The sequence below is a fragment of the Centropristis striata genome, chromosome 13 (assembly GCF_030273125.1).
Source record: "Centropristis striata isolate RG_2023a ecotype Rhode Island chromosome 13, C.striata_1.0, whole genome shotgun sequence".
NCBI classification, from domain to species: Eukaryota; Metazoa; Chordata; class Actinopteri; order Perciformes; family Serranidae; genus Centropristis; species Centropristis striata.
The window spans coordinates 11,734,553-11,798,669 of record NC_081529.1 but is presented as its reverse complement, the minus strand read 5'-3'; the positions used below and the strand labels follow the sequence as shown (position 1 = coordinate 11,798,669).

At 38.8% G+C, this 64,117-nt stretch overlaps 1 protein-coding gene and 4 gene segments (V, D, J or C); 1 reads left to right on the top strand and 4 right to left on the bottom strand.

Moving 5' to 3' along the window:
• Positions 1 to 7,778: 7,778 nt before the first annotated feature.
• Positions 7,779 to 23,473, top strand: LOC131982827 (uncharacterized). Its single transcript, XM_059347457.1, has 23 exons — positions 7,779 to 8,161; positions 9,102 to 9,213; positions 9,304 to 9,466; positions 9,673 to 9,865; positions 10,131 to 10,280; positions 10,684 to 10,758; positions 10,904 to 10,990; positions 11,686 to 11,760; positions 11,906 to 11,992; positions 12,688 to 12,762; positions 12,948 to 13,034; positions 13,730 to 13,804; positions 13,950 to 14,036; positions 14,732 to 14,806; positions 14,992 to 15,078; positions 15,774 to 15,848; positions 15,994 to 16,080; positions 16,585 to 16,690; positions 17,288 to 17,358; positions 17,442 to 19,506; positions 19,783 to 19,935; positions 20,028 to 20,081; positions 22,858 to 23,473. Exons 2-23 carry the CDS (start codon positions 9,108 to 9,110, stop codon positions 23,109 to 23,111), a joined length of 4,287 nt encoding a protein of 1,428 aa, XP_059203440.1. The 5' UTR covers positions 7,779 to 8,161; positions 9,102 to 9,107; the 3' UTR covers positions 23,112 to 23,473.
• Positions 23,474 to 25,819: 2,346 nt separating this feature from the next.
• Positions 25,820 to 26,254, bottom strand: LOC131982869 (Ig heavy chain V region XIG14-like). The segment is given in 2 exon segments: positions 25,820 to 26,124; positions 26,215 to 26,254. Coding segments are annotated over 2 exon segments (345 nt in total).
• Positions 26,255 to 29,380: 3,126 nt separating this feature from the next.
• On the bottom strand, positions 29,381 to 31,424 carry LOC131983010 (immunoglobulin heavy variable 1-24-like). The segment is given in 3 exon segments: positions 29,381 to 29,428; positions 31,050 to 31,294; positions 31,382 to 31,424. Coding segments are annotated over 3 exon segments (336 nt in total).
• A 30,136-nt stretch (positions 31,425 to 61,560) lies between these two features.
• LOC131983009 (immunoglobulin heavy variable 3-74-like) lies at positions 61,561 to 61,995 on the bottom strand. The segment is given in 2 exon segments: positions 61,561 to 61,865; positions 61,953 to 61,995. Coding segments are annotated over 2 exon segments (348 nt in total).
• Positions 61,996 to 62,176: 181 nt separating this feature from the next.
• Positions 62,177 to 64,117, bottom strand: part of LOC131983008 (immunoglobulin heavy variable 3-66-like) — a 3,698-nt gene continuing 1,757 nt past the window's right edge. Inside the window, 2 exon segments of the V gene segment in view lie at positions 62,177 to 62,221; positions 62,636 to 62,928. Coding sequence covers positions 62,177 to 62,221; positions 62,636 to 62,928 — 338 coding nt within the window.

The following is a 64,117-nucleotide window of genomic DNA, read 5'->3' as shown; positions in this document are numbered from 1 at the left end:
CACTGGACTTCTAAAGGCTTGACAAACTGGACATATAAGAAATTGCCCAGCAGTTTGTTCAGGGTAATGAAAGGAGGAGAGATGTTTTTAGGTCCTTCATTGAGTCAGCTTCAAGTCAGTAAATTTCTTTGGCTGCACTGGGAATTTCATGTACAAACATCTTTTAATTTATGTTAGTATGTTGGTTGTTGTTTACACTACAGTTTACCCCAGTTCAAAAATCCTATCTGCGCCCCTGGTGCTGAGGGCACCTCAGATGGTCCTTGCGGGCTACCAGGTGCCCGCGGGAACCTTGTTGGTGACAACTCAGGGTTAATGCGTAATTAGTAAGTTAAATATCTGATGCCTAATGGTTTAGTTGTATATGATGATCTGTTGTAATCGTCTCTGAATTGTATTTAAGCTGAGTCAGCTTGACTTGCACTGTCTGTTCATGTCCTTATTATTTCAGAGCTCCTGCACAGCAGCAGCATGACAATTTCAACAACGATGTGATACTTCTTCCCAATCCATCATGGGGAATTGTCTGCAGTGTTTCCCACAGACCAGGTAGCAATGTGTGGTGCTCCACTGAATCGAGTGTCACAGTGTCATGGAGTCATCGGGTGGATGCAGCGGGCGGTGTTCAACACTTTCTGAAGCTGCAACATGAAAAAACCTGTTTCTATTGTTCTTCAGAGTCACCTGCTGAGACACTATAAAGCTACAGCATTTGGAATTATTCAGCTCAATCTTACTCCTTTAAAAGTAAGTTATTTAAGAGAAGACAACTAAAAACATTTTTACCAGAACCCTGCCTGGTTTCATTCCTCACCCCAACTAGTTCAATCTTTAGATTCTGTAACAGGAATGATTTGCACAAAACAACTTCAATTGGAGGTTTTTATTTCAAATAATTAACTTAAGACCTAACTCAACCAATAACCTGTTCTAACTTTTTGGGTAAAATAATGTAATAAATAAAATGTATTAACACAAATAAAATAAAGAAACTACCTAAGGAACAAAGCCTGATTCAGATTCTTTTCAGGTTCTTCTACTGTAGCCTATTTGGTGCACAGCTTCATGTCCTATCAGAACACCCAACCCGTTCTCATTCCCAAAGCGTAATATACCGACGATTTGTCACACCCCTAGACGTATCATACTGGCGCAAAGGGTACCCTTCCACGTCTGTGTGAAACGCTCTGGGTTCTCAATTGACTCCAATATAAACCCGCTCGCGGCGCTGAGAAACGCTTAGAGCAGAGGCTTACAGCCGTCTATTCACTCCAATAATATCCCGACCACGGCCCTCCATGACGCTGCCAGCGACAATCTGAATGGAGAACGGAGGACCCTGTGCACGGAAGTATTTTTCTCCCTATTTTAAGGATTTCTTTTAATGACATCGTCAACATTTCTCAACACAAACACATCAAAGTCTCACTGATAATTCAACAATAAAATAGCTTCATGTTGTGGCTCTCAGTATCATTTTTTTCTCCTTCGATTCTGAGAAATAAACTTTTATTCGTTTGTTTTACGGCACTCCACTGGTGGACATTTCTCTCATTTTTAGTGAAAAAAAAAAAATATTTTGACTTTGTTTCTGCATAAAAATGGATTTTGATTACATTTCTAGCGAGAAATATATGTTTTATGTTCTTAATATTCACTCAGTGAATGTACATAACCACTTTGTGGCGAAGATCTCGCCAGAAAAAGACGATCCGCTGTGGGCATAGTAGTCTATCTCAAATATTAGGGCTGTAAAGTCCTAAATTCTTTAAATATATCACATTATTAACATTTTAAACCTTTTTAGGCGAGAAAGTAGCCGTTTAGATCCCCAGTGCGTCGTTCATTTGTCTAAATACAGCTGTTTACTATTTTGTTGTGCTACTCAAGCTAGCCGCCATGAGCAACGCACTTCCGGTTACATTCACAAAAATAAAACGCCCATTGCCCTTTATAACGTTAGAATTTGTGCTTTTACTTTGAAAACAGGAAGCGGACCTACCCTCGATGTAGCTAGCTTGAAGCAGCCGCTTTGACTGCTCTCGTCCCGTTAACGGCATTTAAGGAAACCATTCAATATGCCTTAACGTTACCGGAGAGTGTTGGCAGCTCAGAGATCGGCCCGGTTCATTGTGAAACATTTATTTATTGATGTGAATGTGTTTTCTGTGTGTTGGCTAACGTTACATACGTTACAGTTTTTTTAATCCCTTAGAGAGGAAAAAAAAAACAACAGAATCATTTTGTGGCGGTCGGTCTCTATTCTGTGGCGGTGCGCCACAGAATGGTCTATGTGTGGGAAACACTGGTCTGCAAACAAGGCACAAAAGTATGGCTACACAAACATGGACACATCCTCAGTTCCTTTGAGTTCCAGAAGTTCTGGAACCACCAGACTGTAATACAACGCTTCAGGGATAGATTTGGTGAGCATATTCTGGAAGTCAGGTAAAGGCTTTTCTTCTTTCTTTGTACCAAAGACACACACACACACACACACACACACACACACACACACACACATTTACAGAACAGTGCAAGAACAGTCATGGTAATTCTGTCCATTTAATACTAACATAAAAAAGCAGAGTTAGTGAATTGGTCACGTCTCTTAGAAGTAATGAATCATGGGATATGTGTTATACTGACACACACTCACAATATATCTATCTAGATTATTGTAAAACATTTGTCTGGATTAAAACATCTTCTTTGTTCCACATCTTTGTTGTATCCTCCAGTTGCTAATGGCTTGTGGCAATAAGCTGGTGTGGCCCAAACTCCAAAACGGTCAGAAGCTGAATGGAAACCAACTTGCTGACAGTCAAGACAATAACCAACTTTCATCTAATACCACCCATTCAACGTCAAAAATGAATACAAGGGCTAGTATTTGCATTAGCAGTGATGATGAAGATTGCTCTGGCACCAGCCCCAGTGGGGAAAGACGTAACTGGAAACCTGGCACAAGTGGTCCTGATGGAGGGTGTCCTGCAGGAAGTGATGGTCCTCCTGGCACAAGCAGTACAAGAGGCACAAGTGGTCCTGAGGGAGGGTGTCCTGAAGGAAGTGATGGTACTCCTGGCGCCAGATGTACTTAGAGTGGTCCTCCTGGCACAAGCAGTACAAGAGGCACAAGTGTTCCTGGTGGAGGGTGTCCTGCAGGAAGTGATAGTACTCTTGGCCCCAGATGTCCTGAGTGATCCTCCTGGCTCAAGCAGTACAAGAGGCATAAGTGGTCCAGAGGAGGTCTTCCTTGCAAGACAGCCTTGATGAGGACAACTACTCTACTTATTTAACACTTGTTGGTACTATTCCTGATGATAGTTCTGACGATGAAGGATTACAGCAGGCAATAGTTGCCAGTATGAAGAGTCGCATGTGAGTAGTGCACACAGATTATGAGTTTGAGAAATAAGGATAATTTGATCATTTACACAGACTGTTTAGTCATTAGTCCTTACATGATGTTATGATATGGGGAATTGAACGATTATTGGCTTAAAGGGACATTGTGTAGCTTCTCTTGTCATCTGCTTGCAAAAATCGATTATTTCGTTCAAAAGTATGTGTTTTATTAATCAGTCATTACCCCCATCAACAAACTGAAGTGTTCCTGTAAGCTTTGTATGATGTCACATAACCATCATCATTTTTTTGTGTTTTTTCATAGTGTTGAAAATGTTCTGGTTCAGACGATACTGCTGCATCTGGCCAGCAAAATTAACGTAAATAGGTTGTGCAGATTTAACATAAATAGATCTGCTGTTTGGGAGGGAGCCATTTGGGGATTCAAGAGGTCATCCTATGAGCCCAACCTGATGATATCTGTAAAGTTCTCCTATGACATGGGAAAAAACGAGGAAGGAGTTGATTTAGGAGGTCCAAGGAGGGAATTCTTGAGGCTTCTAATGGAGAGCATTGCAAAGTCCACCATGTTTGAGGGAAAAGAAACCAGCAAAAACATTGCTCTCAACAGTACTGGTATACACACACTCTCTATCTCTCTCATTTTTTTCTAGCATTACTACATCTTCTTATTCTGTTGTTTTGCAGCTCTAAGATAAGACTGGTACAACATAGCAGGCAGAGCCATCGCAATAAGTTTGGTACATGGTGGTCCCCCACCAAACTTCCTCTCACCAGTAGTATTTTCTTTACTGGTTGATGTTTCACCAAATCCAGTCCTAGAAGACATGGCTGATTTGGACCTTTTGGAGAAAGTCATAAAGGTCAGTTTCAACACTTTCCACGATGACAGGAATAACAGACACATTGCTGAACTCCTCTATTCCATGTTGTAGTTTGAATTCTGTCACAATTTAATCAACAAATTGGTGCATGTTTTTTCCCCTTTTTAAACCACTGGCATTACAGTGTCACAGTGAAAGCCTGCACTGTGATGAACTGGTGGGGAACACTAGAGAATCAGCAATACAGACCTCTATTTTCTCTCACTAATGTCAGTTTATGAGGACTGCCTGATCCAGGCAGATCTTTTAAATGTTTGTGCCATATTCTCTTCATTTATTATTACTGATGTTTCCACAGAAGTGTTAGGCTTTGCCAATAAACTAATTACAACTAATTACTAGCTTCTGCTGTATAACAAGCCAATATGCTGCTCATTGTGATGCCAGGTATCTGAAAGCACAACCACTGAGGACCTTGAGAAGGCAAAGGCACCTCTGCTTGACTATTTGGCCAATGCAGGATGTCTGAGGCCTCTTCGGTCAATCAGAGCACGGATCTGCTGGTACAAGACATTGTTATGTTTCAGGTCATCCTCAGGGTTTAAGGTCCATTTCAAAGGTATTCAGTGTTGGTTTATTTCAGAATATGAAATATAGAATTTTACCCATCAACCGACATATATTAACTTTCTGGATTCGATAATGTCGAAGTTAAGCTGGAACAAGTTATTGTGAATGAATTCAACAAACACAATTGTTTTTCCACAATTGTTAGATTCCGTGAAGGACTGAAAACTCTAGGGGTTCTGGAGAAAATCCAGAAACATCGACAGAACCAAGCACCCTGACTGCTGACCAGGTAGATGATCTTTTCAACATTTGTCTGTCACTAGAAGGGAGCAACACGAGAGTTGCAGAGGAAGTGATGATTACCTACTGGAGAGACTATCTTCAAGATGCAGAAGGTACAATACTTGGACTTAAATCCTTGCCTTTTGGTTGAGTAATTATACATATTTTATTTATAATAAACTACTATTGAGTGTCAGGACTAATGAATATATGTTTGTATATGCATGTATGTGTGTATATTGAATATAATGCATTAATGGAAGTATCATCCAATTTTACAGTAACAATTGATTTCAAGTTAGAACAGTTTATACATTTAAAGCAACACTAACCTTTCAAGAGTTAAGCACTATGATGTTATGATTGGTTGATTCTGTTCTGTTTTATAGAATAAGGACCATCTAAACTGCAAAAGGTATTGGCCTTTGCAACTGGCGCGTCTGTTGTCCCTCCCACTGGCTTTTCACAAAGTCCACCCTTGGAATTCATTCATCAAGGAGATGATGACTTCTCTTCCACACCAATGTTTCCAAAGGCCAACACATGCATTAACTGCATCAGGTTGCCTCTCCATGTTTCATTCCAGGCCTTTAAGGAGAAGTTTGACTTTGCCTCAGGGAACACCTATGGATTTGGCAGACCCTGAATACCATATGCATATACATTTGTAAGTGTCACACTTTTTTTGTTAACTCCAACTGTCATTTAGACATTTTTCATTAGTTTCACCAATTGTTCACAAAACATATTTGAAAAAAACAACAACACATAGATGCATGGCCTCCTTACCGAAATACGTTCAGGAGTGAGGAAAACACATCAATGCCATAGTTCCCATCCTTTCCACAGGATTCACTTGTCGAATCATGTAAATCGTCGTCTCATTGATTGGTATGTTAATGTCTGGAATTGTAATGTTGTTATTAGTCTAAAGTCCTGGCAAAGGTTCATGTTCATTGATGTCATAGTGGGTATCCATATGAATAATGTCATCTATAACCGGTAGAATTCCAATGCTGTTAATAACACCTGAATGCCACAACTGAAGAGGTGTCTGGCCCCCTTGTGTGGAGAGGCCATGGTTGTTCCATCGGTTAATAAATTCTGTCACTGCCTGCTGAATTCTTGGCAAATAAACACAATGCAGACAAAAAAGATGTATTTCATTCAATGAATCGAGGATACCTTGTTCTTCCATGAAGTTAAATATGTTTATGAAGTATACTAACAACTATATTGAGTTCTGCCTATAGTCTTTAAATTCTCTGGTTATGGACTGAAACACCTGTAATGACACTGTCCAGGCCCCTTTTTTGAAACGTGCAACGAGTGCATTTTCCATGCCATGATCGCACCTGACTCTTGCAGGCAAACCAAAGTTCTCAACCCCCTCCAAAAATAATGATGGCACACTTGAGGCTCTGTTATTGGATAAGCACCGCAGGTATACAATAGTTCGGCTGAAGCCATCAACACAGCCATGCATGACCAGACGCCACCTAACCAGCTTGTGGTTTTCATCGAAATGCCTGTTGGGAGACCAGAATCAGTATTATTACACTTCTGCACTAATGGTATAGACATAACGGCTTACAACAAGAATAATCTTAAATGTCTACAAGAGTAGAATGTAACCGAAACCTTTATATTTCTATTAAACAAAACTACAACAAAAACAATATTTAAAAACACTGACATGGTGTATTTCCAGCACAGTGAGTGCTTTAAAGGGGACATATTATGAAAATATAATTTTTTGAAGGCTCTTTGACATATTTTTGGGTGTTTGTCTTGCCTTTCAGACCCCAAAATCTGAGAATTGACAAATAAATCTAAGTGGTTTTACAAGCTGTTTCACAAGCTGTTTGTGGAAAAGGGGCATAATATGTCTCCTTTAAAGTAACTTTTGATTATGTCTGACTTAATTGTACATTATTTTTAATGGTTTGGCATGGCACCTTTATTTAAAAAATGATCTTGGCAAGTATTTCACCATGAGTTTATCATAATTGGTTGGGGGATTGAACATTGTAGATCCTCCTTATAACATGACGGCGTCATAATGATCATCCAATGGGATCCACCCGATTCAAGCTGTCTCTGAGCCGTCAACGATGGATCCTTAAGTCACGTGATCTCAGGCTACCAAGGACATAGGTCTCCCCTGCATTTTGAGTATTCTGTAGTATAATAGTCACAAGACTATCCAGTTCTTGATTTGACATAACTGCATATCTTAATGGTTCAGTTCTCAGAAGTAGTCTGTGCCTGTGCAGTTCTTCTACTTATCCAAAAGCAAGATGCAATTCTCTGCCATGTCATGCCAATGGACACACAGTGAGAAATTTGTTCACTGGTTATGGTGTAACTATGATGGCCGGGGTGACCAGTGAAGGTGGTTGGAGGTAAAAATATATTTGCATCAGCAGACCTCTGTCTGGCCTCGTGTCCATGAAGCATATTGTGGAATTTTGTGGTTGTTGAAATGATTAAAGAGAATAGTAGTTATAGTAGTAATGATAATAACAACTAGAAAATTTCCTCTGGGGAAATTCTGAAAGGGCCACAGGGGCTACTGCCGGTGTGTGTACACTATGATGAGATTCTTCAGAGTTTTCAAACTATGCCCTTTAACCTCAAAATGTGTGTGTGTGTGTGTGTGTAATTAAAATCACATAAAGTTACTGTGTGCGTGTGTGTGTGTGTGTGTGTGTGTGTGTTTATATGGTATAGACGGACAATACACCTGACTACGTGCCGACATTACGCGAACAGTAGGGTATTATACGGACCATGCCAAAGTCCGTATAAATCAAACAGTGTATTCTCACTCAGTAGCATCTAAATAACATATCCTCTCTTTTATTTTGATAGTCCGTCTTAACCGTTTGACCTGACTTTGAGTGTATCCCAGTGTATAGTCCAGCACGCCATGCGGACAGGGAGGTATTGCAGTTTTTTACACATTTCTGATACACACGGCGAATTTTGGCGGGCTGCGTTGTGATTGGCTGCTTTACGCACATGCTACGTGACGTCATTCCAAGCTCCGTCAACGCGACACGCCCCCTTTTAAAGAGCTGCAGGATGCCGTGATCGGAGGATTAAAAGCACAGGTAAGCAAAGATATTGATAAATACAGTCGCTTTTTTGCTTGAGTAAGTGTTTTGATGAGAGCAATAGCCTCTGTACACAGTAATATGTGTGTTTTTGGTGTGGATGATTTTGCATTTTGTGTTGTAAGAAGCTAATTCGGCTAACGTAGCTAGCACATGTGCACCTGTAGCATCTGTACACAGACATGTGCTCTTTTTATTTAACGTTAGCATTTAGCATTGTAATAGGGTAATTCAGCTAATATAGCTATCATGTGTGCACAGCAGCTGTTAGTTTTGTAGCCTAAGTGATGTTGTGTTATAGAGAAAACAGTGACACAAGCAGTTAAAGGGATTAAAAAGGAATGATAATGTCAATCTGTAAATTTAATTACCTGAGTACTGGGGCAGGTATGAGTTATGAACACAGTCTCATGCTTGTTATATTGGTTAGTTGATTATTTTTTAAGTCTTTTTTTTTTTTGGTTTAAAGAGGGATCTTTGCCTAGTTAGTTGCCTTTTGTTCATTAAATAATGATGGAACAGTTTAAAACCCTCTGATAACACACATTGTAATGATAAAATCTCAAGCCCTTATTCATGTTAATGTCATAATTTAAATGTGAAGTCATAGAGACCACAAAATGCAATTTCAAGGGGCCATCACACAATGCACAACCAAATAAAGACTGTAAGGCAGGTATGTCCAAAATATTCCACAAAGCGCCATGTGGCTGCAGGTTTTTGTTCCAACCGATCAAAAGCACACAGAGTGACCAATCAAAAAGTCAGGTGTGCTGCTGCTTGGTTGGAACAAAAACTGCAGCCACATGGCCCTTTGTGGAATAGTTTGGATATGTCAGCTGTAAGGGGATAACCGGAGTTGGTTTAGTCAGAGGTTCCCATATTGTAGAAAATGTTGTATACTGTCAGACAACATTATGCTTGCCCTCCATGCCAGGAAAACATGCAAAGGCGAAGACGCATTAATCCCACGGACGATGCAAAATTTTATGCGAGTGCTGGAAGGGACAAAGTGGGACTTGACATCAGATACATCAGTGCCTTTAAAGGTAGGTGGAATCCTCTAATTGGTTAATCATGGTTTAAGTTTAAATATTTCACCTTACTTTTTGTCTATTTGTTATGTGTGTTTTAACTAGGTCGTGGTATCTTCACCTCCACTCCATTTGAAAAAGGAGATTTTCTGTTGGAATATAGAGGGGAACTAATAAGTAGGCAAGAATGTGAGAGCAGACAGAGACTTTACCATGACAGCCTGAAGGTGTTCATGTTTGAGTTCCGTTTTAATGGAAAACTGTGGTGGTAAGTGTTATGTCATCGCTTTTTCTAATCAGAATTAAACTACACTTTTTTTTGGTTTCACTGAATGTATACAATGGTCATAAGCCAAAAACTAGTTTCCTGAATATATTCTTGATTGTTGATATATATTGTTGTTCTAAGTCAGGCAAATTTATATTGCCAAATTACAAACGATTTGGACTCATTTGTTTCCGTTGCTTTTGTAGTGTTGACGCAGCAAAAGAGGATGGGTCACTTGGAAGGCTTGTAAATGATGACCATTTAAATCCCAATGCCAAGATGAAGTACTTGACAGTGGAAGGGAAGCCCCATCTGTGTTTGTTTGCAACACATGACATAAGTCCAGGAGAGGAGATCACCTATAATTATGGTGAATCAGACTGGCCATGGAGATGCAAGGTGGTCAAAATTATACTTTGTGAAACTCATAGTTCTCATAAAGGACATCCTCTTACCATACAATAATTACCATACATAAACATATTCTATCTTGCTTTGTCCGTAACATAATTTATAGTGCATTAAATACAGTAATTCAAATTCATGGTTGATGTAGTGAAATACATCTACACTGCCACATACACACATGAAAGACAATGATTGTATTAGAACATTTATATTTCCTTGATTTCATCAGTCTGATATCTGTCATTAAAATCTCCAGACACTTAAAGAAACATCTATGGAGGGGCATCAGGATGAGGTGTCCATATCGGAGCCCACTACAGGTACTCAAAAGGCATCAACTAGTCGGAGGCGAAAAAAGGCATCTATGGCTGCATCAACTGGTCAACTGGTTAAAAGCTTTGATCAGGTAAGTTAGATTTTTATGCAGTACAAATACTGCAACACTACCAAATGCAGGTAGCAGAAATGAAATGTGCATGGTGGGTTCCATAATGGCTACTAGTGGATGGGGACTGTTGGTTCAGCTCTTTGATATCACGTTGCCACAATTTCATCATCCACAGCTGAAGATTTTTAAGAGGTGTGTCTTTGTTAACAATACTGTAGATTAACAATTGATTGAGACATCACATGGACTAATCTACAGACTGTAGTCATTTGGCCTTCCAAGTTACTAAAACAGTTCAAGTAGATGTTTCTTCCCACAAAACACTAATGAGACACAGTCTTGGTGCCTCTTTTACATGAATTTATACATCTAAAAACCTGTCTTAAAGGTATTTTAATGCCATATTTTCTTCTTTTTGTAGAATCCTGATGAGGAAATACCTCAGGAAAATTCTGAGACTACAATTTTGACACCCCTAACTGAAGATTTTGAAGAGGTATATCTTCATTAGCTTTCTTCACAATATTTTTATGAAATAAAAAAATGTCCCATTTATTCAGACCTAACATATCTTCTTGAGTGGTACATTCTCAGGGCCTGTGTTTTTAATGCCTCTTTTCCATATGCTTTATCTGCTATAGCCATTGGCTGAGAGCAGTCGGATCCAGATAGTTGAAGACCAGATTCAGACAAGTCCAGGTCCTGGTCCACTCAGCGGGCATGGAAAGGTAAATACAATTTAATGCATTTCTTATTGATGATACTTGTGGCAGACTTCAGCAACATGCTTGATCAGTCGGGTGTGTATGTGTGTGTGCAGTCACCTGACTTTGATATGATTTATATGGACAATGGTATGTAAGGGCCATGATATGAAAGTGTAGGTCAGTATAATGTCTGATTCTGTGTGTGTGTGTATAAAGCAGTGATCCGCTCTAATATGACTTAGGAGGTCCATACAGTTAACAAGGTCCTTCCTTCCGTGTCATCATTTTGTTTTTTAAAAATACTTGAACAACCTGCATCTGATCTGTTTGTTGCTTTAATGAGAATGTTAAGTTGGTTATGTCTGATCGAAGGGAACTGGGTTGTGAGTCATAAATGGGAAGTAGAACAAGATCTTACTCAAAACTCATTGATACAAATTTAGGAACTATAAAGGCACGGAGTCACTCGTAAAGCCGAAGTTCTAGCATGGAGGAAGGAATCATATACTAATTTGGAAGATTATTGTTTTTATAGTCATGGACTAGTCTACAGACTGTAGTCATTTGGCCTTCCAAGTTACTAAAACAGTTCAAGTAGGTGTTTCTTCCCACAAAACACTAATGAGACACAGTCTTGATGCCTCTTTTACATTATTTTATACATCTAAAAACCTGTCTTAAAGGTATTTTAATGCCATATTTTCTTCTTTTTGTAGAATCCTAATGAGGAAATACCTCAGGAAAATTCTGAGACTACAATTTTGGCATCCTCATCTGAAGATTTTGAAGAGGTATATCTTCATTAGCTTTCTTCACAATATTTTTATGAAATAAAAAAATGTCCCATTTATTCAGACCTAACATATCTTCTTGAGTGGTACATTCTCAGGGCCTGTGTTTTTAATGCCTCTTTTCCATATGCTTTATCTGCTATAGCTAATGGCTGAGAGCAGTCGGATCCAGATAGGTGAAGACCAGATTCAGACAAGTCCAGGTCCTGGTCCACTCAGCGGGCATGGAAAGGTAAATACAATTTAATGCATTTCTTATTGATGATACTTGTGGCAGACTTCAGCAACATGCTTGATCAGTCGGGTGTGTATGTGTGTGTGCAGTCACCTGACTGTGATATGATTTATATGGACAATGGTATGTAAGGGCCATGATATGAAAGTGTAGGTCAGTATAATGTCTGATTCTGTGTGTGTGTGTATAAAGCAGTGATCCGCTCTAATATGACTTAGGAGGTCCATACAGTTAACAAGGTCCTTCCTTCCGTGTCATCATTTTGTTTTTTAAAAATACTTGAACAACCTGCATCTGATCTGTTTGTTGCTTTAATGAGAATGTTAAGTTGGTTATGTCTGATCGAAGGGAACTGGGTTGTGAGTCATAAATGGGAAGTAGAACAAGATCTTACTCAAAACTCATTGATACAAATTTAGGAACTATAAAGGCACGGAGTCACTCGTAAAGCCAAAGTTCTAGCATGGAGGAAGGAATCATATACTAATTTGGAAGATTATTGTTTTTATAGTCATGGACTAGTCTACAGACTGTAGTCATTTGGCCTTCCAAGTTACTAAAACAGTTCAAGTAGATGTTTCTTCCCACAAAACACTAATGAGACACAGTCTTGATGCCTCTTTTACATTATTTTATACATCTAAAAACCTGTCTTAAAGGTATTTTAATGCCATATTTTCTTCTTTTTGTAGAATCCTAATGAGGAAATACCTCAGGAAAATTCTGAGACTACAATTTTGGCATCCTCATCTGAAGATTTTGAAGAGGTATATCTTCATTAAGAATAAATTGTCATTGATATCTTTCATTCTGTCTTAGAATATTATCCAGTGACGATCAAACCAAAGCTTCCCTCTCATTCTTTATTCAGACCTAACATATCTTCTTGAGTGGTACATTCTCAGGGCCTGTGTTTTTAATGCCTCTTTTCTATATGTTTTATCTGCTATAGCTAATGGCTGAGAGCAGTCGGATCCAGATAGTTGAAGACCAGATTCAGACAAGTCCAGGTCCTGGTCCACTCAGCGGGCATGGAAAGGTAAATACAATTTAATGCATTTCTTATTGATGATACTTGTGGCAGACTTCAGCAACATGCTTGATCAGTCGGGTGTGTATGTGTGTGTGCAGTCACCTGACTTTGATATGATTTATATGGACAATGGTATGTAAGGGCCATGATATGAAAGTGTAGGTCAGTATAATGTCTGATTCTGTGTGTGTGTGTATAAAGCAGTGATCCGCTCTAATATGACTTAGGAGGTCCATACAGTTAACAAGGTCCTTCCTTCCGTGTCATCATTTTGTTTTTTAAAAATACTTGAACAACCTGCACCTGATCTGTTTGTTGCTTTAATGAGAATGTTAAGTTGGTTATGTCTGATCGAAGGGAACTGGGTTGTGAGTCATAAATGGGAAGTAGAACAAGATCTTACTCAAAACTCATTGATACAAATTTAGGAACTATAAAGGCACGGAGTCACTCGTAAAGCCAAAGTTCTAGCATGGAGGAAGGAATCATATACTAATTTGGAAGATTATTGTTTTTATAGTCATGGACTAGTCTACAGACTGTAGTCATTTGGCCTTCCAAGTTACTAAAACAGTTCAAGTAGATGTTTCTTCCCACAAAACACTAATGAGACACAGTCTTGATGCCTCTTTTACGTGAATTTATACATCTAAAAACCTGTCTTAAAGGTATTTTAATGCCATATTTTCTTCTTTTTGTAGAATCCTGATGAGGAAATACCTCAGGAAAATTCTGAGACTACAATTTTGATACCCCTAACTGAAGATTTTGAAGAGGTATATCTTCATTAGCTTTCTTCACAATATTTTTATGAAATAAAAAAATGTCCCATTTATTCAGACCTAACATATCTTCTTGAGTGGTACATTCTCAGGGCCTGTGTTTTTAATGCCTCTTTTCCATATGCTTTATCTGCTATAGCTAATGGCTGAGAGCAGTCGGATCCAGATAGGTGAAGACCAGATTCAGACAAGTCCAGGTCCTGGTCCACTCAGCGGGCATGGAAAGGTAAATACAATTTAATGCATTTCTTATTGATGATACTTGTGGCAGACTTCAGCAACATGCTTGATCAGTCGGGTGTGTATGTGTGTGTGCAGTCACCTGACTGTGATATGATTTATATGGACAATGGTATGTAAGGGCCATGATATGAAAGTGTAGGTCAGTATAATGTCTGATTCTGTGTGTGTGTGTATAAAGCAGTGATCCGCTCTAATATGACTTAGGAGGTCCATACAGTTAACAAGGTCCTTCCTTCCGTGTCATCATTTTGTTTTTTAAAAATACTTGAACAACCTGCATCTGATCTGTTTGTTGCTTTAATGAGAATGTTAAGTTGGTTATGTCTGATCGAAGGGAACTGGGTTGTGAGTCATAAATGGGAAGTAGAACAAGATCTTACTCAAAACTCATTGATACAAATTTAGGAACTATAAAGGCACGGAGTCACTCGTAAAGCCAAAGTTCTAGCATGGAGGAAGGAATCATATACTAATTTGGAAGATTATTGTTTTTATAGTCATGGACTAGTCTACAGACTGTAGTCATTTGGCCTTCCAAGTTACTAAAACAGTTCAAGTAGATGTTTCTTCCCACAAAACACTAATGAGACACAGTCTTGATGCCTCTTTTACATTATTTTATACATCTAAAAACCTGTCTTAAAGGTATTTTAATGCCATATTTTCTTCTTTTTGTAGAATCCTAATGAGGAAATACCTCAGGAAAATTCTGAGACTACAATTTTGGCATCCTCATCTGAAGATTTTGAAGAGGTATATCTTCATTAAGAATAAATTGTCATTGATATCTTTCATTCTGTCTTAGAATATTATCCAGTGACGATCAAACCAAAGCTTCCCTCTCATTCTTTATTCAGACCTAACATATCTTCTTGAGTGGTACATTCTCAGGGCCTGTGTTTTTAATGCCTCTTTTCTATATGTTTTATCTGCTATAGCTAATGGCTGAGAGCAGTCGGATCCAGATAGGTGAAGACCAGATTCAGACAAGTCCAGGTCCTGGTCCACTCAGCGGGCATGGAAAGGTAAATACAATTTAATGCATTTCTTATTGATGATACTTGTGGCAGACTTCAGCAACATGCTTGATCAGTCGGGTGTGTATGTGTGTGTGCAGTCACCTGACTTTGATATGATTTATATGGACAATGGTATGTAAGGGCCATGATATGAAAGTGTAGGTCAGTATAATGTCTGATTCTGTGTGTGTGTGTATAAAGCAGTGATCCGCTCTAATATGACTTAGGAGGTCCATACAGTTAACAAGGTCCTTCCTTCCGTGTCATCATTTTGTTTTTTAAAAATACTTGAACAACCTGCATCTGATCTGTTTGTTGCTTTAATGAGAATGTTAAGTTGGTTATGTCTGATCGAAGGGAACTGGGTTGTGAGTCATAAATGGGAAGTAGAACAAGATCTTACTCAAAACTCATTGATACAAATTTAGGAACTATAAAGGCACGGAGTCACTCGTAAAGCCAAAGTTCTAGCATGGAGGAAGGAATCATATACTAATTTGGAAGATTATTGTTTTTATAGTCATGGACTAGTCTACAGACTGTAGTCATTTGGCCTTCCAAGTTACTAAAACAGTTCAAGTAGGTGTTTCTTCCCACAAAACACTAATAAGACACAGTCTTGATGCCTCTTTTACGTGAATTTATACATCTAAAAACCTGTCTTAAAGGTATTTTAATGCCATATTTTCTTCTTTTTGTAGAATCCTGATGAGGAAATACCTCAGGAAAATTCTGAGACTACAATTTTGACACCCCTAACTGAAGATTTTGAAGAGGTATATCTTCATTAGCTTTCTTCACAATATTTTTATGAAATATGGGATTGTCCTATTTATTCAGACCTAACATATCTTCTTGAGTGGTACATTCTCAGGGCCTGTGTTTTTAATGCCTCTTTTCTATATGTTTTATCTGCTATAGCTAATGGCTGAGAGCAGTCGGATCCAGATAGGTGAAGACCAGATTCAGACAAGTCCAGGTCCTGGTCCACTCAGCGGGCATGGAAAGGTAAATACAATTTAATGCATTTCTTATTGATGATACTTGTGGCAGACTTCAGCAACATGCTTGATCAGTCGGGTGTGTATGTGTGTGTGCAGTCACCTGACTTTGATATGATTTATATGGACAATGGTATGTAAGGGCCATGATATGGAAGTGTAGGTCAGTATAATGTCTGATTCTGTGTGTGTGTGTATAAAGCAGTGATCCGCTCTAATATGACTTAGGAGGTCCATACAGTTAACAAGGTCCTTCCTTCCGTGTCATCATTTTGTTTTTTAAAAATACTTGAACAACCTGCACCTGATCTGTTTTTTGCTTTCATGAGAATGTTAAGTTGGTTATGTCTGATCAAAGTATTACATTGGAAGTAGAACAAGATCTATTCCTATCGGAGCAATACTTCTTTTTTGTGATCTTAACAAATAAGTCAAATTTACATACAACACTGTTGTAATTTTGAGCATTTTCAGCATTGAAATGTGAATGTAAAATATTTTCTGCCAACAGTGTCAAAATCACCGCCTTGTGTGCGCAACAGTATCCTCCTTGGACAAATGCCTTCAGTGTGTGGGACCTGTAGCCTCCTTAAAGTGGCTTGGCTATAAGTGCAAAGGTGAGTCCTTTGTGTGGCTAATGACAGTAGGTGAATTCAGACTCAGTATGCAGTACATTAGGTATATCTGAAACTAATGCAGTGTAGTACAACAGTCCTGCAATTAATTATAGTAATAATATTTTTGCTGATACTCTTTTAGGATGTTTTGATTGAACTTTCTGAACATTTTGGAAGCTGATGTTTGTGGTGCTGCTTAGCTGTATTTTGTCATGTAAGAGATGTTTCTAATTTCTTTGTCTTCTCTCTTTCCATCATTAATGGTAGGCTAAATACTAGAAACACTTATCTGTATCACACAGACAACAACAACAGAGTTAAACTGAAGCTTCAAATGATCAGAAAGTTGAATTAACGCTTCTTCTTTTTGTTTTATTCAGATGTACCTAATCATGTACCTGATATATGTAGTGTATTCTAATGTATAATTAACCACTCATCCTTGGTACGCAGTTCATTTCGCTTCACTGGCACTGACAAAATCTGTGAGGGTGTCATGCTTGTCATGCAGTTTGTGTGTATTCCAAATCATTACTTTTAGAAAGGAAAAATGTAAACAGACAAAGTTTAAATTAATAATTTAAAAATGTGTTACAGTTTGTTCAGGTGTCTGGCATAAAACCTGTTTCAGACGAATTATAAATGAAAACCTCCCCCACCAATCACAGGTAAGTATCGACTGAGGTTGTCTTAAATTTTTTAAGTAAATGTAAAATGTCCATACCTAAAATGTGTTGTCTCACCATTTCAGGAGCAACAGCTTTCAAAATGTTCAGAGGATGAACTGCTGTCAGATGAGGATAGCATACCACATTCCAATGTGGATCCAATATCTGATGATGATCAGGATCATTCTGATGTGGATTACGTACCAGACTCAGAGTTTCAAGATGATGATGAAGATTCAGACACAAGTATACCTTTCATGCCTATTCGGTCTAACGGTGGACAGATTCAGGTAAAACCAGTAATACCTGATGCTGGGACATCTTATGGGTCAGACACAGGCATCCCAGTTGTGCCCAGTACATCAAAAGGTCAAATGCCCCTTAAAGAAACATCAGGCTCTGCAAATTCTATGAAAACCTTGCCGAAGAAGAAGAAAAAGCTAGATGATCAAGCAGAGCCTCACAACCAAGAATCAACACATTTGACTATGAGTACTAAAAATTACTGTTACATTTGTGGTCAACCACAAAGCAAAATTTCTCGCCACTTGAAGACACACACTACACATGCAGAAGTTGTACATGTTTTTTCCCTGCCTTACCACTCAAAGGAGCGTAAAATATTGTTAGAAAAAATGAGGAATAAGGGAAACTTTAGACATAATACTGCTGTTTTACAAGGTGGAACAGGCCCGCTGAAAGTAAAGAGAAAACCAAAGGCTAAAGCAGTGGCAGGAAAGTTTGTTCACTGTATGTACTGTCAAGGGATGTACCTCCGGAAAGAGCTTTGGAGACATGCCCGCAGATGCCCCTGCAAGCCAGAAGATGGAGATTTGGAAAAAGAACCTGGGAGGACCAAAGTACTGGGTTTGGCTGTCGCTCAAGAGTCTGCATCTTGTCACCAGATCTCAGCTGGAGTTTGGAAGCTCCTTAGTGCCATGAAACAGGATGAGGTTGCCTCAGCTGTGAGAAATGACCTCTCTATTATTCAGTTTGCCCAGTCACTCTACAACAGACATGGACAAGACCCTACAAAGTATGAATACATGCGACAGAAGCTTCGTGAAGTGGGGCGTTTGTTGTTATGTCTGCGCACAGACTTCTCAGTACATAACCTGGAGGAGGCTGTTAAACCTGCTAACTTCCAGAGGGTTGTGCAAGCTGTAAAGAAAGTTTCTGGTTTTGATGAAGAAAAACACTCATATGGAACACCAAGCCTTGCATTGAAATTGGGGCACACATTGCACAAAGTTTGTGACATTATCCACTGTAGGGCCCTCATGGCAGAACATGAAGAACTGATCAAGTCCACTGACACATTCAAGAAGTTGTACTCCTCCAAGTGGTCTGAGATGGTGTCTCACAGTGCCTTGAACACACTGAGTGATGCAAAGTACAACAAGCCATCAACTTTACCCTTCACTGAGGATGTTCGCATTCTTCACCAGTACCTTGAGAAATCTGCAGAAAGTGCCTTTTGCAACTTAAAGGAGAAGGCCACGACTCAGAACTATGCACAACTTGCAAAAGTTACACTTGCACAAATCATTGTGTTCAATCGAAGACGAGCTGGGGAGGTTTCAAAAATGCGCCTCAAAAGTTTCCATGAAAGAGACAACACAAAGCTCCATGAAGATGTTGCCATGGGTTTGTCAAAGACTGAACAGAAGCTTTACAACTATTTCAGCCGAATCGAAATCATGGGGAAAAGGGGCAGAAAGGTTGCAGTTCTGCTAACACCAAGGATGGTGGATGCTCTCTCACTACTGACCAGTCAAAGGACTGAGTGTGGTGTTTGTGCCACAAATATCTTCCTGTTTGCAAGACCTAAATCAATGACCCATTACAGAGGGCAGGACTGTTTGCGTGTTCATGCAAGCCAGTGTGGAGCAAAGCACCCTGAGCATCTCAGGTCGACACAACTAAGGAAACATGTTGCAACACTCTCTCAGGTCCTTAATTTGAAAAACAATGAACTTGATCAGGTCGCAGATTTCCTGGGACACGACATCCGTGTTCACCGCGACTTCTACAGATTACCAGTTCCCACAACACAGCTGGCCAAGATTTCTAAACTGCTTTTATCAATGGAGAAAGGACATCTTTCCAGCATGCAGGGAAAATCCCTGGATGAGATTGAAATAGAAGGTTTGTACAGAAATTAGCACTGATATTAGTGGGGGGGTTCTGAATGCTAAGTTAGTCTTGTCAACACATGATAATGACCAATCAATCAGGTTAGCAATGGCCATTAAGTTGGCATCTCATCATGTTACACCATGGTGCCATTTGTAGAATTGTGGCATTGAATGATACTACTATACATCTTTAAAATATTTCCATGTCCAAGTCCAGTTTTGCTTTGTTTGTTGTTTTAATTAGTTTTCTGCTATTCATAAGACTTTTACTAACACCGTCTCCTAGGTGAAATCGCATTAAGTGACACTGAGGCCAAAGACAGTGACAGTGAATCTGATGGCAGTGGCACAGAATTCACAGAGTGTGACACTAGTGAGGCTGTGGATGCTGCAACCGACTCTACAGCTACGGAGCAGGTCCATGATGCTGCAGATTTAGGTAAGTTACTTCTTCAGTTACTTTTACAGTTGTTTTTGATCAAATGTGTTTTTTTCCATAAGAAAACTTTTGACAAATAATGTGTATTGCAGAAGCAGTGTCATCAGTGACGTCCACAGTGAATGAGACTGCCCCTCTCTCTGAAAGTAAGTTTGATTGTAACACATCTTTACACAACATATAAAAAGACATTTAAGATATAAAATCCAAAAAAAGACAATACAAAAAGACACAAAGTATAAAAAGAATATCACAATGAAAAATAAAAACTATGGACAAAGGACTTAAAAACTATGTTGCATTTACGTATGATGTGTATATACAGTTAGTTTTTTTTTACAATTGCTAAGATTTCTTGAAACCTCCCACCCTTCTCTCAAAACTGTTAACACAAAACCCGATTTACATACTGCATTCACAAAACGTCTACCATAAGCCTTCTTGCGGAGTCAAACAATGTCACAAACATTACTGAGCATTCATTAAACTCGCATCAGAAAATGGAAAACAGTGTTCAAGACATGCAGCTCCAGAAAAAAATGTTATTGTATATAATAAAGTAGATGCATTTTGTGTTTTCAAAAAAAATATTCACAACTCAGTAACACAGTTTAGATATTGTATATGATTCAGTGCAAAAGGCAAAAGAACAAACACAAAATCTAACTGAAAAGCACATTACATTATGCTGAAAATGTAACTGCAAAATCATAGTCAACAAGTGATTCATTCAGCTTCACTATCATGTCTTTGTGCTGGGTCAGGCCAGAGGACTTCATCTACATTACAAAAACCCTCTGGTGTGCCAGATCCAGTCTTGGTGAGACTCTACACCTGTGTCACCACAGGACAATCCCATGACCTGTAGGAGATTCTCCCTTCTATAGGGTTTTAGTCATATACCTTCCACCACCATGCGGAGAAAAACTCTTCTATTAGGAAGAGTTCTGTCAGGAAAGGGGAGTGTGGTGGAAGGCAAACATTTATGATTTGCTGGTTGATGTTGAACCACTCTGGTGTTACCCTTCAACTCACCCATGCCACCTGTGCACTCGGAACTGGCTTATACTGTATTGGTTGCATCACAGCATTACGGTGTGAAGAGTCTTCAGCACAGATATTATAGCTTATACACAACCACTAAAAACTCGCACTTGTTGCTCATTGATGTGATGACCAATATAAGCCAGTTCAGAGTGCATAAGAGGCATGGTGTGTTGAAGGGTGATACCAGAGTGGTTCAACATCAACCAGCAATTCATAAATGTTGGCCTTCCACCATACTCCCTTTTCCTTAATCCAACAGATTGGAGTTTTTCTTTTGGTGGAAGGTATATGACCAAAAACCCTATAGATGGGAAAATCTTCTTATCAAGGCTAGATTAGGCCCACCAGGGTGATCTTCCCTGCTGTCTGTGATGCAGAGGAAGCCCTCTGGCCTGACCCAGCACTAAGACGTGATGCTGAGACTGAATGAATCACTTGTTGACTTTGATTTTGCAGTCACATATACAGTGTAATGTAATGTGCATGATTTTGTCTTTGTTCTTCGTCCTTTTGCAAGTGCTGAATCCACAGACAGTCAATACTGTAATTCTTGCAGTACTTGCAGTACGCAATATCTACAATTAAATATCTAAACCATGGTATGGAGTTATGAATACTGGAGTTATTGGAAAACACAAAATGCATTTACTGTATTATAACAGTAGCCTTTTTTTCTGGAGCTACATGTCCTGAACACTGTTTTCCATTTTCTGAAGTGTTGAATGCTCAGTAGTGTTGCAATTCTGACTGGTGTGTGTGTGTGTGTGTGTGTGTGTGTGTGTGTGTGTGATCTGAAAACATTGTTTGATTTTGAGCACAGATGAAACTGTTTTGAGGCGTTTGATTGATTTTCCAAAAGAAGGATCACAGGTTTTGTGAATGTAGTTTGAAAATTAGATTTTGTGTTTACTGTTTTGAGAAAAGGGTGGAAAGTTTCAAGAAATGTCATAGCATTTGTGAAAAACTGTTACTTCTGCCACCTGTGGCTAATCATCATGCATCACAAGTGCATCACAAAGCAATTTGTGTTTTAGTGAGTGAAAATGTGTCTTGAGTTTTGCAAAAAGGGTAAATGAGATCTGCAAATTGTAAGTTTAACAGGTGAAAATTGTTAATGGTTTAGCCAAAAGAGTGATCAATTCACTAAATGGGTTCAGACCACTGAGCATTTAGTTCGCAGAATAGCAATTCAGAAAATTGTAATACCACATAACCTGTATATCCTTTATTGCATGTCAAGACTGTTTCCTGTCTCTCTGCACCTTCGTTGAAAATTAATGTTAGATTTAATCTGATAATAGGCATCAGCAAACAGCACCACTTCTCTACAAAATGATCCTAAACATGAAATGTCAAATAATTGAAACTATGGTGCAAAACATTTTGGCACTTCAGACGTCTAGATTCTTATTCCTCACTCACTACCATCAGAGAGGTGTCTGATGATTCCCAAATTTACTCTGTTGCAAGACAGCAACCTCAAACAAACAGCCAGAGTTATAAAGCATCATTCAGTCAGTCTGGGATTATACAGACAGAAGAGACTGAGATGGCCTAAATCTACAGCCTAAATCTGGGGTAATTTCTCAAAGGTACAACCTACCTGTGTGCAGCCGTACCAATCTGTGTTTACTGTTCCTTGTATTTACTATTGATGCATTACTTTTAAAGCTATACTTACCTTTCTGACATGTGGCACAGCACTTTGTAAAAATGTGAACATGAACTGAAAATTAAGTATTCAAGAACGCTCATCACAGAAACAAGTAAACAGGAATCTGTTTATTAGTTGAACTTTGCTTTTGATTGATCCAACCAGCCAAGACATTGTTTTGTATGCGTAATATTTTTTCTTTTACTTTGTATATCTTCTAGGACAAGATGCTGGTCAAGACCATGAGTCCAGAAGAGTGCCAAAGAAAGTGTGGTCTAAGCCTGAGGTTGCTGCAGTTATGCGGCATTTCAGAGGTCACATTTGTAAAGGAAAACTGGCCACCAAAAATGAATGTAGTCATTGCAAGCTGGTAGAAGGCCCTGCATTAGCACAAAGAACAGTGCAAAATATAAGGGACTTTGTCAGAAACAGAGGAATAGCTGCAAAGAGACAGTCACAGAAAGAGAAGCTATAAATCCACAGGGTTCACAGTTGTTCAGTATGTTATGGTTATGTTGATACCCTGATATATTCAATAATGCCACCTGTTAAACATGGGTCGTTATAAATAAGAGAATATTTTAGCATAAAGCTTTTTTTTTTTTGGAGTTGTGGCTCTTGTGTGGCAGGCTGCTAGTTGCCTGTGGGTTTGGTTTTTGTTGACAAAGTGACTAACTATGTGTGAGGTATGTTTTTGTTAAGTGCTCTGACACTTTTTTATTTTCACACAGTGATGTTTATTTCACTATTTGATATGTTGATACGATATACATATATATATGGGCAGTATTCTTACTTAAGAGCAGTTTATTGATAATAAAATGACTGTCCTGTTAATGTTGTGTGCTGTCTGGTTTGTGTATTTATGTTAATGAGGGGTCATTTAAATTGTGACATCATTGCCCTTTAAAGACCTTATAATGTTTGTTATGACCTTGTAAGACACATATTCGTGTTGTCTGCATAAACCACAATACTATCAGGGTGGTGTGTATGGAGTTGTGTAGGGTGTATCTGAACTCTGAAGTGAGCTGAATTTTTTTCAGATTTTTTGAAGTGCTTTAGTTTAACTCCCAAACCTCTAGGACCTCGGGAAAGGGTAGTCCCGCTAAACCACCACCGGACAGGTTTTGAGAAAATGTTCTTCTAAACCATATAAACCAGTATGTGTGTGTGTGTTGGTGTGTGCGTGCGTATGAAGCATGTGTATGCATGTGTGAGGAGTGTGCGTGCTTACGGCCATGTGTGTGTGTGTGTGAATATGTATCTGTAACTGTAATCACATCAAAGATCAAAGGCAATCAGATCAAAGCAATCAACAGAATTAACTGGCACCTGTTCCGGCACACTGACAGCAGAGACTGACGGACTGGAATTTCTGGCCTCGAACAGAAAGCATTTTTGGCAAAACCATAGTACCTATCATTGATCCGACTTCACTTTGAGCGTCCCGAGTTCTTTCATCATCAAATCAATTAATTTTAAAGTCCCTACAAACACTCATACCAAATTTGAAGCACTTGCACCAATGCATTCTAGAAATACTGCACTCAAGATTATCATGGCTGTCAGAGAGCCAAATGGTTTTGAATTTGAAAAAGCTGTTTGACACATTTGTTCAACTTGGTCTGAAGAACATATCGCAAGTTTCGTGAAGATTGGACAGAATATGTGGCCCCCTAGAGGTGAAAGGTCACCAGATGTTTTGGGTGTCCCCAGGATGATGTCATGAGTCATGTGATGATGTCATATGTACCAAGTTTGGTTAAAATATGCTAAAGGGTTACTGAGAAATGGGCTTACTTCCTGTTTGGCAACCTCACCATCAAGTTTGATGGGCTGTCACAGCCAAGTGCCTTTGAATTTCAGGAAGATGTTGAATGCATTTGTGTGTCATTGTCTGAAGATCATCTGGGCCAAGTTAAGAGAAGATTAGACAAAATTTGTGATAAGAGAGGCCTTTTAAAGGTTTCTGATCAAATCAAAGATGGCGGAAAATCCAATATGGCCGAAAAAAACCCCATTGAAGATGCATTGAGCTCGGATTGGCCCAAGGGTTCCAGTGATACATCCTTTGTGAAAAACGGATGAACGGGTCAAAAGTTAATAAACATTCAACTTTCAACCAGTTGGTGGCGCAACAGCTCTTGAGCTAGAGTTGCCTACACAGTATCACCACTTGAACCCAAGTAATGGGTGGTCTGCTGTTAAATTATTACAATATTGGGGAATTATTACATTATCAGGACTTGCGAAATGAAGGCTTACCTGATAATGTAATAACCTCCCGTTAATGTAATACTTTATTACATTATTGGTAAAAAGTGTATTACATTATTGGGAAATGCAATTTATTACATTATCGGGAATTTATTACATTATCAAGTTCTACAGGGCTTTTTGAACCCTTAGGATAATTGGAGTAAACCTGGAGTCCAATCAATGAAACAAGATTTGAGTGAAGTGTGGAGCTAGTTTGACCTATAAAAACACTTTGTTATGGTTAATGACAGCAGAGGAGAAATAAGCACAGAAACTACAGAATCTCTTCGTAACAAAATATTGTCAATATCTAGTTACTTATGGAAGAATAATTAACATACACAACCAAACAACAAAATAGTTTAAAGTTCATCAAAATGTATTTTTCTAAAACAATATAAAACTGTATAAGGAATGTTAAACTAAAGCAAGTTTCTGTGCTGAATGTAAAAATGAATGAGATGATATCGGCTTGATTTTTCTCAACAAACACATATCAGCCAGCTGACATATATAGCCTAACCCTCTAGTTCTCAAATGGAGGCACACATGATGTGTATGTGTTCAGCCTTAATGAGACTGCAGCACATGCTTGTCCATGGAGCTCACCAGGGCTCAGGGTCGGTTCATCCACTCCCCGGCTCTGCACATGACAAGCATATATGCTGCCTTGAAAAGCAGCTTCCAGTGAAAGATGCAGTGCATCCAACCAAAGTTTTTTCTGCTTCTAAATGGGATATAAAACCAAATAATGCTGTAAAATTAGTTGAAGAAGCTTTGTTCTTAGGCTTTCTATTTACTGTCACAGTGAGCTGGCGTCGACGCCATTAGTGGTGTGAGGGCTCCTCCTCTGGTGGCTTCATGTAACAAGTGTTCAGGCACTGAGGGGTTTTTGTTCAGCTCTACTGATGCTTTGTGTCACTATGTCTCTCTGGCACAGTAATACACAGCAGTGTCTTCAGGCTGCACATTCTGTCCGTTTAGAGTCACAGTTTTGCTGGAAGAGTCGGAGCTGACACTGAACTTGTTCTTCAGTGAATCTTTGTAAGATGCTGTGTATCCAACACGGTGACCTCCAATCCACTCCAGTCCTTTCCCTGCAGGCTGTCTGATCCAAGCTGTGTAGTAGCTGCTAAGAGAATAAGAGACCTGACAGGTGATGGTCAGACGTTGACCTGGCTGCACAGTCACAGAGGCTGGCTGAGTCAGCGTTTGACACTTTATACCTGTTGGAAAAAGAAAATGTTTTGTCACAAATGATAAAGTTAAACTGCAAAAGAAGAAGTGATGACTTTACCAAATGCAGAGAGACTCACATCCAGCTGCCAACAGCAGCAGCAGAGCTACAGAGAACATGGTTTATGTAGAAAGTGACGTGCTGTGAACTCCACTGACAGCCTGATGGGATGTTTTTATAGCTGAGGAACAAGGAAGCTCACTGAGTTTGCGTACAATCAAACATATGAAGCATCAATGTTGGTCTGAATGGAGTCAATACAAGAGTCTGTTCACTGTTCACTGCAGTGTCAACAATTAGGATTGTTATCACTATAATTACTAATACGAATACATTATATCAATGTACATTAATATATTTGTGTGTGTGTGTGTGTGTGTGTGTGTGTGTGTGCGCGTGTGTGTATAAAATAATGATCATTTGATTGCTATGTTACTATTCCTAAAATATAAAAACTCTCTGTATCAAGTATTAAGCTGTAGTCCAGTCCAGTGTTTGAGTTTGTGTTGAGAACAATGAGAACAGCTAATTTGTGTCTCATTTTACTAACAGAGGAGAGAGAAACTTGACACTGACTGCCTCCTAGTGATTTTATATTAGAATCCACAACATTATAGATGTGTGTTATCATGATGTGTATAATGTAAATAAATTATTAATAGATTAATACAAATAATAAATAAACTAAAAATATAATATAATAATATAAATATAAATATAAATATAATATAAATCTCATGAGCACCTCTTCATACTTGTGCTCTGCCAACCCAGTAAGAATGAGGACTGTAGGTTTTTGTACAGCTGCTCTACCAACTCCAGTCACTGTGAGTTTCGAGCACAATAATAAACAGCAGAATCTTCAGTCTTCAGACTGTTCATCTGCAGATACAGCTGCTGTCTGCTGTTGTCTCTGGAGGTTGTAAAACGGCCTTGAACTGACTGAGAGTAGTATTTGCTGCCACTATTGGTCTCTGCAGCGATCCACTCCAGTCCTTTACCAGGAGCCTGTCTGACCCAATGCATCCAGTGGCTACTAAGTGAAAATCCAGAGACTGTACAGGTCAATCTGTGAGATCCTCCAGGACTTTTAACTGCTGTGTTAGAGTCTGACCATCAACACCTGTCAAGACAACAAGAAAACATGTAAAATCTGTCAGCTAGTCCCAAATGGAAATGTCAGATAAGCAAAAGTCTCCACCTGCCCAGCAGACAGTTAGAAGCAGCAGTCCTGTCCTATAGTCCATCATGTTAAACTGTGTGTCCACTGTCCTCTGTCCTCCTCTCTGCAGTCAGATAAGTAGAGGTGGAAGACATCTGAGTTTTGCATTGACTCCTCCTCACACGGAGGATGCAAGTATAGGTCAGCCTTAGCATTCAGTTTTTGTTCGGTGAAGTGAGGATTTGATTACGGGCAGTGGTAAATGTAACAAAGTACATCTACTTGAGTACTTCATACCCTTCTGTACCAGTGAAAACCTTGTTTCTCCAGATGTGGTGATGGTGAATTTGAATGTTTTTGAAGGATAAAGTGTATACTTTACTCAAGTTAATGGTCTGAATACTTGTTCCTCTGCTGGTGATGAGCCCTGTATTTGTAAAATGTTCAGGATGTAACCCACTTCTCACCCAGTGTCACCTGGACTTAACTGCAGCCTGTATAACATTCAAGAATAAACGAGTACTGCTACTGGAAAGTTTGATCGATTGAATGTTAACTTTACATTCTTTACAGTCTGCACATTCAAGTAAAGACTTTTCTGACATGGTCTGATCATATTTGTTTTAAAAGCCTGATATGAAGATGCCTCCCTTGTTTCTTTCAGAGAATCAGAATCATACTTGAGTTTTCCTCAATATCAACACCTTGAACCCCCCCCCCCCCCCCCCCAGCATGACCTGTACTGCCCTCTCCTCAGTTCAATTTTATCTTTATCATGGTAATGTAGTGGAAATTACTACCTCAAATTGAGTGAGAAAGCAAATCAAAGATCAAGCAGAAGTTCCTTTTATTTATTTATTTTTATTATCAGACATCAGAATATACTGCCACGTACAGCAGAGGAGAACTTTGTCAAACCTCAAAGGCTTCTGAAAAAAGTCCTTCTCTAATCAAGCCTGAAGTCTCTTTGCCTTTTTCTGTCTGTGTCAGATCATTTAATTCAATTCAAGGTAACATCCCACACCCCACGTAAAGGGCATGTTATACGGGAACGCACACGCTGCCAAGTCGATTTTTTAACCTTAAAAGGAATTCAACTTATACTGTTTATATTTCTGCCTCCACAGCCTCTAATGTCTGACAAATCCCAGATCCTGCAGTACATTATTCTGGTGAAAAAAAACGGCTGTTACAGTTCTGTTCGGAACAAAAGGTCAGACTGGGGCCCTTCAGTAAAGCAGAAGAATTACATAAAAAGTAACATAAAATATACCACTTGTAACATTAAATATACTACAGTAACTTTGTACCAAGGCGTCCCCCAGGGCTCCGTGCTAGGTCCTCTGCTGTTCATTTTCTTTATGGTCTTCCATCTGTTATACACCGTCACCCATGAAGTTGGAATGAAATAGTTTTTACCTCTTTCCATGAAATGATTGTGACAATGTGATTTATTATTGGTAGATTAAGTGTATATTTCCTCAAAATGTTTTTTAATCAATCTCTTCCAAACATATCAGAATGAAAATGAATCAACAAGTAACAGAAGATTGTATGTGGAAACAAAATTATTCCAACTTTATTTGGGACCGTGTATCATCTGTCATGATAATTCAGACACACAAATATGATCAGTCACACCTACTTCTTTAGGCCACAAACAGTAAGAAAGATAAAAGAACCAAATTGGATTACTTGTTGGACTGTGTTAGAAAACTAACTGAACATGACATATTTATTACCAAGACAAAAATGTATTAAACGGAGTGTCTTTGTGTTGATTGATACATTCATGGCCATGCCTGAGATGTTTTTGTATTTACGATCAGAGTGTTTCTGTGTCTCTCTCTCTAGTACTGTGTACATTTGAGTGTACCTTCATGCAGAGACGTAGTTGATAAAAAAAGCAATACATTTAAAATTAGTTTGTCTTTAGTGGATCCCATTAAGTGGAATTTTGGTCTTGAATAATACAAATGAAGGACAAGATATACTGTGAAAACTGAATGATCCTTGTGGCTGTGGTAAATAGAGGAAGTACTTTTTGTATGACGCTGCTATTACTGTTTCTCATTCTGTGTCTTCAGACACAGTAATACACTGCTGTGTCCTCGGTCTTCAGACTGTTCATCTCCATGAGTTTTGTAGATATTTTTCATCTGCCCAGCAGACAGTTAGAAGCAGCAGTCCTGTCCTATAGTCCATCATGTTAAACTGTGTGTCCACTGTCCTCTGTCCTCCTCTCTGCAGTCAGATAAGTAGAGTTAGAAAATATCTGAGTTTTACATTGACTCCTCCTCACAGGGAGGACATTTTGCTTTACATTGAGTTTTTGTAATTAATTGATTTGCAAGCTTTCCAGGTACCCTGCCTCTCACCCACTGTCAGCATTGGCTCCAACCATCAATGGATAAATGGAATTTTAATGATATATTCATTTAATATGGCACAACTTAGGTTTGTCTGATATGTTTCAATTAGAAGTGCTAAATGGCAGCCACTTCTCACTTGAAGCTTAAATCCTCTCTCAACATCACCTGTACTGATTTAACAAGTGCATCTTTACTGTGGTTAATCAGTCCCAAGGCATCCCCCAGGGACCCATGCTTGGTCCTCTCATGTTCATTGTCAATATGCTCTCCTTCTGTAACTTCATCCATCATCATGATCATCACCAACGTCTATGCTGATGATGTCCAACTCTAAATATCCATCCAATCCACCATCACTGCACTCTTTCCACCTTGATCAACTGCCTCGCCAAAATGAAATAATGAATTCAAGTCAACATTTTTTAAACTGCTCCACTCTCTCTTCCATACAATAACAAGCTTTGAACAATCAACTTCTCATTAAAACACCATGAATGTAACACTGCCTTTTCCCAATCGTAAAACATATCACTGATCTCTGCTCATCTCTCTCTTTCTCCTGCCTTCATCACATCTGTATCTGTCCTTCTACTCCACTCACAAAGTTTTCAATGACCAGGGGTGCTCTTACGTCATAACCCCCTGCACCTGCACTTTCATTCTGGAATTTGACTGATTTGGATGCTAATTGTTGAGGTTTTCAATTTGTTTTTTTACTCTGGCAGATAATACAATAATGAATCAGTGATGGTGACATCCAAGTATTTAAACTTATCCATTTATACAATATAAAGACTGTTTTGTTCTACTCTGTAACAATGAGTTGGTGTTGAAGTCATTAGTGGTCTCAGGGCTCCTCCTCTGGTGGCTTCATGTTACAAGTGTTCAGGCACTGAGGGGTTTTTATTCAGCTCTACTGATGCTTTGTGTCACTGTGTCTCTCCTGGCCATAGACTGTATATAAATAATGGACGTAGTCCCCGTGACGTCACCCATTGGTTTGTGGACTGCCCGTTGGAAGCCTCGAGTTCGGCGTTATACTCGTCGCCATCTTGCGTCGTCATCTTGTTTCCGATACGCGGAGCAGACCATATTTGGACTGTGGAGGAGCGCGAGGGATCTGATCACTGACTACACGCCTCTCTACACCGGCAACCCGACTGAGAGAAGCCGCTGCTAATTCATGTTAGTATTAATTGGAGCATTAGCAAAAAAACAAAACCAAAATGTATCTTTCTTTTTTTCTTTTTTTTTTAAATTTCCTTCTCACACAGAGATCAGTGTTGTTCAGTTTTTGTACAGCTCTGTAGTCTCGTGTGTCACTGTGCCTCTCGTGCACTATAATAAACAGCAACAGTCTTCTTGTTTCAGACTCTTCACCTCTAAGTACACAAGATTTGTGGACGTGTCTTTGGTGATAGAAAACTGGTTCTGGAGACTTTGGCCAAATATGGTGCCAGTTCCACCATCAATGCGTCCGATCCATTCCAGTGCTTTCCCTGGTTTCTGACGAATCCAGTGCAGCCAAGCCAGAGCAAGTCCTTCCACTTTACAGGACAAAGCGAGTGGTTCTCCAACTCTGCTGACCACTGGCTCTGAGGAGGTGAGGGACTGGCCCTGAGCAGCTGAAACAGACACAGAGTTGAGATGAGGAGGATCCAGCAGACATACAGAGCTCCTTTTCTCCTCCGCTGGACTCCCACTTCACTCACCTGAAATGAGAGCCAAGAGGACGACACTTTGTACAACTGTCATGGTGGGAACTTGACTGAGTGTCTGTGGCGGGGTTCTACTAGCAACCTCGTTAAAATACAAAAATCCAGGCTTAGTCGGGAAATGAATGTTCTTGATTTTTATTCTCCTCCTCCTCAGGTGCAAATAGTGCCAATATGTACAACCCCAAAAAAATAATAAACAAATAAACAAAGTAAATGAAGCAAAAAAAATGCTATATATATATACAAGTACCAAACAAAACAAAATAGAGCAAAATGAGTTCTTCAATAACTCTTTGCACAATAATCAATACTTTTCTCTCTTTCACCAATCAGTTACCTCCTCTGTAACAACAACCACTCTCCCAGATCAGGGTTCTGGCTGCCTCTTATATAGAGGTAGCTCCTCCCTCTAGGAATCATAAATTGGCGTCATTTTCCTATATAATGACGCTGGTCCTGACGCCCTGTTTCTCTGCCGGAAACGGGCAGGTAAGTAGGAGCGGGCGCATTTCTACACATCGGTAAGTTTAACATGTTTGTCCATAACTTCTTAGAACTGCCAAGTGTGCACCCTTGGCAGCGCTATTGTACAGTGAAGGGAAGGGGGATTTGTGCTTTGTAAAGTCCGTTTGTTGAAGAGCAGAGGGGGACGAGGAACGATGTGGAATATGTGTCTGTGTGCGCTGCATGTGTGTGTGTGTGGCGCTGCATGTGTGTGTGTGTGTGCCGCTGGCCGTGTCAGTGACGGGACTGCTCCGTCACAGTGTCAATCTGTAAAGGCTCTTATGAAGGATATATTTTGAAGAAGGGGCGGGGATTGTGCATCACTGTGTGGATTTGGATTTCTGCACTGGGACATATTGGATATACAGAGTGGAGACAGACACAGACACCAACATAAAAGATGTTCAGTGTTTTTCTGTTTTGCAGTGTGCTTTTATGATCAAAGTGAAAGTTAGTTTTATTTCAGCGTCACTGATTTTATTCCATCACAACGTCTCATAAATGAAAGAAACAACAGCATCTCACTCAGTCTTTCATCTGTTTGTCTTGAAATCTATTTCAGATGGTGAGATGGCTTTTAAAATGTTCTATATGTGTTGTGGTGAGGTGAGTTTACATATGGTGTGATATAAAGCTGTAGTTCAGTCCAGAGTTTTAGTGTCAATGAGTAAAGATCATTGAGATAAACAGAGAGTTTCTCCTTATAGTGACAGAGGAGAGAGAAACTTGACTCTGACTGCCATCTCCTGTTTTTATAGACACATACATACATACATGTTTTATAGACATATACAGCAGAGTTATTTGTACTCATATAACCACCTAATTTAGATACATATATGCATTGTTCAAATGTGTGGATGCAGTTTTTCTTTGATTCAGACTTGAATAAGAAAAACATCAATGATTTGAACAGGTTGTTTTTTCAGTTTTTTAAGGTCAGAAATGAGCGTCACAGAAATACTTTATTTAATTTGTGTGTTCAATGGTTATTGTTGTTGTTTATTAGTGATCTCATTCAAAAGTTTGTAAAAACAAAAATTAAAATAAATATATTTATATCAGCCCAGTAAGAATGAGGACTGTAGGTTTTTGTACAGCTGCTCAACCAACTCCAGTCTATGGAGGACTAAAAATGACTTAAGTATAAATAAATAAATCAATCAATCAATGCATAAATAAATGTATAAATAAATGCATAAATAAATAAATAAATACGTAAATAAATGCATAAATAAATAAATGCTGAAATAAATGAATAAATAAATAAATGCAAAAATAAATGTATAAATGCTTTATATTTATTTCTACATTTCTACATTTATTTATTTCTACATTTCTACATTTATTTATTTCTGTATTTCTGTGTCCATATGTAAATGAGGTAGGAGGTCCTAACCTCAGTCAACAGCATGATTGGTCAAATCGGAGAGCCAGACAAAAGCAAACGATTCCCGATCCCAAGGCTTCCTCCCTGTAATGTTGCAAACCAGCTCCAATTAGCGTAATGGCCTCGACCGGGAGGCCGCTGGCAGACCTGCTGCGGGATGTGGCTGACCAGCTTGAAAATTGTGAGTTTCTTATGTTTAAGCCTGTAACAAGTATAGCTAGAAACTGAAGTTGTTGAGCTTAATAATTATTGAACTTGGCACCTATATGATTTTCACTACTTCACTACTTTTCACTACTACTATGATTTTCTTTACAGCACCGAGTACTTTTAACAGTTCCTCGGGTTATTTAACTGAAAGTCTGTATTGGGTGCAAATAAATGCATGTTGGTCAAAAACATAAGGCTTTGATTCCTCTACTTTTTTATTACCTGTGGATTATCAGCTACATGAATAACCCAAAGCACAAATTAAGTAAAATTATGTTCTTTTTTCAACTTCATTTATGATTGATGATACAAAATCATTTCAGGCAATAAAATACATGTTGACTTTCTATTTTGGTAGCGTTTCCAAGCATCCTTGGGAAACTCCTGCAGTTCTGGATAGGGTGGAATGTGCTGCCCAGACACTTGGATGTTAACGTGGTGGAGAGCAACTTCCCCAGGTCTTCCACCTGCTTCCACCTGCTTAAACTTCCAGGACATTACAATGAGTACTCTAACTTTGAAAGAGACATTCTTGCTGCTATTTGCAGCACTGACACTGGGTTTGGAATGGTCTAAGGACACATCAATATATCACTGTACACCCTAGTGTACATTTGTTGTATTGCATCGCCAGCAACAAAATTTGGATTGCAGCATAAAAGTATTTGAAAGAGTGATATCAACTAGTGCCTAGTTCTGCCAGTGTGTGTAACACTGGTGCAGTAAAAAGGTCTGCATACGTGTGATGTGGTGAAGCATATTTGTTTTTTGCTTCATGTCTATACCATTGTCTTTTAGGTTTAATCTCACTGTTCACAATTGTTTTAAAGCTCAGGAGACTGTTACAGAGACAAATTGAGTTGTTGCTGTTCTTTATTTGTGGTATTGTTCTGGAACAGGATGTAGAGTTTTTAGTCTTTGGTCACTGACATTTTTTGTTCTTAGCACTGTACTCCAGCATATTAGATTTCAAAGAAGACAATGGCTGAGGTTAAAATGTTGAGTGCAACTTTAATTTGGGAATATTGACATCAATACTGGGTGCACAGTGTGAGAGCTGTAGCCATTTTAGCCCCTGTCAGACTGTATATACACAGATTACAATTTCTACATTGTACAGTCTACAATAAAGTACTGTGCCAAAAACAGAAGGTTTATCATAGTTTCTGACCTGTGTAGGGGTATCTGGTTCAGATACACATTGCCTCCAGCAGGGGTACCAAAATATTTAGAGGTAAAGCTAATTTAGATCAATTTTGCTATCAGAAATTGACTAAATTTATATTTAATACTTTAAATGAATTAAAGTTACTCAGGGGCACCACCTATTCACTTAGGAATAGGAAAAGATAGCAAATCATAGTTAATCAGTCTCATAAAGTTAACAAATTATCAATTTGGAACATGGATTATTAATTATGAATATAATTATAATCAAATTACCTTATTAATATTTAGTAACGGTTGAAGGAATTTTGAGTTCTTTCCATAGCAGAGGTTAGCAAATCACTCATTCATGTGCAACATTAAAGGGAGAAGCATATTAATCCAAAAACATATTTATTCTAAATAAAGCAAAGCAAACAGAACACACAATAACTAATCTAAAAGACTATTTACAGTGGAAATGTGGATGAGAAAGATTGTGTAACAAAATGGCTGCCGAAAGGCGGTCATTTAAATGAATCAAAATGGCGGAAGCCCTTTTGTTCTTGAAGAACAATAGACCATGCGGTCTTGAAGGTCTATGTGTTGTTGGAAGCCAGATTAAAAGTATATTTCATGTGGATTAGTGTGTGAGCAAATGAAATGAGTTATAGTTAGTTTACATGTACAACTTGAGATATGTAGAGCAACATTAATCATACAACTTCAAGTGATCTAACTACACAAAATATCCCAACAAATATACTTAAACACACAACGGATCAACACCATTGATTAAAGCTTAACAAACTTGTTCTTGCTTACTAACTGCCCAGTACTGTACCACAGAGTCCAGAGTTGAAAGGGAAAGCAGAAATCCTTTTGGAGAAGAATCTGGTTCCTGGTTGGGTTTTGGTGGTTGTAGTGCTGGTTGCTGTTGGCTCCAGAAGCTTGGTGAGGGTCTCTGTGATTATGTCCAGTATAGATCACAGGCAGGAAACTTAGAAGCGTTGTGGTGGGCCCACTTGGTTTGGGTTTTCACCGGCCTTCCCTTAGAGCTGGAGACAGAGGGAAGATGTCTGATCTTCCTCCTGGAAGATCAGACCAGGACAGCAGGCATGCTGTTCTTCAGGGAGTTGAGAAGAGAAGAGAGAGAGAAGTGGTGGCTGCAGGACACTTTTGTGTCTCAACCTGGAAGTTGTATTTCCTGTTGGTATCAGCCAATGAGACGCCTTTAGGTATCTCCAGATACCTGTGGGGGTGGGGTCGTTTGTCTTTGTTTGGAGGGGGACAAAGAACGACCTCCATCTTGAAGCATGGAGAGAATTTGTTGACAATTCTCACTGAATTCAGTCTTTAATCCAAATGAATCTTCTGGAGTAGCTGTGAGCCCTACACCTGTTTGGAACCACTTTAAAAAGCCCCACCCCACCTAAAAGTTCAAAGAATCAACCAGCATTACTCTTAATTTTGATGCTGGTAGAAGTCATTAAAACTGATTTGCATGCATAAGAATGTTGATGAATTAAATAATTTGATCCATCCACCATTGATAAATCCCAGTCTGGCTTGCAGTGACACTGGTAGGTTAATTAAAACTGTAGATGGGCTTTTGTAACTGCTCTGGATATACACTATACACACATAAACTGGGCAGTGTTGTAATGTAACGAAGTACAAATACTTCGTTACTGTACTTAAGTAGAATTTTCACATATCTGTACTTTACTTCGTTATTTATATTTCTGACAACTTTCACTTTTACTCCACTACATTTCCTAAATAAAATGTGTACTTTTACTCCGATACATTTCTCCTAACCATCTTCGTTACTCGTTACTACAAATTAAAATCAGAAGAAATTTGAGTTGGTGACGCAATGCCTGTTTGTCATGTCAACCGTCAAGCGCGAAGAAGAACAAGTCCGGGCACATAATGTTATTGATGCCATCATGGCAGCATCTGCTGCAGGCTCTGCTGCTAACGTTACTCCGGCAGAAGATGAGGAGCATCTCGACTTAGGCGAAGTTGGTGAACTCCGTGGTGGTGACGAAGAAGACACCATTATACATCCGTGGCCGTATTTGAAAGAAATGTTTTCCTACGTTGGAATGAAAGATTCATCCTACCGGATTAAGTGCCTGTTATGCCTACCGAGAGTGACTGAATTATTGGCATTCAAAAACTCCCCGTCCAACCTGAAGAAGCACATCGAGGTAGGTTAAATTCATTTTCATTCAATGAAGCCATAATGTCAACGTTATTTAACATTAATTAGTTATCATAACGCAACGCGCCGCGGACGGGCCCGGTGGATTTTCGGTGTAGCCTGTTCAGATATCTGGCCAAAGTGATGGCCAGGCTAACGTGTGCTAGTTGGTTAAGCTAGTTAACTGATTAGCCAATGTGCAGATATTTAACAACACCAATGATTTTCCCTCCGAATTAATTCAACACAAAACTCTTGAAGACATGTCCATAATACTGAAATGGTTATTAACGGTTTCTGGTATAGCCTAAGTGGCGGCCGAATATTTCCCTAGATAAATTGACGTTACACATGGAGGGATTTTATTCTTTTAGACTACATCAGGCTAATTAATGGAAGGTTACAGAGCAGCGTTCAGGATTACTCACATCTTCAAAAGCACCATGCATTTTGTTAAACTTGAGATTTGCTTTGAATTAATTACCTCAAAACTCAGTTGTTATCGGCTATTGTTAGGCTAATGTTATATATTGTGAATGTAGGCTTACATATTGATCAAAGTGGATCAATAGTTGGTGTTTTTTTTTGTAGGTCAGCTAGTAACAAACAGGAGACAAACGACCAGTTAACACAAATACAGTACAGGCTACACAACACCAACAACAGCAATGAATAGTCCAAGTTAATAGTGTGAGTGACAGGGTGGTAGGGGTGGGCTTCCGTGAGTGTTTATAGTTCTTGCAATTAGGTAAAGATAATATCAAATAATGGTAACTTGACTGTTATTTTTGCGTAACTTTTAAACCCTGTAGCATAAGTTGTTTTGCTTATAAAATGTCTTTCTCTCACTGTTTCAGAGAAAGCATGTAGGCCACCTCAAAAAATATGAAGAGCTGACATTAAGAAAAAGAAAAAGGGCTCCTGAAACTCTTCCCACCACCTCCACCCTTAAGCAGACCACACTGGTGAACACCAGGGCTGTGTCTCAGAGGTCCATTGACAAAGCGGTCATGAAGTTTGTGGTCCAAGGGCTCCAGCCATTTCATGTTGTTGAACAACAACCATTTAGAGATTTCGTGAAGGAACTGCAGCCCAATGCAAAAATGATATCACGTCTGACCCTGTGCTCCATGATTGACGATGCCTCCATGGGAATGAAGAAGGCAGTGACTGAGGCCATGAGGGGAGTCGACCATATCGCCACCACCACCGACTGCTGGTCTGCCAGAAGGCGGAGCTTCATTGGCGTAACTGGCCATTGGATTGACCCCAACAGTCTCAAAAGATGCTCAGCAGCCCTAGCCTGTAAACAACTGAGAGGTTCACAGACATTTGATGTGTTGGCAAGCGCCCTGAATGACATCCACTCCGAGTTTGAAATTCGGGGGAAGATTGTGCGAACAACAACCGACAACGGCTCCAACTTCATAAAAGCTTTCCAGGTTTTTGGTGTGAATGAGAACAACAATGCAGTCGGAAGTGATGGCGATCCTGGTAATGCATCCCAACCAGGAGAGGATGAAGAGGATCAAGAGGGGGATGAAGAAGTGGAGTTTGTTGATGTGTCAGCGCTCCTGAATGAAGATGATGGTTTAGAGTTCCAGCTCCCACAGCACCAGCGCTGTGCTTGTCACCTACTCAACCTAATAGCTACAGTTGATGCCATGAAAGCAACATCCAATGAGGCATACAAGAAAGTGTACCGTTCAACATTTGGAAAGTGTAATGCACTTTGGAACAAATGTGGAAGATCCACCCTTGCAGCAGAAACTGTTGAAGATGCTTGTTCCCTCCAGCTGCTGCGTCCAAATGCTACAAGGTGGAACTCCTTGTTCCTGGCAGTGGAAAGACTGCTGAGAATAATGAAAGAAAAGGGAGAGGGTGCCATCAGAGGCATCTGCACCAACTTAAAGGTTCCAATGTAAGTAAGAATTATGTATGTTTTATTTTGTTTTATTTCATCATAATTGACCATGAAGTCTTCCGATTTACTTTTCCAATCCTTTTTTGGGCAATAATAAGTTTCACATTGTATCACAACTTCCACTTATCATTGATCCATTTTACTTAATTTCTCATCCAGCAATTATTTTGTTGAATCCAATGAAATGGTTTTAGTGTTATTATAAACAATGGTGTTGTGTCTTTGTTTTCATCACAGGTTCAATCCAGCTGAAATTGCGTTCCTCACAGAGTATGCCACTGTCATGAGCCCAGTTGCGCAGGCAACCAACATCTTGCAAGCAGAAGCAAATGCCATGATGGGATGGCTGCTTCCAACAATCAACCTGCTGACCTTAAAACTTGACAGAGTCAAGTTGCCACTAAAGTACTGCAGGCCTCTCGTGGATGCTTTACAGGTAACTTTTATTCTTGTATTTATTTTATATCGTCTTAACTCTTAATTCTGATTCATTTCAATTATATTCAAATGTCCTTTTCAAAATGTGTTACTTTGGCACTTTTTATCAGTGCTTGTTGCTAAAATGTGCTATACAAATAAACTTGCCTTGCAGGTGGGAATCAAGAACCGTTTTGGCCACATGTCAGGAGACCCTGAGTTGATTGCAGCTGCAATTCTACTTCCAAAATTCCGTACAACGTGGACAAAGGATGAATCCACAATCAAAACAGGTAAGACATCATGGGGATAGTGAAAAAATAAGTGTATATTTTGAATCTTTGAATTATTGATGCATGGATAGTACATAAAATTAAATAACAAACCTTAAATTAAAACTTAAATTTGGGGTCATAGCATGTTATAGAGTTGCATTAGATCTATAATTTATATTTCCATTGTCACTATTTCAAGGAATTGACTACATCAGACAGCACATCGAAGAACCCTTCCTTCAGCTAGCAGATGCCAACCGGTCCAGTTCGTCTGATGACGATGACTTCTTCCCTGCCCTGCAGTCGTCTCAAGCACAAGATGGTGCCAAACAACTGGATGGATACTTGGCCTGTTCAGCAGATCACATGGACTTGCTGAAATCCTTCCCAGCCGTGTGCAAGCTTTCCGTGAAGCTGAACACTCCTCTACCTGCCTCAGCGGCCTGTGAAAGGCTCTTCAGCATTGCAGGACTTGTCTTTAGTCCAAGAAGAGCAAGACTGAATTCTCGCAACTTTGAAAACCAGCTTCTTCTGAAGATGAACAGACACCTTTTTAGTTTCAGTTAATAACTTCATGCCAGTTGAAAGACATGCAGTTTGTCCATAAAACACACAGGGAGGTTGAGAGAGAGAGCTAGTCACCATTGATGATGGCAGAAGTTAAATTTTTATGTTGAAAAAGTTCAAGCCTCTTTCTCCTGTGTCTGGATATTATGCTTTCACTGTAAGGAAGCCACAATAAATTTCATAATCAAAATTCTAACCGCTCACTTTTTTTAAAAATACCTTTACTTTTACTTTTACTTTTAATACTTAAGTACATTTTATATCAGACAATTACTTTTGATACTTAAGTACACTAAATGTCAGGTACTTTAAGACTTTTACTCAAGTAATATTTTAAAAGGTGACTTTAACTTCTACCAAAGTCATTTTCTGGTAAGATACTTGTACTTTTACTCAAGTATCGCTTTCAAGTACTTTATACAAGACTGAAACTGGGTAGTAAGTATCTTACAGTAGTAAAATCTACAATGAAGTGGATGCTTGAGATGGTTAATGTTTCTTCGATACCTTATCAGTTTATGATTTCCATCGATGTGCCATAAACTGTTCGGTGCTCTAACAGAGTACTTCCTACGCCTTCTTGGATTCAGCTGAAGGGTGCGCATCAAAACTCCACCAGGATCCACTCTCTGCATGGATTCCTGGACACGCTGTCCTGTAATAGGCAAAACAATGCACAGATATGGTGTACTGAAAAAAAGTAAAGCATTCCCCAATCTGGCAGTGAATTGGGTAATGAATACAATTCCTTACTTTGTATGCGTATGCCTTGTGCATTCAGGTGCCCAACCATCATTTTGTATCCAGACATGGGATGCTGCTGCAGAATTTGGGTCACAGTTTCATCCAGACTGTTGTCCTCTATTGGAGTTAATAGATTGTGGACTCTGATCATCAAAAATAACAAGAAAAAAGTCACAAGATTTAACAAAGAAATGTCACCTATCTCACAGTACAAACAAAACACATTGTATCACAAGTAGTCTGTGGATCTGTCGTTAGCTGCAGTGTAAGGTTTAGATTATTTCAAATCGGTGTCACCTAAAACAACCTCATTCCTGTTTAGTCTAAACTCAGCTGCTGTGTCCTGTAGAAATAACCTACATGCCTATCAGTTTATTAATTTTATTTACGATTTAAGTTGAAATCTTTCATACTATATGAGTTTATAAATGCAATACTATCATGTGTCAAACTAATGCAATTGTGCTGAAATGTCACATCTGACTCTGTTCACTTTTTACTCCAGAAATAGGGTTACAAATTATCTGACAAACTGAAGATGTTAATTAATGGCACCCATGTACAGTATCAACAAATGCAGCAGCACAAATCCACGACCTGTAAGGAGTACATAAACTAAGTGTAGCTACTAATTGTCCAATTTAAAAGGCCCCTAAGAGGCTAAGTGGGGTCCTGTCTGCGATGCGCTCTTATAAATCCATTCTTGACTCAAAGTAACATTTTTAAAGTGTTTATTGAAACAAAAAAATGATATAAGTATATGGAAACAAAACGATACATTATGGAAATAAAACGCAGCGGTCAACAGAAAATATCCAACCCCACTCACCCTCTTTGTCTCACCAGAACCGCAGTGCAACTGTTAATTTAATAAACTGTTAATTGCCGGAAATTATAGTAACCAAAGACCGTGTGCAGGATAAACAATTAATAATACAGGCCAAACCAATTTTGGCTCCGACACTAAGTTTGTCAGTAATATAAGCATGTTAGTCACCAGTCCATCTGTCATTGAAAACAAACGCATATAGGCCTATATCATCAAGTATTGTTAGACCTATTCCCAGTGCATATTTATGTAAGTTACTATCATTAACGTTAGTTAATTTTTAGTTAACTGAAACTCAGATTACAGAGCAGTGCAAGGAGACATTATTACATATTATTGAAGGGATAAATGTTCTATGATGTCATGAACAATTTATACTAAAAGCTTAGACTAACAAATATTTTATGCTCAAATGTGCACCTAACGTTAGACTATATAGGATAAACACAGTATATTTCCTAGTATTTGGAGATGGTGAGCAATGTTACCATCAATAAACACTAGCTAGTTAAATACACACATATATTGCCACCTTTAAAAGAAGATAAACGGGAAACCAGACAAACAGACAATGTAGCATTAGCGGAGTAAAATTACCTTATTCCGTACTGCGCCATCCTCCGACGAATTGTTCTCTCGCACACTCCGAACACCTGTGCTATTTCCTCAGCAGTGTGACCCCACAATAGGTGTGTTTCGATTAAAGTGGGGGGTATATTGTACGACGGACGTCTAAGGGTCCCTTCTTCTGTCTCTGACAGGATGTCAAGCTGGCGGGCGACTTCTTCAAGACCGTCTAGCACTGCTGGCTCAATTTCCACATCCATATCGGCGTTGAGCTGAGCCAAGTCATCCATCAATCTATCCAGACAAAACTGAACATAATCGGTTGCATGCTTCTCTAAATCGTTCGCTAATGATCGTAATTCATTTGCAATCGCTCGTACAAAAAATGCCATTACTAAACCAAAGCTGCATCACTAACAAATGTCAACAACTGCAGCTAACGGTTAGCTGAGCGGGCGAGCTGCTAGCCAACAACATTCCTGTACACGGATCAGCTCCGTCAGTAAGGCAGAACTAGTAGACCCGAATCGAGCACACTCCTGTAACCAATCATGCTGTTGACTGAGGTTAGGACCTCCTACCTCATTTACATATGGACACAGAAATACAGAAATAAATAAATGTAGAAATGTAGAAATAAATAAATGTAGAAATGTAGAAGTAAATATAAAGCATTTATACATTTATTTTTGCATTTATTTATTTATGCATTTATTTACGCATTTATTTATTTATTCCTGTATTTATTTATACATTTATTCATGCATTTATTTATTTATTCATTTATTTCAGCATTTATTTATTTATTTATGCATTTATTTACGTATTTATTTATGCATTTATTTATACATTTATTTATGCATTGATTTATTTATTTATTTATACTTACGTCATGTTTAGTCCTCCACACCAGTCACTGTGAGTATCGAGCACAATAATAAACAGCAGAATCTTCAGTCTTCAGACTGTTCATCTGCAGATACAGCTGCTGTCTGCTGTTGTCTCTGGAGATGGTAAACCGCCCTCTGACTGACTGAGAGTAGTACTGTGTGCTACCACCACCACTGCTGATATAAGCGATCCACTCCAGTCCTTTTCCAGGAGCCTGTCTGATCCAGCCCATGCTGTAGCTGCTGAATGTGAATCCAGAGGTTGTACAGGTCAATCTGTGAGATCCTCCAGGACTTTTAACTGCTGGTTCAGGTTTTGTCAGAGTCTGACCATCAACAACTGCCAGTCAAGAGGATAAAAGAAAACATTAATTAAATGAATTGGTGACACAAATATGGTCTGTGTAAAATGAAGAAAAGTCTCCACCTGCCCAGCAGACAGTTAGAAGCAGCAGTCCTGTCCTATAGTCCATCATGTTAAACTGTGTGTCCACTGTCCTCTGTCCTCCTCTCTGCAGTCAGATAAGTAGAGGTGGGAGACATCTGAGTTTTGCATTGACTCCTCCTTTCTGATTGAAGGAAACATATTTTATACCATGACTTTCACCTAACTGATTATATTTAGAGTTATTCTTTAAAATAATGTTCTTACCGTATCTGATCCTTGTTTCATTTTAATATTTTAGTTGATGTCATCACTATCTGCATTTTACTGTCAGTCATTTTGTAACATTTGAACATGTTTATGTATTCTACATGTTTTTGTCCAATGCAACATACATGTAATGTGATATTGCTACTGATTATGATTAAATTGATTAATAACATTGTTGAAATGTTCTTTCCCCTTGAGATAGTCAGGTTGAGGGAGGGAGAGAGGAACATGTAAATGTTTATGGTGGGGAGGGGAGAGCTGAATGGTTTCTATCTGATAATGTATTGGCACAATATGATGATTTAGCCCATGGCTTGTTATGAACAACAATAAAGATAATGTAAAAATAAACAAAAGGAAAATGTTAATAAGCTCTTGATAAATATATCACTAAGAAACATATAATATTTAACAATTAAAGTGTTATTCAGTTTCAATTGTTGGAAAATATACAGTGATGGTGTGTGAGTGAGCTGGTGTTGAAATCATTAGTGGTCTGAGGGCTCCTCTGGTGGCTTCATGAGACAAGGAAAGGTTTTTGACTTGTTCAGTTTTTGTACAGTGTTGCTCCTTCCTGTGTCACTGTGGCTCTCGAGCATAATAATAAATATCATTAGACATAGTTGGAGGAGTATTAAAATTATTGCTACTTACTTGTAAGAAGCAACAGATGAAAACACAAGGAGTGATCATGCTCCAAACACCAAATACATTTTTATAATTTGTTCTCTCTGATACAAATATTTTCAGCTGGTGAAAACCAAAGAAACAAGAATTAATTGGTTTGATTTAGTTAAAGGTAACAGTCCTTTAAGAAGCACAGGATTTATCAGTTTTGTTTGAAATAATCAACTTTCAAAAGTCTGAAGAGATGATGATGATGATGATGATGATGATGATGATGATGATGATGATGATGGTGATGATGAGGATGATGTTGATGATGATGATGAGGATGATGATGATGATGATGGTGAAACATATTTTATGCCATGACTTTCACCTGACTGATTATATTTATAATTATTATTAAGTATTCTTTAAAATAATCATCTGACTGTATCTGATAATTTCTTATTCATTAAAATGTTTTAGCTGATGTCATCACTATCTTCATTTTACTGTCAGTCATTTTGTAACATTTGAACATGTTTATGTATTCTACATGTTTTTGTCCAATGCAAACTAGATGTAATGTGATATTGCTACAGATTATGAATTAAATTGATTAATAACATTGTTTAATCTGAATGGTTTCTATCTGATAATGTATTGGCACAATATGATGATTCAGCGCTTGGCGTGTTATGAAAAACAATAAAGATAATGTTGGTAACACTTTATATTAGGGTACACGTATTCAACACTAATTAGCTGCTTATTAGCATGCAAATTAGTAACATATTGGCTCTTAATTAGTCATTGTTAATGTAACCTGACGGATTGATCTAACACACAGGGGCTTCAATTAAGGAGGCCACAACAGTCAGTGTGGGTCAAACACATGCCATTTATTTTACAATAACTAAAACTCTAAAAAACACAGTCAAGAAAAGACAAGAGGACAGACAGTCATATCACGGCTGAGAAACCAACCACCCACTGCCTAGGACACTGGGAGTATACTAGATATTCAAAAGAAATATAAACCCAACACACTTCAAATAAAAACACCACACTATTTCAATGTGCAACCACAAACCATATCAGCATCTAAAGTGAACTCCCAGCATTTCAGCCACACTGGAGAATGGAGGTCCCCACCAGCCACAATACTAGAAACAGAAGAAGACAGTATGTTAAAATCCTAAAACTAAGCAACTCAAATTTAAAATAATAAAAACAATAAAATCAATATGGCTAAAATATAAAATACTAAACTAAAGTAAACGGCAGTCAGTGCTATGCCTAAAAACAAACAAAGCACTGTTAGTTTGTAGGACATATAGTACGAGGTTTAAATGTTGATATTTTGCATACCTCTGTACTTTTTGTCCTACAAACAAATGACAGACCCACAATTAAAATCATTAAAATACAAATACCTCAGGGTGCATGCACCCCTACATTACCCTAACAATTAAAATGCTCTCCTGATTTTAAAACAATGCTAAAAACCCCAAAAGTCCACCTTACCACAGAACAGAGAGTCAGCCATGTGTGCAAACAAAGGATTTCAAGAAAATTACTCTGATAGTCACACCTGCTGTTTATCAGCCTCTCCTCCAGCTCCTGTCTCCTCTGACTGGTCTCTACTGCTTCCTGGTGATCTACTGCTACAATCTGCCCCCATGAACTGAAACGACGTCCCATCAATGGGCATCAAAGCCAAGGGCTGTGAAATCCTTGCCAAGGGGCAATAATTTGATTCACTAGGGTGGTGGTTGATCTTGGGAGATGATGGGGGTTTCGGTGCTGTCCGGCTGTGGTCCTACGAGGACGCCGTGATCCCTCTTGTTCTGCACCAGGCTTCTCCACAACATCTGGCTGTGGTGGGGGTGTGTCATCCTGCTCTACCACATCAGTTACAGATCTCCAGGAAAACTCAACCACAAATGGTGGTTGAGAGGTGTCATCATAATCATTACCCATGAGTAGATCTTCAGGGAGACCTGGGTCTTTTATTGATAAATCAAACTGTTTACCTGCAGCTGGACGTAGCTCCAACCGATGTATTTGTTTCAGGGGTCCCTCTGCCTCCGCTGGGCTGATGGTATACACTGGCCCTCCATTTTGTGGACACCACACAATCTTGTACAGCACAGAGCTCCAGTGGTCCTGTATCTTATGCCGTCCTCTGTGGCTGTGGTCCCGGCAGTAGACTAGCTGTCCAGGCTGCAAAGTATCTGCTTTGACCTTGTGGTTGTGTTGTTTTGCTCGTCGGTCAGCAGCTGCTCGGAGCCGCTGCCTCGCTCCCAGGTAAATGCAGGCCAAGTTGTTGTGATGGTCGGCGGTCCACTCATCTGTTGTCAGTCCTAGTTTTCGTGATATTGTAAATACGACACAACTCTTGTACTACTTTACCCTCAAAACAATGTCCATGGTCAGAGTGTATTTAGCGAGGGACTCCAAAAACATAGAACCAGTGTTTAACCAAAGCCTCAGCTACTGCTACCGCTGTTTGGTTTCTAGTTGGAATGGCCTGCACATATTTTGAAAACACATCTGTCATGTTTAAGATGTTTTCTCGCCCATCAGATGCGGGCTCTAGAACAGTAAAATCTATAGCCAGAATGTCATTAGGCTTAGAGGCTGTCAGGTGGCCCATAAAGCTCCGTGGTTGAGTATGAACATATTTGGCCAATGTACAGCGTTCACAAGCTCTGCAGTACTCCTCTATGGTTTTATTCATACCTGGCCAGTAGCATCTCCTCCTAATGAGATCTGTTGTCCGTTCCACACCTTGGTGGCCATTGTCGTCATGAAGGCTAAGGAGGACATCCCCCTGCAGTCTTTGTGGCAATAGTAGCAGATTCCAAGCTGGTCCCCCTTCTGGTGACTCCACCTGTCGAAAAAAAATACCATCTTTTTCAATTACCCGACCCCATTGCTTCAAGAGCTTCAGGAGCATGGGTGATGCCTTCTTCCTCTCATCCTTATTTGGTTGTTGTGATCTGTCCCAGAAGAAGCGAAAGTCCCGGATCAGTGGGTCTTCTGCCTGCAACACAGCCAGGTTAGCTGCATTCTCCCCAGAAGACACTATTGCCTGTGATACACAATTTGGAGAAGTCAGTAAACCATGCTGCTTTTGTGCTGCAAATCTCAGTTCCTCTGAAAGGGCAGATGTAGGAGCAAGGGTTAGCATATGCTCCAGATTCACATTTTGCCTGGACAAAGCATCTGCATTTGTGTTCGTTCTTCCTGGTTTGTATTTGATGTCTAAGTCGAAGCTTGCCAATTCTGAGGCCCACCTTTATTCAACTGCTCCCAATTTGGCTGTCTGGAGATGGCTTACAGGATTGTTGTCAGTGTAAACTGTACATTTTTGGCCCACCAAGTATTCTCAGATTTTTTCTGCAACAGCCCATTTCAGGACTAAAAATTCCAATTTCATGGATTTTGCATATTTTCTTTCAGTTCTTCTCAGACTGCGGCTAGCGAAAGCAATGGGTCGAACTCTGCCCTCCCACTCTTGCGACAGGACTGCCCCCAACCCATCATGGCTAGCATCTACGTCCAGGATAAATGGTTTATTAAAATCTGCATAAGCTAGCACTGGGGCTGTGATGAGTTTTTGTTTGAGTGTCTGGAAGGCTGCGTGACTCGGTCTCGGTCTCGGTCCAGTGAGGTTTGATTGAATTTTTGACTCTCTTGTCTTTACTAGTCAGTTTTGCAGCCAAAGTGTTTAATGGGGAGGCAATTCGAGAAAAACCAGGAACAAATCGCCGATAATAGCTGGCAATGGATAGGCATCCCTTCATGTCTTTGCATTGAGTTGCCTGTAATCTACACACATCCTCAGGGAGCCGTCCTTTTTCTGAACTAAAACCAAGGGTGCAGCGTAGGGACTGCAACTCTCTCTTATGACTTGTGTTAGAAAAATTGCATGAGGAAACCTTGAAAATTGATAATCTGTCACCGACAGAAAAAACCTGTCACCAACAGAAAAAACCTCACCATTTTTCTGCGCAGTTCGTTGATGGGGAAATGAAGAGCTGGAGACGTCCAAGTTTCTCAGTTTAACATAGTTTTATTACAATACGTCAAAAAATGTGCACTTTACAGAGATCTCCGGGTTCAAAATTAACTCATGTCCCTGAATACAAACAGACGTGTTTCAGTTCGTGAAGTCTGAACCACGACTCCCTCCCTGGAACCCATTAAAATACTAACATTTGTTTACAAAACATGCTGGTCGATTTCTTCCAGAAAGTTCCGCCTTCTTGATCCGCTCATTCGCCAGTTTTAATGCATACAACGGCACGTCATGCCACCTGGTTGCTTGCTGCCGAAACCAGGTCTTGCCCTGACCTACTAACAAACTTGTTAGCACAAACATTTTTCCTTGTTATGACTTACAGAGATTCTCACACGGGATTTTCATTCGGCCTTCTGTGGTCTCCCCTCTCCAGACACACATACACACACACACACACTCACAAATGCACATACACACACAGCAAAAACTGTGCACCAATATGTCTGGATGTCATTCTTTGTGATTTATAGAATCTTAATCAGTTTAAGCAAATGGAATATATGTAATTAAAGTAATCATAGTTTTCTTCATCAATATTAACACACAAACACAATCAATGGATCAAATCATATTGTCTGACTTAGTATAAATGCATAGAGATATTTATTACAGTCAAGGTTTGACCTTTGATAGTGACCTGCGTCACTCACAGAGAACAGAGACAGACCACAGAAGCAGAAATAAAGCATAAAACCATTTACCAATATAGAAAATAATCAATTATTTTAACAGGTGTTGGACTTCAGGAGGAATAAGCCCCCGCCCTCTCCTGTCAGCATCGGTGGGACAGATGTGGAGATGGTACCTGCATACAAGTACCTGGGGGTCACTCTGGACAATAAACTGGACTGGTCCATGTTAAAATAATTGATTATTTTCTATATTGGTAAATGATTTTATGCTTTATTTCTGCTTCTCTGTCTCTGTTCTCTGTGAGTGACGCAGGTCACTATCAAAGGTCAAACCTTGACTGTAATAAATATCTCTATGCATTTATATTAAGTCAGACAATATGATTTGATACATTGATTGTGTTTGTGTGTTAATATTGATGTAGAAAACTATGATTACTTTAATTACATATATTCCATTTGCTTAAACTGATTAAGATTCTATAAATCACAAAGAATGACATCCAGATATATTGGTGCATAGTTTTTGCTGTGTGTGTATGTGCATTTGTGAGTGTGTGTGTGTGTGTGTGTGTGTGTGTGTGTGTGTGTGTGTATGTGTGTCTGGAGAGGGGAGACCACAGAAGGCCGAATGAAAATCCCGTGTGAGAATCTCTGTAAGTCATAACAAGGAAAAATGTTTGTGCTAACAAGTTTGTTAGTAGGTGTTAGAAAAATTGCATGAGGAAACCTTGAAAATTGATAATCTGTCACCGACAGAAAAAATCTGTCACCTACAGAAAAAACCTCACCATTTTTCTGCGCATTCTTTGATGGGGAAATGAAGAGCTGGAGAACGTCCAAGTGTCTCAGTTTAACAAAAGTTTTATTACAATACGTCAAAAAATGTGCACTTTACAGAGATCTCTGGGTTCAACCTTAACTCATGTCCCTGAATACAAACAGACGTGTTTTCAGTTCGTGAAGTCTGAACCACGACTCCCTCCCTGGAACCCATTAAAATAACCTTACAATTATTTACAAAACATGCTGGTTGATTTCTTCCAGGAAGTCCCGCCTTCTTGATCGCTGATTCGCCAGTTTTAATGCATACAACGGCACGTCATGCCACCTGGTTGCTTGCTGCCGAAACCAGGCCTTGCCCTGATCTACTAACAAACTTGTTAGCACAAACATTTTTCCTTGTTATGACTTACAGACATTTTCACACGGGAATTTCATTTGGCCTTCAGACACACATACACACATACACACTCACAAATGCACATACACACACAGCAAAAACTATGCATCAATATATCTGGATGTCATTCTTTGTGAGTTATAGAATCTTAATCAGTTTAAGCAAATGGAAAATATGTAATTAAAGTAATCATAGTTTTCTACATCAATATTAACACACAAACAGAATCAATGTATCAAATCATATTGTCTGACTTAATATAAATGCATAGAGATATTTATTACAGTCAAGGTTTGACCTTTGATAGTGACCTGAGTCAGAACAGAGAACAGAGACAGAGAACAGAGAAATAAAGCATAAAATCACATACCAATATAGAAAATAATCAATTATTTTAACAATTCCCTCTTTTGGCCTAACATTCATTAGGCCAACTCAAACAAAATTATGAATAGTAGCAATATCAGTGAGCAGCAAAGCATTTCAGAGTGGATTAATGTCATTTGATATGGGGAAAGGGATTTACCTTGGTTACCATGGAGATGCAAAACACAGACAGAACAGATATGAGAAATACACACAACACACAACACCACTATGCTTGTGTCATCAATATGTCAATTTCTGTACATAATATAGTAATATTACCACCGTCCACTCTCCCCCTCGGCTCCAGGTGACACAACAGGAACCACTATAAAGAGAGATAGCAGAGCCAAACAGAACAACACAACACAGCCGTTCCAAAACAATCTTTCTGTACCCCTTTATCAAAAATGTTTTGCAGTATATAATGTCAAAAACAATTGATTATATGAATATGATTTTTTCATGAATGTATGATTCTCACAGCTCTTTTTTAACCTGATATGGACTTGCCCAACATGGTTCTGTCCACTTCCTGTTGATGACCTTCAGCCACACACACTCAGAGAGTCTTACACTCTTACCCAAGCTTTTCTCTGTCTGGAGCTGTCATGTCTCCTGGACCTGTGTGGACAGGAGGCTTCCAGTGCAGTTAATGTACAGCAAAAGAACACATGATCCAACTGTGGTAAATCCAGGGGCACCCCCCTTTCACCCACAGTGGCTGGCCCTTTAAAACATTTACTGTAGAATAGTGAAGCACACTCAGTGGAAACTAAACCAAAATGTAACAAAATATCTCAGTACACTGATAACTGAATCAGTATCGGAGAATAAATTGCATGAAATGTTGGGGCAAGAATATAAATTCAGGCAGATTGTGAGTTCAAACATCCAAAAAAAATTTTTTTTTAAATTACATACAGTTCGTAGCAAGCAAGTTGCCCTTTTCTTTTCATCTCTTTTCTTCTCTTGTCAACACATACTAATACCTTCTTTTTTGTCTCTCTTCCCTTACGTACTCTTTTCCATCTATTACACTCACTTGATTTCAACCACCTGTCATCTATCTTTTAGCAAGATATCACTGTCATCTATCTTTTAGCAAGACATCACATCAACTTACACAGGAAGTTGAGCAACTTGCGTTAACAATCTATATCAGTTCCAAAACATAACTTTGACCAATGGGGTAAAAACAGACTGCATTTAAAACGGCTGCAATTTGCTATATAAATATATATTTGCAATATAATGAATGGACAAAATTTAAATATGCTGACGGGACTTCTGATAAATCCCCCCTCTTTTATTTTTTATTTTTTAACTGGCCTTCAAGACAAGTTTCACTCTGTCTTTTATAATTTTGTCACCAACGTCAAGGCCAAAATGTTGTGCTATTTTTAACAGCTGCTTTTTTGTGCAGAAAGCCAATAAGCTCCACTGAAAGGAGAAATAAAAAATAAAGAACAAAATAAAAATAAAAAATAACTCATCAACACTTGTCATACTTGGGTGTGTGCAAAAAATCAATACACAACCAGTCAAACACTATGGCCTAGACAGTAAACAATGCTCCCCTCTGGCTGACTACCTGACCATTACTATCTAGCTAATCTAACCCTAGTCTTCATGTGGATGACCAGCGGTGGGTATTTATACACTGAAACCATGGCGAGGACAAGCAACCAGAACTGGTCAACCTCCCCTTGACCATGATGTGCCCCCGAGACAAATGCTCTAACCAGAGCCACCACAGCACTAGTAAAACAAAAAATAAGACGAAACCCAAAGGGGTAACGCCACTTGGCCTCACAGGGGAACATTTGTTTACATTACAGTAACATTCTGCACACCAGTCAATTACAATTATACTACGCTTCCACACAGAGCAGGAAAAAAACAAAAAACTCCTCAACCCAAAACATAACTCATAAAGGAAAACAACAAAAACATAAACCAAAGATAAAAGTCAGAATAGGTAAGTGAGTGTAACTGTTAATTTGAAAAGAAAAATGTTATGTCTCCATAAACAAAACAATCAGGCCTGAAGGAGAGAACAACACCAGGCGACCTTGGAGCCTCTGTCTCTCTGCCTGCTTCTCTCTTTTCTCTCTCCACACTGAAAATAACTCAAAAGATTTACTTAAAAAATATATTGTCAGTATTTGCACACAAATGATTTCAGTAAAATGTAATGCTGCAATATCAAGTAACACTCACTTGCAAGTATCAAGTAAATTTTATATTCCATAAAACATAACAGTTCTGAAGATATTAAGTAACATTTACTTAATTCCATTCCATCCAAGTTTTAAATTATATTTATTTAACCAAATTAAGTAAAGTCTATTTGTTTTTTCATAAACAAGAACATCATTTTACTCAAAAATGTAAGAACACTTTATATATCTGTACATTGTAAAAACAAAAAACAATAGCTACTCAATAAAAAATGAGGCAACAGTTTGCACGCAAGGAAGTGCCTGTCAATTAGAAACAGACAAAATTCTCTTGATTTAGAATTACATACACATAAAGATTATATTTAATATGATCAAAATAAGTAGAATACTTCTCAAACATTTTTATATTTAAAGTTACTTAAACAACTGCCTCAAAATCAAGGACACATTTATATTGAATACATTTTATCAAATATATTAAGTAAAACAAAGTGACTACAGAACAAGTCAATTAATCACCTTTGACTTTGTAAAAAATAAAATACAATCAAAACTGAGCAGGTAAAATTTTAACCAAAATAGAAACTGGCAAAGCTGTTTTACTGGACATGAATACTTCATTAGATTGTGCAGGTGTCCCAATTATTTTGTACTTATTACAGATCTGGAATAGTACTTTTTAAATATGTAGTGAAAACTTATCACCCACTTTCAACATTCATTACAGAAATCACACACTCAGACACGCTCAAAAACGTTTCACTCACACAGACATGCTCAAAACAACTTCTGGGGGAAGGTCAAGACAGAAACAGTCTCTTAAACTTTGAGCAGTGGTGTAAGGATTATTCATACCCTTATTTAAATGGAAAAACAACCAAACAAACAAACAAAAACAAAATTTTTTTTTTTACACGTACTGCATTAAAATTTGTACTAACAGTAAATTAAAGATGTATCTCCAGCAAAAGGAATTTAAAGTAAGACTTAGTATATTTTTAAAAGAAAAATATCCAAATTTTAAGTACAAGCAGGGTAGTGACTGGCCTTGACCAGTGTGTGGATACTTCCACCTATATTTTTGTATGTATAACACATAGTACTGTAGTATTTAAACTTATTACCACCATTATTAACCTACACCACCTGTTACCATCCCCCACACACATACAAGCACACTCACACCCATGCAGCACCTACTTTTCATCTCACACACCTGTTTTCATCCCTATATTGTGTGAAGGCATGCTCTTTAAATTTGACTTTGAAGTGTTTAATTCTTCAGACATCCCATTCCAAATTTTTACTCCACTGAATGAAATGCAGAACCTTTTTTTTCTATGATATATATGTTCAGATAAATTACTTTGCAACACATGCTGAGTCACAGATTGTATTGGACGCATTGCCCCGTGTTATGAACCAGACTGAGAAGCTTCTACAACATTTAAAAGAAATGTTGCGCTCAGACACTTGGAGTTAACTCAGTTCGCACACAGTTTTAAATACAATCTTGACAGAGTCATCAATTATTAAAACAAACCTCCCACAATACCAACAGACAATTCTCAGAGTAGACACACAAGACGTGTAATCTTTAAATTCACTCTATGAGAAAAGACCCAGCCCATACATTTCAACCCTTCATTAATCACTCTGATTGATTATTATATAAACACACATGTTATTGAAACTTCTTGATTAGAACAGTCTTTATTAAAACATTTTGATTGGAATATTGATTGGAGAAATACAGCGAGACACTTTGCCTCCTGATTTTTGGCCGGATTTTCTAAAAAGAAAATCCCCCTTTAAAATCAACACAGAGAACCGTATTCTCTGTCTTCAGGCTGGATTAAAATCACGTAATCCACCTTTTCTGCAGTTTATACAGCGGACTCCACGCGGATCCCTGTTTTCGGTGAGACACGTCCGTCCCCCTTTACATCGAAAGGCCTTACAGCGGGACCGTTATCCCCTGTCTTCGAGCTGGACAGTCGTATGCCCCCTCTTTCTTCTATTTTTATTTTATTCTATTTTAATTTTTAATTAAAATAAAATGTTTTATTTGTTTTATTTATTTATTTTTTATTATTTTTATTATTTTTTATAAGTCAATAAATCTTCTTGACGTATTGTATTTCTAACTATGACATCTGTTTTCTATTGACAACAACTCAATTTTGCAATTAGGCCAATTTGCACAGATTTTATTAAAAAGGTTTGTGCTCACCTTCCTTTTTTTTAGGGTACCCTGCTGTTGTCAACAAAGTCTGGATGTCAGTGGTATCAGCAATAATTCAGGCTGTTATCTATTTCCAAAGAGAATTACAGGTTAAATTTCAGATCAAGCATATATAAAAAATTAATTTTAATACTCACGTCCTCCAGCTTCCACTCCCCATCACGTCAGGGTCACCATTTGTTAGAAAAATTGCATGAGGAAACCTTGAAAATTGATAATCTGTCACCGACAGAAAAAATCTGTCACCTACAGAAAAAACCTCACCATTTTTCTGCGCATTCTTTGATGGGGAAATGAAGAGCTGGAGAACGTCCAAGTTTCTCAGTTTAACAAAAGTTTTATTACAATACGTCAAAAAATGTGCACTTTACAGAGATCTCTGGGTTCAACCTTAACTCATGTCCCTGAATACAAACAGACGTGTTTTCAGTTCGTGAAGTCTGAACCACGACTCCCTCCCTGGAACCCATTAAAATAACCTTACAATTATTTACAAAACATGCTGGTTGATTTCTTCCAGGAAGTCCCGCCTTCTTGATCGCTGATTCGCCAGTTTTAATGCATACAACGGCACGTCATGCCACCTGGTTGCTTGCTGCCGAAACCAGGCCTTGCCCTGATCTACTAACAAACTTGTTAGCACAAATATTTTTCCTTGTTATGACTTACAGACATTTTCACACGGGATTTTCATTTGGCCTTCAGACACACATACACACATACACACTCACAAATGCACATACACACACAGCAAAAACTATGCATCAATATATCTGGATGTCATTCTTTGTGAGTTATAGAATCTTAATCAGTTTAAGCAAATGGAAAATATGTAATTAAAGTAATCATAGTTTTCTACATCAATATTAACACACAAACACAATCAATGTATCAAATCATATTGTCTGACTTAATATAAATGCATAGAGATATTTATTACAGTCAAGGTTTGACCTTTGATAGTGACCTGCGTCAGAACAGAGAACAGAGACAGAGAACAGAGAAATAAAGCATAAAATCACATACCAATATAGAAAATAATCAATTATTTTAACATAGGTCAGGGCAAGGCCTGGTTTCGGCAGCAAGCAACCAGGTGGCATGACCGTTGTATGCATTAAAACTGGCGAATGAGCGGATCAAGAAGGCGGAACTTCCTGGAAGAAATGGACCAGCATGTTTTGTAAACAAATGTTAGTATTTTAATGGGTTCCAGGGAGGGAGTGGTGGTTCAGACTTCACGAACTGAAACACGTCTGTTTGTATTCAGGGACATGAGTTAATTTTGAACCCGGAGATCTCTGTAAAGTGCACAATTTTTTACGTATTGTAATAAAACTTTTGTTAAACTGAGAAACTTGGACGTCTCCAGCTCTTCATTTCCCATCAACGAATGCGCAGAAAAATGGTGAGGTTTTTTCTGTTGGTGACAGATTTTTTCTGTCGGTGACAGATTATCAATTTTCAAGGTTTCCTCATGCAATTTTTCTAACACTATCTATCTATCTATCTAAGACAGTGAAGTCCACCTCTACATACCCCAAATATGGGATGGCAATGTTCCTCAGTTTCCCTAATTTTAACCACTCTTTACAACCCAAGGAAGACGTGGGATTACAGCATCTTCTGCGACTTGGGGTGATGAACCAGCCTTGATGACCCCTTCAGTCAGCTTTAGCAAAGTCCACACCATGACTGACGCTTTCAGAATCAATGACGTGGACCGGTGAACTATCAAGATGACTGCTGCAATTGCGGAGCTCAACATTGCGGATCCTGAAACCTTCAAGACCCTGGAGTATGATCCTGCAACTGAGACCCTGCAGTCCTGCAGGACATGACGGCCAAAGGCAAACTCCTCCCCTTGTTGATGAAATATTAAAATACAAGTGAGCTTCTTTCTTCAGTTAAAATTCTGTTATGTTACAGAGCAAGTTCAGGCTGTGAAAAGGCAGTGAGAGTACAATGTTTGTACAGTTCAGTACATTTGTTGTAAGCTTCAACAAATGTAGTTTTGCTGATAAAGAGCTATAACGTTTATATTGAGCTGTGTAGCTTTTATATTTTTGGATTGTGCTTTTTTTTTACTAAATAATGTACAGTATTTTATATTGTGTTCTTTTTTTGTTTTATTCAGGTACTATTTGTTGTCAGCCTTGGTAATAAATGAGGTTTTTGTACTTGTGCTGTCTTTGTTATTCTACCACCAAAGATAGATCCATTTATTCAAAGGTGTAACCCATCACTTGTTCATTGCAGTAGTTATGTGCTATAACATATTAACTAAGTGTGAAAAGGAGGCAACTTTAGATAAGGGAACATGTGTTGGCTAATAAGTGTCCAACTATTTGTGAATTAGTAATGCTCAAGATGTGACTTTAGTATGGTGAACAAATTCTAAGTAACAAAGATTTAATTTAGAGTTATTTGGAATCTATTAACACCTGTGGTTTTGTGTTTTCTTATGTAAGAACAGACCATATTCACTGAGTATCATTAAGGGAGAATAACTATTCTTTAGGTACTACCACCTTATAAAGTCCATACAAAGTAAAGCATATTAAGATCATAACTCATATACAACAACTTCCTTACTTACTACTAATACGCAATTATTCAGAGGTTATTGAGGGAAAACTCTTACTTAATGTCTTACTGGTTGTATAATAAGGCCATGCAGAATAAGGCATTAATAAGTACTTAACAATGACTAATTAAGAGTCAATATGTTACTAATTTGCATGCTAATAAGCAGCCAATTAATATAAAGTGTTACCATAATGTTTAAAAAAAAAAAAATTCACAAAAATGGGAAAATGTTGATAAGTTCTTAGTAAATACATCACAAAATATATTATATTTAACAATTTAAGTGTTATTCAGTCTCAGTCTTTGGAACATATACAGTGATGATGTGTGAGTGAGCTAGTGTTGAAATCAATAGTGGTCTGAGGGCTCCTCCTCTGGTGGCTTGATGAGACATCCATCCATCCATCCATTCTCATCCACTTATCCGGGTCCGGGTCGCGGGGGCAGCAGGCTAAGCAGGGCATTCCAGGAGCCCCTCTACCCAGCCACAACATCCAGCTCCTCCTGGTGTACCCAGAGGCGTTCCCAGGCCAGGCGAGAGATATAATCCCTCCACCGTGTTCTGGGTCTTCCCCGGGGCCTCCTACCAGTTGGACGTGCCCGGAACACCTCTAATGGGAGGCGCCCGGGAGGCATCCTTACCAGATGCCCAAACCACCTCAACTGGCTCCTTTCGACGCGAAGGAGCAGCAGCTCTGCCGCTTCAGATGATCCAGAACGCGGCGGCGCGTCTGGTCTACAACCAGCCTAAAAGGTCACATGTCACTCCGCTGCTCATTGAGCTCCACTGGCTACCTGTTGCAGCCCGCATCAAATTCAAATCTCTAATGCTGGCCTACAAAGTTGTCTCCGGTACTGCTCCTACCTACCTGAACGCCCTGATTCAGACATATGCTACCTCACGACCGATGCGCTCTTCCAATGAACGGCGCCTGGCTCTGCCCCCTGTTGGTCCAAGGCAATCCAGACTCTTTGCACTTCTTGTTCCCCGCTGGTGGAACACACTACCAGTTCCTACCAGAGCAGGGGCGTCCCTCTCTACCTTTAAAAAAAACTCCTGAAAACCCAGCTCTTCAGAGAGCATCTTCTCTCCTAGACCACATGATAAGTCTACTCCTCAAAGAATTGTCACTAGCACTAATAGCTCTTATTGCACTATACCTTGATTGTTTGCTTTTTACTCTTCCTGTAAGTCGCTTTGGATAAAAGCGTCTGCTAAATGACTAAATGTAAAATGTTAATTAATCTCTTCCAAACATATCAGAATGAAAATGAATCAACAAATAACAGAAGATTGTATGTGGAAACAAAATTATTCCAACTTTATTTGGGACCGTGTATCATCTGTCATGATCATTTCAGACACACAAATATGATCAGTCACACCTACTTCTTTAGCCCACAAACAGTAAGAAAGATAAAAGAACCAAATCGGATTACTTGTTGGACTGTGTTAGAAAACTAACTGAAAATGAAATATTTATTACCAAGACAAAAATGTATTAAACGGAGTGTCTTTGTGTTGATTGATACATTCCATGCCTGACATGTTTTTGTATTTAAGATTGTTTGTGTCTCTCTCTCTCTCTAGTACTGTGTACATTTGAGTGTACCTTCATGCAGAGACGTAGTTGATAAAAGAAAGCAATACATTTAAAATTAGTTTGTCTTTAGTGGATCCCATTAAGTGGAATTTTGGTCTTGAATAATACAAATGTAGGACAAGATATACTGTGAAAACTGAATGATCCTTGTGGCTGTGGTAAATAGAGGAAGTACTTTTTGTATGACGCTGCTATTACTGTTTCTCATTCTGTGTCTTCAGACACAGTAATACACTGCTGTGTCCTCGGTCTTCAGACTGTTCATCTCCATGAGTTTTGTAGATATTTTTCATCTGCCCAGCAGACAGTTAGAAGCAGCAGTCCTGTCCTATAGTCCATCATGTTAAACTGTGTGTCCACTGTCCTCTGTCCTCCTCTCTGCAGTCAGATAAGTACAGTTAGAAAATATCTGAGTTTACATTGACTCCTCCTCACAGGGAGGACATTTTGCTTTACATTGAGTTTTTGTAATTAATTGATTTGCAAGCTTTCCAGGTACCCTGCCTCTCACCCACTGTCAGCATTGGCTCCAACCATCAATGGATAAATGGAATTTTAATGATATATTCATTTAAGATGGCACAACTTAGGTTTGTCTGATATGTTTCAATTAGAAGTGCCATATGGCAGCCACTTCTCACTTGAAGCTTAAATCCTCTCTCAACATCACCTGTACTGATTTAACAAGTACATCTTTACTGTGGTTAATCAATCCCAAGGCATCCTCCAGGGACCCAAGCTTGGGCCTCTCCTGTCCATTCTCAACATGCTCTCCTTCTCTAATATCATCATCATCATGATCATGACCAACTTCTATGCTGATGATGTCCAACTCTAAATATCCACCCAATCCACCATCACTGCACTCTTTCCACCTTGATCAACTGCCTCGCCAAAATGAAATAATGATTTCAAGTCAACGTTTTTTAAACTGCTCCACTCTCTCTTCCATACAATAACAAGCTTTGAGCAATCAACTTCTCATTAAAACACCATGAATGTAACAATGCCTTTTCCCAATCGTAAAACATATCGCTGATCTCTGCTCATCTCTCTCTTTCTCCTGCCTTCATCACATCTGTATCTGTCCTTCTACTCCACTCACAAAGTTTTCAATGACCAGGGGTGCTCTTACGTCATAACCCCCTGCACCTGCACTTTCATTCTGGAATTTGACTGATTTGGATGCTAATTGTTGAGGTTTTCAATTTGTTTTTTTACTCTGGGAGAAAATACAATTATGAATCAGTGATGGTGACATCCAAGTATTTAAACGTATCCATTTATACAATATTATTTATTATTTATACAATATATTTTGTTCTACTCTGTAACAATGAGCTGGTGTTGAAGTCATTAGTGGTCTGAGAGCTCCTCCTCTGGTGGCCTCATGTTACAAGTGTTCAGGCTATGAGGGGTTTTTATTCAGCTCTACTGATGCTTTGTGTCACTGTGTCTCTCCTGGCCATAGACTGTATATAAATAATGGACGTAGACACCGTGACGTCACCCATTGGTTTGTGGACTGCCCGTTAGAAGCCTCGAGTTCGGCGTTATACTTGTCGCCATCTTGCGTCGCCATCTTGTTTCCGATACGCGGAGCAGACCATAATTGGACTGTGGAGGAGCGCGAGGGATCTGATCACTGACTACACGCCTCTCTACACCGGCAACCTGACTGAGAGAAGCCGCTACTAATTCATGTTAGCATTAATTGGAGCATTAACTGGGATGTTAGTTTTGGCTAGCAAAAAAACAAAACCAAAATATATCTTTCTTTCCTCAGAAAACTGAGCAGCGACTCCTTGAGACACAACTCACAACCTGTAACACAGTATCATGACAGCATACGCGCATTCAAGTTAAAGCTCACGTTGTGGGAGACGCAGATGGCAAGCGGAAACCCTGCTCATTTTCCCTGTCTAAAAAATGTATGCGCAGCAAGCATTAATCCTCACATACACCGGGAGATTTTCAGTGACATGCCCACAGCTAAAGGGATGACCTGGTTGATGTTGAAGCTGAACTGATGTGAGCTCTTCTGTCCTCTCACTGACACACACACACACACACACACACTTCACTTCACTTCATTATATGTAACCTTTTTTTACATGTTGTTGAAAAATATTTAAATTCTAATTGAATAAGTTGTAGGTGTAGTTGAATATGTAAACAGTATGACTTCTCAAGTGACCAGAGTAGGTAGAGGAATCCTTTGTGTTTGTTTCCTCGATGGGAACTCAATGTAAAATGTGTTTTCACAGGCCTGACATGCTTCAGTGCTTCTCACACAGAGATCAGTGTTGTTCAGTTTTTGTACAGCTCTGTAGTCTCGTGTGTCACTGTGCCTCTCGTGCACAATAATAAACAGCAGAGTCTTCTTGTTTCAGACTCTTCACCTCTAAGTACAGAAGATTTGCGGACGTGTCTTTGGTGATAGAAAACTGGTTCTGGAGACTTTGGGCAAATATGGTGCCAGTTCCACTATCAATGCGTCCGATCCATTCCAGTGCTTTCCCTGGTTTCTGACGAATCCAGTGCAGCCAAGCCAGAGCAAGTCCTTCCACTTTACAGGACAGAGTGAGTGGTTCTCCAGCTCTGCTGACCACTGGCTCTGAGGAGGTGAGGGACTGGCCCTGAGCAGCTGAAACAGACACAGAGTTTAGATGAGGAGGAGCCAGCAGACATACAGAGCTCCTTTTCTCCTCCACTGGACTCCCACTTCACTCACCTGAAATGAGAGCCAAGAGGACGACACTTTGTACAACTGTCATGGTGGGAACTTGACTGAGTCTGAATCTGTAAAGGCTGAAGGATATGAAGGATATATTTTGAAGAAGGGGCGGGGATTGTGCATCCCTGTATGGATTTGCATTTCTGCACTGGGACATATTGGAGATACAGAGTGGAGACAGACACCAACATGAAAGATGTTCAGTGTTTTTCTGTTTCTCCTTATAGTGACAGAGGAGAGAGAAACTTGACTCTGACTGCCATCTCCTGTTTTTATAGATGGAACAGCAAAGTTATCTGTACTCATATTATGACCTAATTTAGACACACACACACACACACACACACACACACACACACACACACACACACACATAAATATATATATATATTGTTCAAATGTGTGGATGCAGGTTTTCTTTTCTTCAGACTTGAATAAGAAAAGCATCAATGATTTGAGCAGGTTGTTTTCTCTGTTTTTTAAGTTCAGAAATGATCGTCACAGAAATACTTTATTTAATTTATGTGTTCAATGGTTATTGTTGTTGTTTATTAGTGATCTCATTCAAGAGTTTATAAAAACAACAGCAATTTAAAATATATATATCAGCCGAGTAAGAATGAGGACTGTAGGTTTTTGTACAGCTGCTCAACCAACTCCAGTCACTGTGGCTCTCGAGCACAATAATAAACAGCAGAATCTTCAGTCTTCAGACTGTTCATCTGCAGATACAGCTGCTGTCTGCTGTTGTCTCTGGAGATGGTAAACCGCCCTCTGACTGACTGAGAGTATGCAATGTAGCTGCTGCCATCACTGTGAATCAAGGCGAGCCACTCCAGTCCTTTACCAGGAGCATGTCTGATCCAGGCCATATAGTGGCCACTAACATGAAGTCCAGAGAATGAACAGGTCAATCTGTGAGATCCTCCAGGACTTTTAACTGCTGGTTCAGATTCTGTCTGACCATCAACACCTGTGAAGAAAACAAACAAGATTGAGTGAAATAAGCGGGTGACACAAATAGAAGAAACGTTTTATTAACATCTGAGAAAGTCTCCACTGTCCTCTGTCCTCCTCTCTGCAGTCAGATAAGTAGAGGTGGAAGACATCTGAGTTTTGCATTGACTCCTCCTCACAGGGAGGAAATCACTGTTTATTCTTATGTGACCATTTTACAGCATTTAAACATTCATTGTTTGTACTAATGTCAGATATAATTCAGGATTAGATAATGTTGAGAGAATTATAATATATATATTATATATATATATATATATATATATATATATATATATATATATATATATATATAAACTTTTTCTGTGAGTGATGTAACATCATGAGGAGAACAATAAACTCACTTCATTGTAAAGTATTTAAAATTGAATGTGGATATATTAAAGTGATGGTGTTGATAAAACTCAGATATCATTGAGATCACTTTGCTGTTTGTTGTCTGTAGAGGTTTTTTGTGCAGCTGCTCCACTGTTTTCAGTCAATTTGAATTTAAATACATTTTTAAAAATGTGCATTCAAATTTTAATTAATATTTTTAATATTTTAATTTTAATTAAAATATGAATTAATATTTTAATTATAAAAATATTGGCTGTTTGCTTATATATTATATTAGATTTAGTAATTTCTTCAGTTGTGAGGCCTCCCCACCACCTGACTCTTCTGCACTGAAAGCATTGAGAAGTATTCATGAATCTGTTCCTCTTGTCCACAGCAAAGGTTAGCCTATGATTTATGATGAAGCTCTGTTACATACAGTAGCAGACAGAAGCTGTTTCCATCATAATATACAATTTTAATAAAAAGAAAAAAAAAAAAGATAATGACTTGGTTTGTTGCTATGTTTTCCATATTCTACCTGCTGATGGCCGTTTTTTTTTTTAAATCCTGCTTTATCTTGATAATTTAACAATCAGGAGTGCTACATAATGCACTTTTAGGAAAAGTCAAAGACTGGGAGGATAAAATATTTTAATGAAACAATGTAACGTACAGTTGAAAAATAGCCACAGGTCAATTTCACCTGTTGTCGGTTCTAGTGTTATTAAATATTTAAACCATTTCCTTGTTCCTTGTTAGTCATGAATAACTGCACTACAAAAATGGGGTGTCTAAAAACAAGATAAAAAAAGATAAACACACTA

Bases quoted from the DNA above. Each gene is read 5' to 3' on its own strand.
- LOC131982827 (XM_059347457.1), top strand. From the start codon at position 9,108: ATGCAAAGGCGAAGACGCATTAATCCCACGGACGATGCAAAATTTTAT. The intron at 19,507-19,782 runs GTTTGTACAGAA...ACCGTCTCCTAG, and splicing joins GGATGAGATTGAAATAGAAG to GTGAAATCGCATTAAGTGAC. The intron at 20,082-22,857 runs GTAAGTTTGATT...TATATCTTCTAG, and splicing joins GACTGCCCCTCTCTCTGAAA to GACAAGATGCTGGTCAAGAC.